Here is a 60,948-nt window from a genome sequence, read left to right on the forward strand (position 1 = left end):
AACATGCAAAAGGCATTCTCCAGTGTCACTGATTTAATAAGGAAGAGCTGAATACACTCACGTTTAGAAAGGCCCCAATGCTTTGAAGGTTTCTGCTTGAATGGAAATTGGAATTCACTTTGGCTTTGCTCTCACCCTCTGTGTGCTCACCTCCCTGTGCTGCGCCAGCCAAGGACATTTGTTATGGGAGACATCTGTGAAAATAGCAAGGATGCTGCTAGCTTTTGTGGGAAATCCTGTTTCCAGTGGGTACCTCCTTCCAAGCATGAGACTCGTCCTCCAGGACCAAGAGGTGATGTATGTGACTCGACATCCAAGACCATAAACAACATCTGAGACTGTAAATGAGGTGGTCATCAGGATCCAAGAAAGTGAAGTCACACTGATTTTGAAGCAGTGCAGATTTCCAAGAAACAAACTGCTGAGGGTTCATTGGGAGACAAAAGATGAGTGTATTCTCTGAGATGACGAGTAATCAATATAAACTCATGGGCTGCTCAGAAACATGACCAGGATTGAAATGCCCCTGATACATGATAGGAAGTGTTACTCACTTGATTGCAGGCATGACTCCTCAGTCCTCATGGCAACCAGGAACCCAGCCAAGATTCACCAAGCTGGCCCTAGCTGCCAACTCCTAGGCCCCTTCACTTAGTCAAGCCCTCTGTGCAATACATACTTCCTGCCCACTCCTTTGCCAAAGCCCCACTCAACAGTCCCAGCAACAGATGGAAAATATCCACAGCAAGAAGCAATGTGAAAATCCAGCTCCGGTTGGCTCCTTACCCCTCAGCATGCTCCGAAATTGGTGAGCTGTGCTGGCTCCCCATCCCTCAGAGTGCTGCCATCTCTCTCTCCCTCGCTATTTTAACTGCCTTGCATAAGGAGTGGAAAGTTGTACGAGGGAATAAAGTTGCAGAGGACGCCAGCAGGCACTCAGCTGTGAATAACCTCCCACTGCGTGAGTCGCAAGAAACATGTTACAGAGAGAAGGGCAGACTGGTGCCATGATGGGGCATGGGCATGGATACTTGCTCTGTGCCTCAAACACCATTAAACAACAACAACCCATGTACTATATTCACATATATCTTTATAAGAGCCCCAGCAGCTCCAGATAAAAATGGAACCAGACACAATTCACTCCATGGGAGAATATCTCATGACACAGTGTGCAAAAATTTCATAAGCGGTGTTGCATCCCGAGCACGTGAATATGCTCTGCGTACCTACTGCATTCTAGTAGGGAAGCTGTGCTTTATTGCAGCCACACTAATTAAGGCTGCATATCTCCAGCAGTGATAACAGACAGACAGTTTCTGTTATGCAAGCAGCACCAGCTAGAGCAAAGCAGCACACAGCTGCTGTATGGTGGTACTCACACAGAGAGCTGTGACCACAGGGAGATGTCCTCCAGCAGCAATGTGGAGATGTTTTGGGGGTACTGTGAAGGTCTAATCCTTCTGGAGGGGTCCAGCAGCTGAGTCAGTTTGGAGCAGTTCATGCAAGGCCCCGCATCATCCAGAGTGCCTGTTGCTTATAAAAAGCAGCTAATAAAGTTGGTTATCATCCAGGCAGCCCCTGCACTAGCTGTCAGTGGCCATGTGGAGGACTCTCAAAAACAACATGCATGCAGTTGTTGCAGCCCAAGGAACGGATGTGAAGTAGGAACTCGGCAGTTGGGTTTTGTTCTTCCTTGAGCACACACATCTAACAAAAAGTGTGGAGCAAAGCTTTATCCAAAAGGCACTTAAGCATGTGTGGATTAAAGTTAAGCATCTGTTTGTGTGCTGTCCTAGATCATAGTCCTTGCAAAATCAGGGCTGGTGTCTGGGGAGACTTCGCTGGGGAAAAGTGTTTTCTGCTGTGAAATGCCACCTACTGAGAACAGGCTCTCACTGGGGAACAAACATTCTGGCAAGGCATTGCAAAGCAATATGCAGAGACAGGGAATTACCCCTTTAGGTGCGGAGGCCCCAAGCATTCCTGGTCACACACCAGCAAAAAAACCCAACAAGCTTGTACAACTGTGTTGTGCTCCTGGATTGTAGAGAAAGAGCCTGGAAGGCACATCAAAGAGGAAGAGAGACAGATGAGGACACATCCTTATATTCCTCAGGGTAAGAATGCACCACAGGGTATTTATATGCAACCAAAAGCATGAAAGGCAGGTATGCCTCGGCAAAAAACTCATCCTAGGAAATCGTTAGCACACATTACAAGAAGCGGGGCTTCAAGTGAAAGTGGTAAGCACAGCAAGTAGTGGGAGGTGTCTGTTTACACAACAGGAGCTAAATGGTGGAATCCCCTGCCACAGGATGCTGCGGGTACTGGAATTTTATACCATTTTCAAAAGACAGAAAGACAAATGAATGGAAAAAAAGAAAAAAAAAAAAAAAAGAAAAAACTAAATTCAGTAAGATAGTAGGTTTGCACCAGAAAGTCCCCAAATTGCTGGAGGCTGGCAAAAGCTTAGGAGACATGGTGCTGTGTGTTTGCCTTCAAATTATGCTGTGGGCTGTGAGCGCACTATCAGCCATCATTGGAGACAGGATGCTGGGCTCCACGAAACCCCTTGGTCTGACACAGCACAGCTGTTCCTGCCTTATGCACATACACTTTTTGCTGGGTGGGTACAGAAAGGAATAGCAGACTCCCAGCCAGAGGGAACACCCAAGCCTTGGAACAGGCTACATCCCACGTCTGGTGATCAGGGTTGATATTTTACTCAAAATCGGCAGAGACTTGAAGCTGGGCACAAACTACCAGCATGTGCTCCTCGTATTCCAGCTGTGAAAAACGTACGTTTCAATCTCAAAATCACATTTCACACACACAAACTGGAAATGGGACACGACTCTTTCTGCCAGAATCGTTGAAATATCGTGGCTTTGTCCCAGCACAGACTGAGGGCTAATTAGGCAGCTTTGGAAGTCATTCCCAAACAAAACTGTTTCCCTCTGGTTAACAACCATGGCAGCCTGACTCCAGAAATACATGAATATGTCAAAAAAAAAAAAAAAAAAAAAAAAAAAGGCAAGGACATGTATCAGCATTTTATAAAAGCATATGAAAACATGGCAGCGTTTATTTTACACAAAGGTAGGAGCATTGCTTGGACCACACACTGAAGCTCTGAAAAGTGCTCAAGCTCTGTTTTTTCTGCTCTATGATAGAATCATAGAACTACCCAGGCTAGAAAAGACCTCAAAGATCATCAAGTCTAACCTCAGCCTAACCATAGTACCCTAACTCTAACAACCCTCTGCTAAATCGTATCTCTGAGCACCACATCCAAACGGCTCTTAGACATATCCAGGGATGGTGACTCAACCACCTCCCTGGGGAGCCTATTCCAGTGCTTAAATACCCTTTCTGTAGAGAGGCCAACTGGACAGGCATTGATGTGGAGAAGCTGGTCTGGCCTCCCCTCCTCACAGTGGCAGCAGAAGGAAATATCACGGATTGAAAGAGACACCATAAATACAATAAATCATAGAATCACAGAATCATAGAATGGCTTAAGTTGGAGGGGACTTTAAAGATCACCTAGTTCCAACCCCCTGACATGGGCAGGCTGCCACCCATCAGTCAGGCTGCCCAGGGCCCCATCCAGCCTGTCCTTGAATGCCTCCACGGATAGATGTTAAATTGGTATAGCACCAATCTCTAACACAGTAGTAATAGTCCTGGGTACCCAAAAGCATTTATCAGGTAATGAAAACTTCACAATCTTGATTTAAAATTGAGAAATGAAAACCCAACATGCTATGCTGAAATCTATCACGGATTCAATGATCTCCACAGGTCCCTTCCAACCCCTACAATTTCATGATCCATGATCACAGTCTTCAAGCCTTCAGTCTTCACAGTTCCAAACTCTTCTCCATGATTCTGGAAATATGTTCAAAGAAAACCCAAATGTTCAAAGAAAACCAAAATGTGTGAAAAATAAACTGAGATTTGCACCAGATTTAGTTTGTGCCACAACCGTTTTGAAGTCCTTGCTGTTATATGCAAAGCAGCTCCTGTCTAAGAAAGAGTTTGACCTCAATATTTATCCTGAAAAAGATTTACAAAAATAGCAAGGTCGCAGAAGAATAGGGCCAAGGATCTATCTATGACTATCCATACTAGAATAAAATGCAATAACATTTAAAACAACGTAAAAGAGAAATGTGCTCTGTGGCTGTTTAAAAAAAAATAATAGTAATAAATCAGCAGTAGTGTGAAACAATGGGGCTAAATTCTCTGTATTAATTGCTGAGTAAATCCACTCCAGTCAATTGGCCAAATAGCCTGCAGCATTAGGAAAGAATAAAACATGAAGATGGGTTTTGCAACACAAAAGAAAGAAGAAAGGAAGGAAGGAAGGAAGGAAGGAAGGAAGGAAGGAAGGAAGGAAGGAAGGAAGGAAGGAAGGAAGGAAGGAAGGAAGGAAGGAAGGAAGGAAGGAAGGAAGGACAGAAAACTATGGACAGTTCCTGACAACGGAAGTCACTACTGACTGATTAATTCATTAACTCATTAGGGATTATTTACATTGTTTATGAGCATGTGACTAATTACACAATGAAGATACCAAAACATGATCACCTAATAACAGTGTGTGATGGCAGCATAGATGAACAGGGTGACCAGGGCGATCTGCAGCCAGCGAGCCCCAGCCCACCACCATGATGGGGCACTTGGGATGCTCCTCCACCGCCTGCCCTGAGCAACACAAGAGCACAAACACTGCCAGGAACACTTGCTCAAGCAGGGCCATGTCAAGAGGGAAGCTGGGAGGGCTGTATGCATGTCTCCACAGGGTGACACAGGTGAGAGGCCTCAGTGCCAGTGCTACCAACTGTGGTATTTGGAGTGGTATTTGGGAGTGGTTCTCACCCTGTCCAGAGGCAAATTCCAACCCCGGAAAATTTGTTCCTGATGAAAGGTGTCTGACAAGTGGTTCCAGAGACAGAAGGCTTCAGTGCCTACAGAAATGGCAACTTCAGTGCAAATGGAGCAATCCTGTTGTCAACACCAGCCTTGCAGGGAGACTTATCCCCAGACATCCAGTGAGAGTCTTCTGCAGCAGTGTAGAAACTTGTTCTCCAGTAGCAGTGCTGCATTTGACACAGTGAACAACCATGGGAGCTTTGCCATAAATACCTTGCAGAAATGCACTGTCACCGGTGAAGCTTCTCATGGGTATCGTTTATGATATCTTCTGTCTTCAAAATGCTGTCCCATCTGAAGCTATCATAGCACCTGCACCTACCAGAAAGCTGCTGAGCATCCCCTGCTGTGCTCTTCACAACAGTAGTGCCCCAGGATCAGGACCCAAAGCTATGACCCCTGGCATAGCAGGGAGAGACACCCAGCCACATACCAGCCTGGCAAGGAAAGCTGCTCATGCCCCTGGGTACATTCATTGGTTTTGCACTTCAGGCTCCAAGTAAATCCCCTTGAGAGAGAATGGGGCTGCGCTCAACAACACAGCAAGCACAGCCCTGCCCTGGGGGGACTGCAAGTGAAACAGGCAGGGTGATGAAACACAGAGGGGACAGGCTGGCAAGTGCACGAGGGACAATATCAGACTCCAGCCATGGCCACTGTGGTGCTGAGGGCAGGCATGGGTTGCACCTAGAATGGGAATTGTCACTCTCAGAGTGACATTTGAGGGCAAATGTCACTCTGACAAAGCAGGTGGGCAAGAAAGACAGAGAAGGAGTAGAGAGCTGGCTACTGCAGGCAGGTGGGTGGCAGCACTGCTGGTTCCCTGTGCTGCTTATATTCCAGACACCCCATGGTCAGCCATGACCTGCCACTTCCCATCTGCTGTCAGCCCCATCCTGGCTCCTGCTCCTGCGGCTGCCAGGAGCTTGTGCCCTAAGGAACAGCCACAGCTCCACTCTTCTGGCATGCATGCAAACTGAAGGAACCACTTCTGAAGTAACAGTGGGGAAATCCCAGCCCAGCTGTGAACCCTTGAGGGAGAGGTGAAGGACCCCAATCTCAGTCACTCTCATCTTCTCTCTCCTCTTGCCCTAAACAGGATGGCCAAGAGGGAACATGCTGATTAATTAAAGCAGCTCTTGTACAGAAAAGAGGCCCTGGGTGCAGGACTGCTGAGCTCAGCTGAAATCAGACATCTCCCCCGAGCAGGGACAGGGAGATGTGTGTCAGGCCCGGCTGCACAGCTTCCAGCTGGTTCCCTTCCACTGGCCGGAGGCAGCACGGTCCTCCTGCTTCCCTCCCCCAAACCAGCCATCACATTTGTCATGGACTGCACTGGCCTAAATAGCAAGGTGTCACATCACCAGCAGTACAGGAAGGGCTTACATAACCCCAATAAATGGGACAGGGTCACTGCTGAGGCCGGTGTCCTCCTGCAGAGGACCCAGAAGCCAAAGTCCATCCTGACCCCACAGAGCCAGCAGTTGCAGCTGCTCCCATGGCAGGCAGATGGAGAAGCAGAGCCAATACCTAAAGGAAGACATTCCTGGCAGGATTTGCTGGGCTGGAATTTACCAGTATCTGTCGGGAACCAGCAGTACTGGATCAGGTGAGAGGGTTTGCTGAAACCACAGGTGTGGCCTTTTGTCTATGCCCAGTGCATGTCGCGGTGGAAAAGTTTTACCTGGGTTACCTTACCTCCCTCCACCTGCTGATTCAGTCTCCTTTCTCTATTTTTGAATGAGGTGCTTAGTGTCATTCACTCAGGAAAATTACATTGTGCTTCCAGATACAGATGCTGTGCCCCATCCCAGGAGACTTCCTTGTATGTGATAGTATTCAGAGGCCATCGTCACCAAGGGGATGGCTGCAGCGTCTGCCTCAAGACAGCACAATGCCTGTGTCTGTGTGAAACACCGTGAAAGAAGCAATAAGGGTGCTGAGTTATGGGAGAGTGCAGCATGAGGAGAGAAGAGAGTGGGATTGTTGGAGCGCATCCAGAGTAGGACCACAAAAATGATCCAGAGATGGAACATCTCTCCTGCAAGAACAGGCTGAGAAGGACGGGGCTGTCCTGCCTGGAGAAGAAAAGGCTGCAAGGAGACCTGAGAGCAGCCCTTCAGTATCTAAGGAGGGGCTACAGGAAAGAAGGGGACAGGCTCTTTAGCAGAGTCTGTGGTGGCAGAACAAGGGGAAATGGTTTCAAGATCAAAGAGGGTAGATTTAGGTTGGATATAAGGAAAAAATCTATTATAGTGAGAGTGGCGAGACTCTAGAGAAGGCTGCCCGGAGATGTGATGGATACCTTGTCCTTGGTCACTTTCAAGGAGAGGCTGGATCAGGCCCTGGGCAATCTGATCTAGCTGTGAATGTCCCTTTTCATTGTGGGGGAGTTGGACTAGATAGCCTTTAAAGGTCCCTTCCAACTATAAGGATACTTATATTTAGAATTAGAATCATAGACTCATGGGATCATTAAGGTTGGAAAAGACAGTCCAACCACCAAGCCCACCCCCACCATGTTCTCTAACCACATCCCTCAGTGTCATATCCACACAGTTCTTAAATACCTCCAGGGACAGTCACTCCACCACCTCCCTGGGCAGCCTGTGACAGTGCCTCACCACTGTTTCTGAGAATAAATGTTTCCTAATATCCAACCCGAACCTCCCTTGGCATAACTTGAGGCTGTTCTCTCTCATCTTAGCACTGTTACCTACCTAAGGAGAAGAGGCCAATCCCTGCCTTTCCACAACCTCCTTTAAGGGAGCTGCAGAGAGCAACTTCATGGAAATTAGGAAGGCGGATGAAGAATACAGGCTGGGGAGAGGAGCTGGGGAGGATAGATGCTGTGGGGTCATGGTCTTGGAGCACAGCCTCAGGAGCACAGACGTGATGGAAGGACAGACCCCATGCAGCAGAGATAGGGGAGTAGGAATAGGGCAGAGGTGCCTGGGGATGCCAGCCCTAAGATTTTTAGGGTGGGTTCTGCAATAAGTGTGCATTTTTCTTACATCCCTGCTTTTGCTGAGGGGAGAAAGTTTTCAGGGCTTGTCTAAAAACAAAAGGCAGTTTCCAGCCTTGGTGGTTTCAGAGAAAAGCTTAGAGTTGTGTCCCAAGAGGAATTTTAAGGGTAAGCAGTTGGAAGAGGGGGAGGAGGGGAAGAGCTGTTAAAGACGGATGCTTTTTTTTCTAACTGTTATTTTTACTTACTCTACCAATTTGTCACAGGCTTCAGGCTGGCAGCGCGGGGCCAGCACAGGGTGGTGGCTGCTCCCTCATTGTCACAGCAGAGCTGCAGCACTGTCCTGAGGTGCTCAGGGGTCTCCAGCCCTCCTGCCAGCCGAGCACCATCATCCTGCACCCCATGCCCCTCTGGTTTGGGGACTGCCAGGTGCTCCATGTAGAGAACTAGAGCACTCCTATGCCTTGGCTTCCATGCCAGCCCTGATCCATTGGGGTCCAGCTACAGGTGTCCATCACCTGGAGGACACAGCCAGCAAGCAGTGTTGTGTCACGTGTTGGGGAAGGAAAACCACAGAGTCAGCCAGAGTCCAAAAACAACAGCTGGGAGAGGAGGAATTCATTAAGAGAAACAGCAAGGGAAGCAAAGCCTGTTTGTGTAAGGGCAGAGCCAGCAGCAAGCCATCCTGTGACCCAGGGCTGCAGAGCGTCAGAGAAGGAGCCATGCCCCCAGGGCAAGGAGGGCCATCCCAACTGGGCCATCCCAGCAAGCCATAGCCAGGGCCCTCCTGCGGCAGCAGAAGGGCATCCTCAAATGAGCCACTTTCACCTCTTCAGCAGCTTAGTTTTTTTGATGACTTTGGAGTGGTTTTCTGAAGCCCACGGGTGAGCGCAGCCCCTCTCTTTGCAGCTCCCTGGCTTAGCTTCCCCTCTGGCACACAGGCCAGCGAGTTCCCAGCAAAAGAGTTGGAACTAACTTCAAAAGGATTTGCAGTGAGCAACCTTTCTATCTCTTGATCCTCTCAGCTGTATGCCGGATTAGGGACTGGCTGTAGCCTGGAGCCCCCAGTCTGGTGCTCACTCCTCTCACTCTACAAGGACACGTGTCCCTCACTCCTCTCACTCTATGTGCCCATCCTACACCCTCTCTTTCTCATGCTGGCCTGGGCAACTGCTGGAGGGAAGACCCAGTCTGGCATCAAACACCATTTCATGGGCATCAGATAGAAGGGATGTAGTGCCTGATCATGGCAGGAATCCTGCAGATGACACTGGATCCCTTCCAAGGACAGGGGCTGGGTTTCTCTGTGTCCTCACTTCAAGACTCTGCCACTAGGACAGTCCTGGGTACACCTCCACGTGCAGGGGAAGGGAAAGCTGAGTTATTCCAAACTGCGGCAGACATCCCCACAAACCTCATGTTGCCCAGGGGCTGAGCCTGCTTGGTTTTCCATCAGGCTGCTTCTCTCTAGCAAATATGATGGGTTCTTCCACAGCACTCCCATCTGGTGGAGCTGATACGGAAGGAGAGAAAGGTGCAAGAATGATATCATGGGGACTCAGGGAAGGGTCATATCCCACCGAGGAGGGGAGCGGAGGTGAGGGGACACGAAACACTGCAAATCTTAATGAAAGGACTAAGCTTTCACAATGGAAAATGAAAATGGAAAGGAAAGCTGGGGGGGTGGGGTTGTTTTTTATTTTTTCCAACTGACAAAAAGGTTGGTCCAAGTTTTTGACCATGAAAAAAGAAGAAAAATTACTCTGGCTCAGCTTAAGGGAGCCGAAGAGTGGTTTGAGCTCAGCATTACTAACTTCCATTTGCTCTGCAGAATGGGTCAGTGTGATGTAAAGTTTGTCTTTGAGAGGGATATCCAGTCTTTTTCCAATAGGTGGGGATGGGAACAGAGGTGGAGTCACTTCATTAAGGAGATGAGGGTGGGAAACCGCTTATGTAAAGTTCATACTGCAGAAGTGGAGATGTTTAGACATCACTGGGGGAAAAAAGAAACAAAGAAAACAGCCATCAGCTGTTTTTGATGGGGTGACTGTAGGGCAGGACACTGGTTTCTCTGCACCGTGGTGAAGGGCAGCAGCGTGAGAAACACCAGGATATGGATGCAGCAGTGCAGCCTGATGCTGCATGGTTCTGTGTGCATCTGTTCTGTGCCTCAACTGACTGACGTAAAACACTGGGTGAAAAAAGCAGGGAAAGTTCCAAGAGGTGGCGGAAGGGTCAGCCGCTATTGCTGTGTGCTCTGGGAGATGCTGAGAAAAGAAGAGTGCTACAACCCTCCAGTGCAAGATATGGAGCCATCAGGGTCTACTGGGATGAGCTTGTTTCCTTAGTCTTGGCCCCCTGTTATGCCCACCCCACAGCCAGGCCCACCATCTGGCAGGGCTGCTGCACTGAGATGCTCTGGGCAATAGCCGGTCAGAGCTGCCGCTGCCTGCTTCAGCTTGTTTGTTTTCCTTAATCCCAAGAGACAGCATCTCTGACACAGCAGCAGTGTGATTAAGATGATCCAGCATGGCTGTCACAAGCATGTAATTACGGGTTTCCTGTGTCACTCCTGCTGGGAGGTCAGTGACTTGCCCTCCCTCGCTCCAGCAGCGGGAGGGGACAGCCACCAGCTCCCATTGGCCCCCTAACCTCCTGGCCAGCTCTGGGCTCCAGCTCTGGCTTCCAGCTTCAGGCCCCATAGCCCTGGAAAGGGCCTGCTGGGGAGGGACAGCAGGCAAGCCAAAATATAAGAGGGGTCAGAGAGAGCCAGAGCACAGAAGAGGGGGATGGAGAGGACCAGAAAGAGCCAGTCTGAGGACTACGCTGTCCATGGATGCAGAACTGTGCATATTCTGATGCACTCCCTCTCCCATTACCCTTTTAAGACGTAACAGAATCCATCTGGGCCCATTTGGACTTGCCAAGTGGAAAGGCCTGGGCTAACTTTCACATCCCCATATCCACACACCTCTGTCTACACGAAAATAAAGAGAGGGAGCCTCACTGCAGTCTGTTCCAAATTCCCCCCAAAGGCACCACAAAGTCATTTTGGAGACCCTAGGTGACCATCATGTTCCTCAGCACCCATGTTTCCCTTGCAGCTAGCAGGCTGCTCAAGGATGCACAGAAGGACTGCTCTCAGCAGATCAGTTTCTGAAGCTGTTGCACACAGGATTAGCTGGAAATCACAGCGGAGAAGGACCTGCTGCTGTCCCATCGGAACAAGACAAGGTTTTGTGCTGCATTTGCTGCTGGAGAAGGCAGGGTTTCCTCAAGCTCTGTTTGTTTAGTGACCCCTCCATAAGGGAATCCATCACATAGCCTCCTTTATTAATACTGGCAATCATACACAACCAGCTGTTGCCCAGCTGTCAGAGTTGGTATTGCACAGAAATCCCTGCAAAGAGCACTGTATCTCCTTGTCCTTACAGACTTATGCTCTGAGAGCAAGTGGTGATGCAGAAACCCAGTTCCTCACTTACTGGTCTCACTCATTAGCCAGTCATACTTCCCAGAAGGGCACTTGGTTTCAAATACATCAGGATATAGAAGCCACTGTCACACACAATAGAGTGCTCCAGTGAAGAGCAGTCTTCACCTCTGGAAACTTCCGACTTGTTCCTGGACCTTGTCCAGGTTCATGTCTGGCATGAGCTGAGAAGCCCATGGCAGTGGGGTTGGAACTAGGTGACCTTTGAAGTCCCTTCGATCCAAAGCTATTCGATTATTCTGTGATTCTATGAGATGCTGCAGCATGATGCCAGCCTGCATGAAGGACTGCTGCCAAAATCCCCTGTGCATGCCCCATGTAGCTCTGCATCCTGATGCCTGCATTCTCCTGGCCAGTCCCTAAAGTTCTCCCCCATTCCTCTCATAGAATCACAGCATCATTAAGATTGGAAAAGACGTCTCAGATCATCTCATCCAACCACCAGCTCACCCCCACCATTTCCACTGACCATGTCCCCCAGTGCCACATCCACACAGTACTTGAACATCCCCAGGAACAGTGACTGCACCACCTCTCTGGGCAGCCTGTGAGATTTTTTTCCTAATACCGCACGTGAACCTCCCTTGGCACAACCTGAGGCCATTCCCTCCCATCCTATTACTGTTACCTGACAGAAGAAACCAACCCCCAACTCACTACAACCTCCACTCATGAACCCGCTGCCCTTGTGGTACAACGTTTTGATGCTTGGGGTGATTCATAGGCACACACACAATGACCTGCTTTAGTGTGAGGCTGGGGAGGAGCTCTGCCTGCCACGACAGAGATAACTGCTGTTTTCTGAAACATATCCTGGAAGGAAAGCCCTGTTCCATGCCAGCCTCACGTCGGTCGTTGAGTCCCCTCCCAGGATGTGGGAGCTAATCGCTTCCCATGACCAGCCACAGCCCCAGGGCTGGGAAGGTGGCCCAAACCAGAGGAGACCAAGGGTGCAAAGCCCAGATGTTTTGATGCTAGAGAGAAATAGCATGCAACTCTACACTGAACCATAAGAAGGAACACCAAATCTGCATGCCGTGCAGGAAACTTTGAAAGTAAAGACAACACATCCCTCAAATGTCAGGTACAAAGTCATCTACAGGACAATGGAACCGAGTAGGACCATGAGACCAGGTAGGACAACAAAGGCCATCTGGTGCAGTCCCTACAATTAGAGGCTGACCTATGGAGGTCACAAGAGCTTTCATCCCCATCTCCTTCATCGCCCATATCATGAAATACCTCATCATTCCCCTCTGCAGATACAGGGACATCTCCTAGTGATCCTGGGAACCATGCCAAAAACAACAGGAGGTTAAAAAACTGTTCTTGCCAATCTTGTTTGGATCAAAATACCTTCCAGACCCCAAATCTTGCATTTCCTTACATCTATAACATATATATTAGACATGTCAGGGAGCCCTTGGGGGGGGGGTGGTTTCTATGTGCCTTCCAACAGCACTATGACACCCCTCCATATCTTGTCTCCAGTAATAGTACATCCTGTGCAAAAGGACATAAGAGGGGGTAATTCAAACAAGCCAGGAACCTTTTTGAATTTATTTTCAACCTTCTTTCTAAGAGAATTGGAAAGAGAAGAAAGTTTGCTGGTGGGTTTATAGGCAACTTGAGACAGAGATTCGGTTAGCAGAATTGTGGGTATTAACTGGGATTAATTAGTGCACTGCGACAGACTGAAATCAGATCACTTTTCAGTCCCTCTTGGCAATACCACCAAATGGAGCATCCAAAACTTAATATTGCAAGCTTTATTCTTCCAGTCCAGAACCCCGTTATCCTGTCATCTGATCCCCTCCATAAATTCCTCATTCCTGCCAAAGAATTATTCAGCTGTCCGAGGTCTTATGCATCAGCTGCTACCCCCATGTAAGACCAAGATCCCAACGAATGGGAAGAGACAAAAAAAGTAAGACTGTTTCTTTTTCTGCATCTAGAGAACACTCTATAAGTGTTCTCCCATACTTACCAAGTCTTACCACTTTCTGCTAACAAAAGCAAGGCTCATATTCGCAATTTTCCTTCTCCACAAAATGATATACATCCCACAGAAAATGTATTTTTCCCATACACAAACCAACTTTCTTCTAGGAAACAGAGCATGCTGTAGAGTACTGGCATTAGTTTGTCACCTCTCTTAACAAACTGATGGGAGGCTGGTGTGTTTTGGAGAATGGGATGAGAACATTATTGTACGCCAGCTGATCCTGCATCAGAGATCTACACCCAGCCCTGCCTGTGATGGCTCTGCTGATCTTTATCTGCTAGAAAGGTGATCAGTCTATTCAGAGCTAAATCTGGTGTGGAACTTCCAAAATCTGAAAGCTCAGCATAGGAGAAGTAGATGAAGAGTTGGCTGACCTGCCAGAGAAGGGACATCCCATAGCACAGAAAGAAGTGAATCATGACTGTGAACTCTACGCAACAGGGAAGAGCAAAAAGTTGGCCAAAGAGTGTCTCCTTTGGGGCACCTTTTGGAGCTCATTATCAGCTCCCCATGGCCAGCTGCTGAGAGAGACAACAAATGATGCCAAGTGATGACAACAGAGAGAGGTTTGGAGAGTTTTTAAACAAGGTCAATTAAGGATCCCTGCATAGAGCTGTAGCAGAACAAATACCTCCAGAGTGCAAAGACAGGGCACTGAAGAGCATGGGCAGAGCAGCACCATCAAATCCTTAGGCCATTTCCATGTATCATTCCATCTTGAGGTTTGGTTGCTAGGGTCAGAGGTCCAGAGAAAAAAGGAACTTCTGAAAAGTGGGTCATGAGTGTGGTAGAGCAATCACAGAGCAAATTTTCATCACAAAACATAGTACCTCAAAAAGGAATGCTGGAGAACTCGTGTGTCCTTATGACAAGAACTAGTTAATCTTCATGGCCTTGCAATAAAGGCATTGCAGTTTTACTGACCAGGAAACTGAAGCACCAGGAGATCCCAAGCAATGTTCCTTAAAATGTGGAAGCCTTAAATCAGGTTTCTAAACAGCTTCCAGGCACATTAGAAGGGGTTTTAGTCTTCCCAAGATCCTGAGATGCTGCCTGTCCCCGTTTGTTGGTGACTGAATAGTCGCTAGCTACCTAGCTGTGAAACCTACCTCACAGTTCATGATCACAAGCCTGTCCATAAAGGCAAAGGGTTGTTATTATTTTATTGCTGATAAGAAGGCCCAATTCATTCACTCTATTATTCCAATCAATAAAAAGGCTCCCACTGCCATTTCCATCTGATAAGACCAAGAAGCCGGCTGTCATATAATTTGCTCAGCGCTTCCCCAAGCTTTCACACTTACCTCTCACACAGATGTGTTTTTTCAATCCCAAGGCAGCAGAGTCATGCATGACTATGTGGGGCCATTTGATCCTATCGCTTTCAAACGCCCCCCTGGAAATCAGGTGTTAGCAAGCCCGAGCAAGAAAAATCTGTGTTCCAGCACTGGCAATGACTGTAGCAGAGATCTGTATTAACATGTCCTTGCCAGGCCAGAGGGAAATTCGGAGATTATTTTAACTGTGAGATAACTTTACCCAAACTTCTGGTTTGGATCACTGAATTGGGTGTTTGAACTAATCTTCCCCCTGCTCCTCTTGCAGCAGGACAGCAAGGAGCTTATGTGACAGGGTTGGCAGTGTTTTGTTAGATAAAAGCACACCACTTTTTGGACATCAAAAAAGTGATCCTTCATCACTTACAATGCATGTAGGAATTCCTGACCATGAAAATACTAATCTTAACACTTTCCCAGTCTGTGTTAAATTAGTACCATTCATACACAGCACTTCAGGCTGTTTACAAGGGGCACTTCCTGCAATCAAAAACATATGTCCCATAAATGGCCCAGTTCTGTCTTAAGTTTGCTTTCCTAGAGCAGCTGGCCATTCCTGAGAGCACAAAGGAGAATATTAAGCAAGTGTAGTGTTTGCTGATACCCGGAGCTGGGAAATACGAATCCCTTCTAGCAAGAAAGAAAACAATAGCAACTGAGTTTCTTTTCAAGCAGAACGTTGGGCTGAAAAATCAAAAGCCACTGTTTTCATTAGAGCTCTACAAGAAATTAGGCTTGATGAGAACCGAAAGGAAAGCCGCCGGCCTCTGGCTGCCCTCCTGGCAGGGACACGCTGGGCCGGCTGCAGGTGAGCTCCTGGGGCAGCTCTCAGCTCCGGTGCCTAAGGCTGTGTGGCTGCATTTCGGATTTTGAGACCTGAGGGGTCCCACCACCCGGTGGGGTGGCTGGGAGCTGCATGGATGGAAGCATCCTCTGCTTGCTTGCTAGGAGTACTCTGGTAGTTTTTGTTTACTCCTTGCAGAAAAAGAGCCAAGGATCTTTCAGTTTGATTTTCCTCATGGAAATCTGCAGTTTTCTTACAGAAAGTGCTGAGTTAGTGAAAAGGGCATTTTCCATCAGAGAATTATTTGGATGGAAAATTTCCCAACTAGCTTTATTAATACCCTTGACACTGTTTTGTCATTCCTCCTATTTGTGTATCAGTGTCTGGCCACTAAACCAAATTTCTAGCCAGGGCTTTCATAGTTATTATTCCCAGAGGCCATCATGTAATTCTTGGAGTACAACAGACCTGAGATTTATTACAGAAACTACTCTGGTGCCACACGTTGGGCAACCTGGCCGTATATTTCAATGCTCTCTCCCCAGCCAAGGAGGCTGGAAGAGGCTGTGTGCTAAGCCCTTCTCCTCTGCATGTCATCAGATGCCTCAGCCAGGCCAGGCTGGCCATAGTTTCACATTGCATCAGGGTTCCTATCACTCACCAGGTGCCAACCACCGTGCGCTCCTACTGTGGTACCATGGTACCTGCTCCACAGCCAGGCTGCTCTTGCTCCTGCTAAAATCAAAGCTAGTATTTGACAATTTGCAGTCAGAGCAAGCTGTTTCCTCCCGAGAAAAGCTGTGTCTCAACCACCGACCTCCCAGAGTGATGCTTGGATCTCTGGGTGTGAGCACAGTGCTGCATTGCTGCCAGCCAGCCCCAAGCACAGGGCAGTTCAGCGCACTATCCCAAGGGCTGGCATCCAGCATCAACGTTTCACACTCATGGGGAAGTGTGATTTTACAGGGAGCATTTCACTTTTTGATAATGCAAAGTTCTTGACTTCATCTGGAGCCTTGGCACATCACGTGGATGGACATTGCTTTTGTCCTTTGTGCACTGGTCTATTTAGGGACTGTAATAGTGTTGATGTATTGGGCAAGACCCCTTGGTAATAACTCCCTATCCTCAGAAAGGAAGATAATTGTGACATATCTTGTGGTCAGAGCATTAATGGTGATTTATGAAAATCATCTGAGAGTCCCACAGCACACAGTGGACTTTGGAACATTCACTTTTCCCTCATTTGCTCCACGACTGCTCTTGACGGCCCCACCAGCACCTCTGCAGACAACCCTCCTTGTTACCTCCTCTAACCCAAACGCTATCCACATAAATCTGAATGTTAAATGTGCTTTGCAGCACACATGGCCTTCCACCGGGACAGTACTGGGCTAAAACTCCACATGCATGATACACAGCGTTCTTCAGAGAATCACAGAATCATTTGAGTTGGAAAGGACCCTCAAAGGTCATCTAGTGCAACTCTCTTGCGATGAACAGAGACATCTATAACTGGAATTCAGCTTTTTGTCATGATCCAGCACCTCCTTCTGGCTCTGGTTTTGCTCCATCAGACCTAGGCAGAAGATGCTGGTCTTTGTTAGTGGTGACTTGGGAACAACCACAGCGTGAAATACTCCTTCTTTCCTCCTTGCTGGCACCACAGCCTCCCTCACAGACCCAGGGGAGCATCCCTGGCCCTGCCCACACTGCAGCCCCCCTTGCACAGCCTGTTGCACAGATGGGGTCTCAGAGAATGGTGGAGTTGAAATTGCACTTTTCCCCCAAGCAAAACTTTTTCCTAAACGTTTCAGTTCTGATATTGTTCCAATAGACTTTCACCTCAAAGGGGTGACTGCCCCCCAAAGGGGGAACAATAAACCTTTTCTTTCAGGCTGTGTGTTATTGCAACTCCCCATTTTCTGGAGTAGCTGTATCCTTTGACACAGCACTTCCTAAAGCACGTTTTAAGGGTAAATCAGCCTCAGCTAATAACCGTTTTTTGATTGCTTCATTTTGCATACCACACAGTAACCGCTCCCTTGACACAGCATTTAAATGCTCTCCAAACTGGCAATGTACTCGTAATTTCCTTTCACCTTCTAAACAAAGATTTAGAAATTGTTTCGCTTACATCTTTTTTTCTTTTTTTTTTTAAATTGCATTTTTTTGGGAGCTCAAATGCATCGCTGTCACCAGCGCCGTTACGGAAAGAGGGACTGGGAACACTTCCACCAGCTCGGCAAGTGTTCCACCAGCTGGTAGAGCAGCAGCCATTAGCCTGTGGTTTCCTCTTCAGCTTTTCAGCATTCACAGTATTCCTAGATTATAATGGTCACCATTTCTTGTTTTTCTTTCCATCTTAGACATAACACGAAGAGCCACAATGTCACGGATGAGCGCGTGCTGTGTACACACAGCAGCTTCTCCCACTACAGCTTGGCCATGACTGCGGAGCAAGCCTTGCTTTCTCCTTTGGCACTTCAGCCTGCATCTTTAACCATTTATTTGCTTCCTGGAGGCTGTTCAACTCAGGGATGTAAAGAGCTGGTTTGATTTAGATTCTTCCAAGGTATCTGTGACTTGACAGCAGCAGCGGGTGGCCTCTGCATCAGCTGATGCTTGTCAGAGGATCATAGAATCATTAAGGCTGGAAAAGATCTCAAAGATCATCTCATCCAACCACCAGCCCACCCCTACCATGCCCACTGACGATGTCCCTCAGTGCCACATCCACACGGCTCTGTAAGACTTGTGCTCCAGACCCCTCACAGCTTTGTTGCCCTTCTCTGGAGATACTCCAGGGACTCAGTGTCTTTCTTGTAATGCAGGGCCCAAAACACAGCACTCAAGGTGTGGCTTCACCAGAGCTGAGTACAGAGAGACCATCACCTCCCTGCTCCTGCTGCATACTCTTTCCAATGCAAGCCAGGATGCCACTGGCATTCTTTGCCACCTGAATATGCTCCTGGCTCACATTCAGGCAGCCACTCTGCCCCAGGTCTGTAGTGATGTGTGGGGTTGTTGTGACCAAAGTGCAGGACCCATCGAAAGTGCAGGACCTGGCACTTCTGGAAGAGCAGTATAGGAAGCAGAGAAAGAAGTACCCTGGGGAAGGGAGACGGAGGGACGATCCAGGCACCCAGAGGTGAGATCTGGGCACCAGGTTGGTGAAAGGTGCATTTCTCATTTCCTGGCCCCATCATGTGTTCTGGCAGAGCTGTGGAAATTCACCTGCAGTATTACATCATGAGGGCCTGGCTCAGAAAGCTGAAAAGGAAGAGGTTTTGCCTTGCCAGAGTCAGGCACCCAAGCGACAGCTGTGGGCACACAGTGTGGCTGGAAAGGTACTGAGGCTGCTGTGACTCACAGGTAGGAGTCACGTCAGGAGGGGGATACCGGCTTGTATCACCGTCTCCTCCCAGTTCTGTTTCAGCAGCTGCTGCTTGGCTCCTGCTGGTGGCATTTTCCATGCAAACTTGGCAGCATCAGCAATGCCCAGATTAGCTTCCCCTGAAGGGGAAGGGAAAGCCAGGTGATACCTGAGGTCATGCCAGGCTAAACCTTGCACAAAAAGACAAGTTAGCTCCCTCTGGGCTCCACTGCTTTCTCTTGCCTACATGGGATTTATGTCCCAGGCCAGGGATGCTTCCCAAAACTTATGCATGCTGCTCTGGACTGGCATGGTGCTATGGCAGTAGCAGGCATGGCAAGACCCCCTGACGCAGCTGCGGTGACCAGCTGGTTTCCAGGACTCATCTTCCCCCCTCAGCATGCCCCCACTGTCCCTGCCTTGCTTGGGCACCACACACATGCCAGACCTCTCGACAGCTGCAAACTCTCACCGCTTGGACAGAATGCAGCAGGCCAGCAACTAGCCTGTTCTCTTTTAGCTTAAATATGATAAGTGCCAGAGAAAAGATGAAGAATTACTTTGGCCTGAAGTCCAGTATGAGCAACAGCAGATGTCAGACTAAGGGCAGATTTACTGTGATGTCTTGCATTATATTGTATTAAAGAGCATTGGTGTCCTGTCCCATGAGAGGGGTACTGCACCCATATAAGTATCGACTCTGCGGAGCTGGAAGGCAGCTAGACACAGCACTGTGCTAAAAATCAATATTTAGCCTGGTGGAGGAAGACATGCAGGAGTATTGGAGGGTGAGGGGCTGCAAATGGAAACTGAGGCACCCCAACTCCAGCAGGTTTCAAGGACAGGAGTGAAGAAAGAGGGTTTGGACAGGATTAACTGTAGGTGGGAGCAAAGAAACTGAGTTGCAGGGAGGGTATTTCCACAGCTACCCTTTGCAATGTGCCTGGCTCCTATACCCGGTAATGGGCTACCTATACTCCTTACAGGCTGCATTTGCTTGTTTTCTTGCTTACTTGTTTGTTTGTAGTGATTTCAAACCCAAGAGCAAAGATGGAGCTGGCTGGAGCAGTGTTGCTGTCCACTCCCACCAGCTGAGCTTACATATGTGTGCAAGGGGAGGTCTGTTCACCATACAGCAATCATCCAGGGCCTGCTGCTTTAAACTCCAGCCATAGGTGTTGCATCAGGTTATGTAAAGTTCAGTTGCATCATGCAAGATTGCACAACACAGCCTGCGTGCCAAAGCCAGGTTTCATTCATTGATCAGGTCTTGTTGGCCACAGGAAGCTACTTAGGTACCCTGGAGTGGAAGCCACCTCTCCCAGCCCACAACATCCTCCCAATATTTCCAAGGGGAGATGCCGCCAGGGTGGCCAACGGCCATCACTGTGACACAACAGAGAGCAAGGCATGAGCCACTCACTTGACCACCCAGAGCAGAGACCACATCTTCTCAAAGAGGTCCCTGCCACACATCCCTTGGGGTGGTGAGATGTCCCCTCATGCTAGCACCATTCTGACATATCAGCCTTTAAAACTGTGTCATTTCAGATCCTAGTGCCATTGTTGGTGCCCCCACAAGGCATCTCTTGGTCCTGGCCAGTGCAGCAAAGCACCAAGCTCAGCTGAAGCAGCCCCTCCTCCCCTCTCTCCCCATATCCCCTCACCACACCTATGCCCCCCTACAGAAAGCATCCACAGACAGGCATGGGTCAGAACACTGCACCACCATCATCTTCCTTGAGTAGTTCAAGCCCTAGGCTTGTGGAAAAGACAGAGATGGGAACAGCTTGTCCAAAGCAGATGGAGAACACCAGGAGCACATCTGAAACACAAAGGGCTTTGCAGGCAGTGCCTGAATGCATGGACCCATCTCCAGAGATCCCTCAGCCCCCACCAGACTCCTGTGTGCTCCTCCCCTCAGATGTGCCAAGGACACCTATGGTGTCACGTTCAGTGGTGTTGAGCTGCCAGTGGACTCATTGCTAATGTGTGAAATGCTCCCTTCTTGCCAAATGGCTCCCCTCCTCTGCTGGCAGTGCAATCCTGCGATGACCCACTGCAGGGTGCGGCAGTGCAAGCAGTGGCCCATCCACCAGGCTGAACTGGGTGGAAGCCCTGCGGCATGGGAGGGTCTCTTCTGGGAGGGGTGGGGGGAACCTACCTGTGCAGCAAGGTGCTCTGTCCCCCTCCAGTGGCTGAGATCTTCAGGAAGCAGCAAATAGGCTTCATACTCGCAGCTCACCAAACCACAGTCATCTCAAGCTTTTGACAGCAGAGAGTAGACGTGTAGGTCCTACTGGTTGTGATGTCATAGTCATGGTGGATTCCAAAGCCACCAAGGTGTGGCTTCCTTGTGCCAAGGAAGTTCCATCAAGGAAGGCACCCTGTCAGGACATCCTGACATTCAAGCCACTGCTTGAATGTGTGCAAGCTCTGATCTCCATGCAGAGCCTTGTGTCTGCTGTATTTACTTCAGGAAGGCAGTTTTCTAGGTTTCTTTCCTGCCCCAAGTACCATTCTTAGAAATGGAGGAAGGTAATTCCCAGAATCTCCAAAGAGCTTCAGATTTGGTCTTGTATTTGTGGCACCTGAAGTAGCTGTAGCTGTGCAGGGAGATAGACTGGCTGACTGTAAGCCAGCTTCCCTCTGCAGCGCCTGTCCCTCCTTGAGCACATCCCAACTCTTGCGGAAGACCCCAAGAGAGCCTAGGACATCGAGGATCCATGTCAGTTACAGCACGGAGATGTTTGAGTGATTGTCCTAGAGCATTTGCTGTCCTGCAGACAATGCAGCCCAGGCAGGCATGATCTCTTGTCCTATGCAGGCTGGCATGAACTTGGCACAGGTTGGATGAAGGTGAGAGGTTTGGGAAGATAAGGGATCCTGACAATCTGATGTTTTCCCTCTGTGGAATGATATGAAGAAAAAACGTCCACACCCACATGACGGATCTCACCTCCAAGGTACCACACTCTAGTTGTAGTGGGGGAACACAGTGGGGAAGGCAGGCACAAACAGCCCACTGCTCAACTCACCAGCACCTGATTTTTCCCTCCAGAAAAGCACCCACAGACTGGCTGCATCGGACTGCTTAAGCAGTTGAGTTGGAAGAGGGCTTAATAACAGTCAGTCAGAGCTGAATTGTTTGAGATGTGAGGGTAGGCTGGGCTGGGAAGAGGGCATGGGGAATTCGTTGGACCTACTGTGACCTCTACTGGCTTGGTCTGAAATCGGTGTGCTGGTTGGCCTGGTCTTGCCAGAGCATAGTGGGAGCTGGTTCCCTTGCTGCAGAGCTTCCATACTGCAGACCCTGGGGTTCTCTGTCCCTGGTACAGGCTTTAGTCTCATTCTTGATTTAAATGCAAGGCAGCTCTTGTTCCACTTACTCATCTCCAGTAGTTCTTAGAGGGAAAAGTTAGGGCACCCAAGGCTTTCAGCACCACTATGCTCCAAGTACCAAATTATCTGCTATCATCTCTATGCATGACCACAGAAAGACCTCATTCACAGAAATGGATTGGGTTTTAAAAAGAACATCCTTTGAGTTTAGAAAAAAAATTCTTCTGAAACAAAAATCTCTGTGTCTTTGTAACACATCAGCTCACATACAACAGAAGTAGCAAAATCAGAGGCATGGAAAACCTCAGTGCAGGAGACAGAGCAAATAGGCATCACAGCTGCCAAGCAAAGCACCGCGCTGCACCCTCCAATTCTGGGGCCTCCAGAAGAAGCTGCTGCATCACTTCTGTTTAGCTCTGGCATTTGATCTTTTTTGTGCAGAGAGCAGGAAGGTTTCCTTTTCAAAGGAAATCGGAGCTTTCAGTTTAATCCTGTGTTTTTATGAATGCCTGGGTCTTAATCCAAGCCTGGAGATTGGACTGTTTTAAATAGATGTTGTGTGACATTTTGAAGTTGGTTGCATTTAATTGGTGGCCCAGAGTCTGTTAACACAGCTCATATGAAATGTTAAAGTTTGTCGAAAAGCACCAGCACACTCTCACCCACATATTGCTCTTCATCCATAAAGAAATACAGGGATAGAGAGAGAGGCAAAATCATTAGCAAGCCAGTTGGGTTCTGAACCTTACTTGGAAAATCAAAACCAGACTCATTGGTGGTGACATATTAAAGTGTCACAAATTGCTCCCATAAAAGGCATCACAGAACTAGTTTTGATGGAGTGTTTGTGTCTTTCCAATGCAAGCTACTGCCTCTCCAGCAGCACAAATGCTTCTTGCAGCAGTTTCTCCAGCAGTTTCATGTCTCCAGCACAGTCCCTTCTGCAGCACGGAGCCAGACAGAGTGGCTTATACAGCTTCAATGGGGCTTGCACTCATTTGACCTTTTTTGTAATCCAAATACCCTTCATCCCACTGAGCACACCTTCTTCAGGGCTGTTTGTTCCTGCTAAACAAGGGAAAGATTCTCACCAGTGCTGCAATATGTACTGAACAAACACTGTGTCATGATTTAAGAATAAAATCTGGTGACATGAAATACAGACATTTCCAGCCTCCTGGAAGGCATTCCTGGGTTACGGAGATGTCTTTGGAAAAGCTGAGGCACACGGGCACATGACACAATGCATCCTTATCAACCAACCTTTGTCTTGACCTGTCAAACTGCTTCTCTCCCATGTGACATAGTGTATTAGCTGGTGAACTCGATCGTACTGTGATGCTTTGGTGAGAGCCCAGCCTTTCTTTATCAAAGGGGACTGCCTGTGTAGAAGCGAGGAAGTGACTGGTACACCTCCTGACCTTCTGATAGCTGGCATTGCCCCAGCAAAAAAACTGTGATAACAAGGAACAAATGGTGCTGAAAATCACAAGGCAGAAAGCTATACATTTACCTTCACCATCGCATTTTTATTGCCACACCACCCAGAAGATTAAAGTTCTGATCTTTTGCCCCCCAGTACAATGCTGGCATACATTTGCCAAGGGCCGAGATCTGTCCCAGGCCCCACAGGAGCTGAGACAGTCAGATGAATGAAATGGCACGGGGTGAAGAAATGAGAAAGGGAGCTCCTAAAGATATGCGATGCCCCATCCCTTGGACTGAATTTTCCTATGGAAGCCAAGGTTTTCTCTTTTAGCCTGCAAGAAAAATTGTGCCGTTGAAGGAGTTATGATTGCAGCTGTGGGAAAAGCTGCCATGCGATATCAGTCCTGACGTTGCTGAAGCAAAGCCTTCTGAGTTCATGTGGCAGGGTGGAGTGAGGCAAGATAACTGGAGGAGAAAAAGACTCCAACGCTTTCAAAACAAGAGGCTCAACAACAGGCTAGGAGTGACTGCACAGGAAGGCAGTTGTGGGCTTTGCTGATTCCCTAAAGCTGAAAAGTTCCTTTCAGCGTCCGTATAAATATTTCTGTAAGTTATTTTTAAGTGTGTGTTTTGAAACTGAAATATATTTAGACCAGTTACATGAAAATGTGGTTTACAGACTGCTTCTTTAGAAATTTCCCACGCTGCTCATCCCATGCCCAGGCTGCCCGGTCCTACGGGCACCTTTGGGTCAGAAGTAGGGGCTCCCCTCCAGACCAGGTAGCCAGGGTGCAGCCCCAGGGCCAGCACAGAAGGGCTAATAGCCTGGGTGATTGCTGGCCCCAGCATGTGAGAGCAGGGTAAGATGCAATGCAGCACATGAGGAAGGCCTAAGAGGAAATCCTGGATCTGGAGAAAGCAAACCTTCTCCTTCCTGTGAGCCACAGCCAAACGACTTTCCCAGGGCGCAGCAGGGGTCACGACAGCCATCTCTTCCCAATGCAACACGGAGCTGGGGTCCTCGTCACGTGTGGTCTGATCCCACAGCACTTGCTACAGAACCAGGATGTTGTTTTGGCTAGTTTCCAGGCTGGCCAGCACTGTTTCATAGAAGCTACAGATGGAGAAAGTTCAATAGCACAGCCCCACTGCCCAGTGGGTGAAAATGGTACTCACATTTCCCACCAAGGATGGTAGCACACCGTGCTCTTCCTCTTTTTTCCCCTTAAGGAGCTTTGATGTGTGGGGAACTTCTCCTTGCTTACCCTAAGCCACTCTGCAGTGCTGCTGTATACATGGGAACAGTTTTCTGCCCCATGCCAGGGAGCACTGTTTTGCAGTGGATGGTGATGTCCTCCTACCTGCACTTAAGGCTGAAGGAGAAACACATTTATTTATACTTTGGTTTACATAAAATAATGCTGGGAGTGGCACCATGTAGAAAAATGCCTTTTCTTCCGTATTGTTTTCGTGCTTTTTGCATTATCCATCCATCTTGCAAGCAATATTCTCAAAAGTTTTCCCGGTGGATTTCAGCCGGCTGGGTTGATTTAGGAAAAACCTTTTGAAGATCCTCCGCTGCAGCCTGCACAGTTGGATTGCTTTTCGGGGGAGTTCTGGGAAGTGCACATCCAGCAAAACCTCTTTCCAGGACTCTGATTTTCTTTTCCAGCTTTTATAGATAGTCCAGCTGGAACAGAAGAAAGATGTATGCTATAGTTTAGAAATTTGACCTAGTTCCTTTAATCCGCGCTAGCCACAGGAGCTCTCAGAGGGCTCAGCATCAGTGCACAGCCTCACCAGATCTCTTGTAACACAGGCTTTAAAGAAACAGCTTCATGCAAGAGTAAAAACATCCTTTGATCCCTGTTAAAATGTTAGGAAAAAAAATGGGCAGGGGGAACTTTGAGCTTAAGAAGCAGCAAAATTCAAATGAGTTTGGTTTCTTCTGCACATAAATGAAAGCTAAATGTTCCCCGATGCAGCCATCAGAGCAGGGGAATTCCAGAAAATGGAGTGAGAGATGTATCGGGTAAATACAAATACAGGATTAACAGCAGCTGACCCAATGGCAGAACCCCAATCAATCAAACTGCTGAAATAAAAGACAGAGCTTACAGTAAGGCCCAATTCCCTCCTTGCTCCCCTGCACATCCCCAGTGCATCGTTCCCCAGTGGGCAGGCTGCCATCTGTGGAAAGGCTGCTGCAGGGGGTGACGAAACTGCAAAACTGTTATTAAACCCCAAAGCAAAGCAAAAAAAGAAAAGCATTCCCCACCCCTGTTGCTATCCTTCAAAGTCCAAAGCCACTTCTCTGAACACCACTTCTCCCAAAGTCATCAGACAAGCAGTTTCTTTTTCCCTTCCCTTTCCTCCCCTCCCTCAATCCCTTCCCTTCCCCTTCTTTCTCTTCTTTTCTTTCTCTTTTCTTTTTTCTTTCTCTTTTTTCTTTTCTTTTCTTTTCTTTTCTTTTCTTTTCTTTTCTTTTCTTTTCTTTTCTTTTCTTTTCTTTTCTTTTCTTTTCTTTTCTTTTCTTTTCTTTTCTTCTCTTCTCTTCTCTTCTCTTTTCTTTTCTTTTCTTTTCTTTTCTTTTCTTTTCTTTTCTTTTCTTTTCTTTTCTTTTCTTTTCTTTTCTTTTCTTTTCTTTTCTTTTCTTTCCTTTTTCTTTTTCTTTTTCTTTCCCTTCCCTTCCCTTCCTTTCCCTTCCCTTCCCTTCCCTTCCCTTCCCTTCCCTTCCCTTCCCTTCCCTTCCCTTCCCTTCCCTTCCCTTCCCTTCCCTTCCCTTCCCTTCCCTTCCCTTCCCTTCCCTTCCCTTCCCTTCCCTTCCCTTCCCTTCCCTTCCCTTCCCTTCCCTTCCCTTTCCCTTAACATACAAAAAGGGCTTCATTTCTATGCTTTCCTTATTTTTTTTTCCTGAGTGAGAGATTATTGGCTAGAGGAAGGGTAAGAAACCCACTTCTGGGGTTTCCTATTCTCCGTGTAAGCAGAGGTGTTTATAAACCGTGTTCCCAGCTCCCTTGGAGCCTGGTCTCTTTGCAAGCTGCTCGTGTCCCAGGATGATAGGTGCCACACAAAAAGTAGGAGGAGGAGCAGACCTGCGCTCCTTCTAGTTGAAGCCAACGACAACATTTCTTATCCTAAATCACCCTCATCTTTTTCCTTTCTCATTATAGAAGCGCTTTCCCAGGCTCCCAGCCATTCTCAATAGCAGTGCCCCAGCCCCCTCTGTTTCTTTTTTACCAGGGCTGTGGACTATATTCCCTTCCCACGAGAAAATGCCATTATAACATTAGCTACTTTTTTTTTTCCTCCTCCCATCCTGCTCCCATTTCTGTTTTCTTTTGACCCACACTGGGAAGAGCTATCCACCCAGCCTTGCCCACTGACACTGTGCCTCCTGGCCAAACAGCTGCAGCTCGTCCAAAATGCGGTCCTGCAGAGGAACAGCTGGACCGGTTCCTTGCTATGCACGTTACTCCAGCTCCGGTAACACTGAGCTTTGGCCACCATTGACCAAATGGGGCCCATCTGCACTGGCCCTTCCCTCAAATTCCCCACATCTCCTCCCAGGGCTTGGTTTTATTTCTCTGAAACTCGGAAGCCAGATGTTCCCACCACCCTTCTCACTCTTCCACCATGGCAGGGAGAACAGCTCAGGGCCTAGTTGCTGCTGCTGGAAATGGCCTCTTGCTTTGTGAGCTGGATGCATCTTGCAAAGCATCCCAGCAGCAGCAGTGTGCTTGCCTCTTTGCTTTGATCAGCGCTGTCATGGAGAACAGGGTACAAAAAGGATATTTGTTAAGATCAGCTATAAAAATTTAAGAAGTTGCCAGTGCGTGCCCTGTGCCAAATTTTCTCTTCACCCAGTGCTGTTCTGTGTGAGGATATTTTGGCAAGGGAGTTTTGTTTTGCTGGCTTTTAGGCAATGGGAATTTTGCTTTTGTTTCCTAGAATTCACATGCAGCTGGAAGGGTTTTTCCAGAACAAAATCCATCCTGCATTCTATCAGGCCAAGTGGCATTCTGGCTGTACAAAAGCAGAAATACAACTATAATAACAATAGTCTGAATGATGAACTCATTCAGGACAGGACAGGTAGGCAGAAAGACAGACAGACAAGCATCAGTCAGGCATACAAACCTTCCTTTTGGCACTCAAAATGGAGCTGCATTTGGTTACAGGCCTCTGGCAGCCTGATGCCCACGCCTGTTGCACACCACTGCCCAGCTGCTATATTTGCCCTGACACCCCCTGTGCACAGCCGGACCCCCACCTCACCCTTAGTCAAAGGGTCCTTTCTTATTCCCCCATTACCTCCCCATTTCCACGCGTTGCTGGCATTCAAGGCAAATATTTCTCCCACCCTCGGGCAGCTCTTCCCCCCTCCTTGCTTTATGGAGGCCCCTTTATCAGGCAAGGCCACAGCAAGCCAGGCAAACATTACCTCAGGGGCACTGTGAATTGGGGCTAGGGGTGTGAATAGGTCCCACACATTCCCTCCAGCCTCTTCCCTTTCCTATAGCAACCACGTCGGGAGCCAGCAGGTCACACAGCCCATCCGTTGTGCAGCTGGGGGCCAGGGGGGCTGAGGTTTTGCCGCCCCGTCTGGGAGCAGGCTGTGGGATGGAGGTGGCTTCCCAAATTGCATGGGGCAGCACAGTGGCACTGTGCAATGGGTAGCAGTGGGGTGCCAGGAAGAGAAGGAGTGTGGCAGATGTTTCCATCACCTCCTGGTATCACTGCAGGAGTCTTGGGGAGAAACTCTAGGAGCAGTGCTGTCTTAAATAAACCAAAATAACATTAACAGAGTAATCTTTCTTCTTGGGAGCAAGATGAGATCCTGTCTATCCAGTGTACCAGAACAGGTCTTCTGACTGAAGGCCTCCAGAAGGAGGAGAAGAACCTCAGGGTGTTGGTCAGTGCTCAGCAGAACATGAGCCAGCAGTGTGCCCCGGCGGCCAAGAAGGTCAAAGGCACCTTGCCTTTTATCAAAAATAATGCTAGAGCAGGAGCAGGAGGTGTATCTCTCTGTACTCAGCACTGGTAAGGTGTACATCAAGTACTGAGTTCAATTCTGGGTCCCTCACTATAACACCCTGGAGAGTGTCCAGAGAAGGGCAACAAAGCCATGAAGGGTCTGGATCACAAGTCCTATGGGGATTAAGGGAGATGCGATTGTTCAGTCTGGAGAAAAGGAGGCTCAGGGGAGACCTAATCTCTTTCTACATCTCCATGAAGAGGTTGTGGTAAGGTGAAGGTTGGCCTCTTGTGATCTCAAGCGATGTGGGCCTGGCAAAGAGCAGGACCAGGATGCTCAACTTTAGAAGAGCAGACTTCAAGCTACTCAATGGAATGCTGGCCAAGATCCCCTGGCGCGCTGCCCTCAAAGATAAGGACGTTGAGGAGAGCTGGCTACTGTTCAAGGATGCCCTCCTGGCAGCACAAGAGGTCTCCATTCCCCTGATTAAGAAAGTGGGCAGGAGAGGTAGAAAACCGGCATGGCTCAGCAAGGACCTGCTAAGAGAACTGAGGGTGAAGAAAGGGGTGTACAAGCTCTGGAAACAAGGCTGTGTCACCCGGGAAGAATACAGGGATGCCGTCCGAACTTGCAGATGTGGGATCAGGAAAGCCAAGGCGCAGGCAGAACTGAACTTGGCGAGGGATGTGAAAAACAACAAGAAAACCTTCTACAGGTACATTGGCCAGAAGAGACAGGCCAAAATGGGCGTGCCTACTCTGGTAAATTTAAAAGGAGAACTGGCTTCAACAGATGAAGAGAAAGCTGAGGTGCTGAATGAGTTCTTCACCTCGGTCTTCACTGGTGGCCAGGATTCTAGTCTTTTTCACGTCCCTAAGTCTTGCACCCCCATACCTCCATGTGGGGACCAAGGAGGTAAATCCCTCCCCACTGTAAGGGTAGAGCAAGTCCGAGAGTGCCTCCTTAGACTGAATGAGTATAAGTCTATGGGGCCAGATGGCGTGCATCCCAGGGTTCTGAAGGAGCTGGCTGAGGTGGTTGCTGAGCCGCTCTCCATCATATTTGAGAAGTCGTGGCTGTCAGGTGAGGTCCCGGATGATTGGAGGAAGGGTCACGTCACTCCCATTTACAAGAAGGGGAGCAGGGATGACCCGGGTAACTACAGGCCGGTGAGTCTCACCTCTGTGCCTGGGAAGATTATGGAACAGATCCTCCTGGACAACATGCTTGATCACATAAAGAACAAGCATGTGATCCGAGACAGCCAGCATGGCTTCACCAGGGGAAGGTCATGCTTAACTAATCTTGTGGCCTTCTATGATGGAGTGACGGCGTTGGTGGATGAAGGGAAGGCGACCGATGTCATTTACCTGGACCTGAGCAAGGCCTTTGACATGGTCCCCCATCACATCCTCATCTCCAAATTGGAGGGAGGTGGATTTGATGGGTGGACAACTAGATGGATAAGCAATTGGTTGAAAGGCCGCAGACAGAGGGTGGTGGTCAATGGCTCTATGTCCAGGTGGAGGCCGGTAACGAGCGGCGTCCCTCAAGGGTCTGTCTTGGGACCGGTGCTCTTTAACATCTTTATTAATGACATCGATGAGGGAATGGAGTGCACCCTCAGCAAGTTTGCTGATGACACCAAGCTGAGTGGTGCAGTCGATACGGTGGAGGGAACAGATGCCATTCAGAGGGACCTTGACAGGCTGGAAAGCTGGGCTCGGGTGAACCTAATGAGGTTCAACACGGCAAAGTGCAAGGTTTTGCACTTGGGCCGGAAGAACCCCAGGCACCTGTACAGGCTGGGAGGAGTTGTCCTTGAGAGCAGCTCGGCTGAAAAAGACCTAGGGGTCCTGATAGATGAGAAACTTAACATGAGCCAGCAGTGCGCTCTGGCAGCCCGGAAAGCAAACGGGATCCTGGGCTCCATCAGGAGAGGGGTGGTCAGCAGGGATAGGGAGGTGATCGTCCCTCTCTACTCTGCTCTTGTGAGGCCCCATCTGGAGTACTGTGTCCAGGTGTGGAGTCCTCAGTACAAAAAAGATATGGAGATTTTGGAAAGGGTCCAGAGGAGGGCCACAAAGATGATCAGGGGGCTGGAGCACCTCCCCTATGAGGACAGGGTGAGGGAGTTGGGTTTGTTCAGCCTGGAGAAGAGAAGGTTGCGAGGTGACCTCATTGCAGCCTTTCAATACCTGAAGGGAACTTACTCCCAGGAGGGGAGTAAACTCTTCGAAAGGGCTGATAATAGCAGGACTAGGGGAAATGGTTTTAAGTTGAAGGAGGGAAGATTTAGGTTGGATGTTAGGGGAAAGTTCTTTACTAGAAGGGTGGTTAGGTCCTGGAACAGGCTGCCCAGTGAGGTTGTGGATGCCCCGTCCTTGGAGGTGTTCAAGACCAGGTTGGACAGGGCCCTGGGCAACCTGATCTAGTAAATGTGTATGTTTGGTGGCCCTGCTAGGCAGGGGGGTTGGAACTACATGATCCTTGAGGTCCCTTCCAACCCGGGTAATTCTGTGATTCTGTGATTCTGTGTGATTCTCTTCTCCCAAGTAACTGTGATAGAATGAGAGATAACAGCCTCAAGTTGTGCCAGAGGAGGTTCAGTTTGGATATTAGGAAGAATTTATTCTTAGAAAGAGAGGTGAGTCAGCAGCATAGCTGCACAGGGTGGTGGTGCAGTCACCATTCCTGGAGGTGTTCAAGAGCTGTGTGGATGTGGCACTGAGGGACATGGTCAGTGGACATGGTGAAGATGAGTTGGTAGTTGGATGAGATGATCCTAGAGATCTTTTCCAAACTTAATGGTTCTGTAACACTGAATAAACTCCCCACGATTGGTAGCACATACAGGTGAGATCAGTGCAGTCTCCTCTTATGTCACACCCAGGTGTGGCAGGGTTTGCTGCTTTGCCACTGCCAGAGCAGCCACTCCTGGAGCTGATAAGGCACCAAGCTGCCCTTGCAGGTATTCCTGCAGGGTCTCACCAGTACCATGGCAGCAGTGCTTGCTCTTACATTACAGTTTGGGCCATGTTTACTGTACTCCTCTACTCCATCCTCTGCTCTAAGACACTTCTCCAGGAGCCATCTCAATCATGAGGACAGCAGACCCCTGGCAGAGAATGGCAATGGAGGGGTGCAGTGCTCACAGTGGGATCAGCGGAGCCCATCAGAGAGCTCTCAATCTAAAAACAGAAACGTTAAACATTGATTTGTATTCCAGGATGGGAAGTAGGATAAGTCATAGACATATAAACACGAAAGGCGATGATGCCGAGTGGGCATCATCAGCTCTATCTGGGAGATGCAAGTCTAAGCCTCTCCAAAAACACCACAGGAAGGAACTCCATTCTTAGGTTGCTTGCTCCAGCATTAGTTGGATAGTTTTTCCTAATATCATATCTCAGATATTCTCAGATTCTTACACGTGCTCAGCCTCGTACCAGCTGGAGCTTTTTCAGGACCTGTGGCTTTACTCGTAAGTATAAAGGGAAACTGTCCATTTGAATTCTTCTGTTTCCAAAATGAGTGTGTTGTGGTTACTTTACCAACATTTTTTTATGTCATGGTCGTAGTCATCAGGCCCTTGGAACTGTTCAGATAGAGAGGAAAGCGTGGTCTTCCCAAAACCCCACCACATGATTCATGGAGCATTAGGCTGCTGACAAAAGGTGGGTAGCAGGGAGCTGATCACCAGGAAAGTGATAGTGATAGTGACTAATATCCTGACAGCCAGGAGCTGTTTTGGCTCCTCTACCCACGGCTGAGACCCTCCATCATTCTTGTGGTTTCACAGTCATATATTCCACTTTCTAAAAAAGCCTTTGCTCTCCCTCAAAGGCTTGTGCAAGGCCCACCCAAACAACGGAAGAAACTCATTGACCAAAGGGAAACTGATTGCACCCGAAGCGCTGACACACGCACCGCACAACCCAGCCAGAAGCTGAGCCTGAGTGTTTTTCTCCACTCTTGGACTCTTGGGAACTTCACAGCTCAGCAACAGGATGGAAATAACAGAGAAAAGCACGTTTTTGTGTGGATGAGTGGATAGAAACCTTTGAACGAGTTCCACCATCCTCTATCAGTTGATTTAGAAAATGGGGTTTGTCCTGAGATCTTCTGGGATGAAGACAAAATATCTGCCACCTTCTGCTGGTGCAAGGATGGGCAATTCTATCCTTGTTGTACATAGCCCCCTGCGTCTACACCCTGTCCACTTTTCTGCTCTGTGATAAGGAATCAGCCTCTGTCCCACAGCCCAGTGTGTACAGTCATGACTACCACACAGCAAGGCCTGTACCTGCCAAGTGATGCAGAAAACTAGCCCTCCAGCCATGCAGCACAGGCACTGCTGGCCATGGTGCAGCAGGAAAGGGATCATGAGAAGGAATGGGCCCTGTGCCAGTAATGTGGCCTGGCAGACCCCTGTCTGAGGACTGTCGTTCCAGCTCCATAGGAATATGTGATAGGTATGGCACAGGCATGCTGAGTTATCAGGTATTATTTCAGGTGTAAGACAGAATTTTGACACAGAAATACCCTTTGGCCTCACTTGAACTCACTCCAGAGCCAGGTAATGCCCCAACCCGGGGTCATCACATGGGACATCTGAACCAAGACAACCTGCATCCCTGTGGAAGGGTCTTTGCTGGTTCCCAACTTCTGACAAGCCACCAGCATCAAGAGAAGTTGAATATCACCACACTGACAGTTTCAGTGTGCAGAGCCATACACATTCCTTCCTCCTATCTCTGGGGAAGAAAACCATGTGCTGTTTGGCAGCAAAATGTGCTTTCTGGAGTTGGGATCTTCACCAAGCCATCCAGTTTGCTACACAGGCCCTACTGCATTCACAAGTCCCTAGACTCAGCCTCAGAGGCTGCTCACTGTTCTTCCTTCCCTCCTCTGCAGAAAGCAAATCCCTCCTCATCAGTTTCCCCCCAGGGAGACAGGGCTACCTACTCATGTCCCCATTCACCTGGGGTGGTAGGAAAAGAAAGTTGTTGATGTCTGTGTAGGCATCAGCCTCATACTTCCTTGTGGGAAGAAGGTTAACACAGCTCGTAAGTCAAATGTGCAGTTTAATTAAAGACAATCAGGAGAATGGCACGGAAGCATTTGCCCAAAGGCCACTTATCCGGCCACCCCCATGCATGCAAAACCTCAGATTGAGACATCTGTACCTCTGCAGGGACACATCCTCTGCTCTCGGGCTGTGGGCAGAGCCCTCTCATTTCAGCTACCTCCTGCCCCCAGCCCTGCAATTGCCTGTGAATTAGGAGATATTCTTGCTAGTTCTTTGGAAACACAGAAGTTCCCAGAAAAGGCGCTTCCCCCCCACAAAAAAGAGAAAAAAAATAGGCCCTTCCTCCTAACAGGAACCTTCAGCAAGGCACCCAGCTTTGTCTTCCTGCCCCATTGCCACATACCCTAAGCACCAAGAGTAGTGGGTGATGTTTACAGAACATCTCTTCAAGAAGCAACGGTGATAGGAAGGTGGCCCAGCCACCAGAGTGGGAAACGCAGTGGTCTGCGAGCAATTGGCCACAAATTGAAGTGGTTTATTTCTGGTAACTCAGCCACAGCAGCTTCCAGTAATGCTCATAAAGCTCCTTTCCGCTTGAGAGATGGTGGCTTCCAGGGGCCATCACAGCTAACTCTCCAGTCTAGCTTCCCTTAAAGCATGCCGGTGGATGCCTGAAGTCAATGAGGGAGCTGAGGCTGCCCAAGATCTTTCATGGGAGATACCAAAGATTTCCTAACAGAACCCAGGAGGCATCAAAGCCCAGTCTTGCCCAGAGCTGTGGTACAAACAAGATGCCATGGCTTCATGCTATAAAAATGCCACCAGAGCCACACCAAGGTGAAGCAATAGAAGCTGATTTCACGGTCCAGGCAGCTACCACAAACCATTCTCTTGTTGTGCCATAACTGATCACCAATGCATAAAAGACTGCACAGGGTTTCTCCTGACCACATGGGCCCAGCTCCTCACTGCTGTCTTTGGCCCCAACTAAAGGCACTTTGGATCTTGGCACCAAGTGGCTAAACAGCACCACCTGGGGCATTTGATGGAGCATCTGGCAAATATTGCTCGTTGGTTATTAAAGGTGTGACATACATCCTGCACTTTAGTGTTCGGCTGGGTTCCAGGGTTGCACAACAGTCCCTGTTATCTGCCTGGAGTTTGGCTCCTTGGCATTTCAGCCTGTGCCCCCTTCACCAAAACCTGAAAGATGTGACACAGTAAAGCTTCCCTGCGTTTCCCTACACCATTCATTCCAGGACCACACTGACCCTTTTTCCCCCACTTCAAGCTACTGGCAAGGCCACAGTACTCCCATGCTTGAGTTCACTTGCTTTTCAAGTGACTCCCTGTTTTACCTCCTTTCCTTTTCATTTTGAAGCTCAGAGGTGATCACAAGGCTCTGACGAGGAAGGTACCACCAGCACAGGGAAAGATGGAGCAGTGAGGAAAGTCAAAGCCCATGCTCATGCCAAGCACCCTCAATGGGCAGCTTCTAGCCCAGAGTACCCTGTGGCTGTAGCAAGGGGAGAAGGCAGCTTGTTCACAGCTGGCATGGAAATGATGGAAACCAGCAGATCCTTACCCCCTTCAATTCTGGGCTATCCTTGGGGCAGTCATTTTGAATACTAAGCTTGTCTCTGAATTCCCTGCCAAGTTTCAGTCATGGGGATGAATAGAGAGAGAAATACATAGAGTGAAAGGGGAGCAAGGCAAGGAGAGAGGAGATATGTTATCTTCAGCGTGTCAACTGGGGAGAGAAGTGCCCAAGCACAGGAAGGCAAAGCAAAGCAGTGTGTGCTAGCATGAGGCTTCTCCTCAAAGCCAGCCAGCAACAACACTGGACAAGAATCTGAGGTGCTGCAGCAAGGGCAAAGAGCCCCTGTGGGGAAGGCAGAGAAAGAAGGGAATAAAGTGCAAAGGAAGTTGTTAGCACCTTCCTCCGAAGACTGAGAGCCAGCAGAGATAGAACACATGCCATTTATATGTCTATTGCTTACCCTGGGCTGGAATCCCCTCTGCCTGCTGGGGCTGGTCCCTTGGTGGGACCCCATCACCTTTCCACTCATGCCCTCCACATCTGCCTTCCCTGGCACTGCTGCCTTCTCTCTGTATCAGTGTGGGCTTCCAATGAATGAACCTTGAATACACTGTGTCCTCTGGCAGTGACAGAATCGCTCTCAGCTGTGCTAGAGGTGGCATCCCCAAGCCAAGCATCTCTGTCACAGTGGCGTTTTGACAGTGTACAATTCAAGTGCAGCCCAGCCTGGGCTTCCCCAGACCTGCTCACCTCCCTGCAGCATCCACAGCACCACCCCCTGCAGCTTCAGTGCTACCAGCAGGGCAGGGAGAGCTTTCTGGGGAGAAAAGGGAGGAAAAAAAGTGCAGAAGCTGGCAGAAAGAGATGAGCTGGTGGCACCTGCCATGTCACCTCTTTGTGAAGGCTTGGGTTCCTTTATGTTCAGTTCCACAAACAGCAGCAAATAGTCAGCATTAATATTAATACCGGTGCTTTGATTATTGTTACTAACAACATAGTTGATCTAATTCAGGACTGGAGGAAAGCCTCTTAGCAGATCCAGAAGACAGTGCTGTCAAAAAGAGAATGAAATGCTCCCCCTGCACCACATAATGCACAAGGAGAGTTGTGCTCCTGCTGCTCCCCTGATTTTACTTAACCCATGATGCAAGGCTCTTCTCCATAACACGCCAAAGTGCCTCAGCCCCCGAGCACAGGGCCAAGCCCTTGCGGCAGCAGTGAGTTGGCCAGTGAGCTGAGCTAGCGGCCAGTGAGAGGAAATGAATCCCCAGGCCCCTCAGCCACAGTGCCGTTAGAAGCTAACGGGGGAAGTTTATTAAAAAATAATAGCGGCGATAAAAAGGAGGTAAGGAAGCCGCTTGGAAGCCGTTCAACCACGAGGCCCCTTCAAATGCAAACAACCACCGGCCTCCCCCGGCTGCACAGCACTACAGGCCGCAGCCATCGGCTCTGCTGAGGTCCTGCGCCAGATCACTTCTGATCAAAACCAGCCCCCACCAGCACTGCTGGGAATAAAACACATCCCCTCGCCGCCTGCTGCCAGCACTGGTTCCCGCCTGGCCAGCGATGAATGAAAGCATTTCACAGAAGCTGCCAGTGCCGCTTCCCAGCAGTTTTCCTCCCTACAGCTGGGGATTCCCCAGCGCCTGCCTGAGGCTTGCCCAGTGCCCGCTCCTTGCAAGGCAGCAGTGGGACCCTCCCAGCCTTCCACCCACGCTTTCTTTCACTTTGTTTACAAACAAAGCACATCCTGATGCTCATGGTGCAGCCTGGGCTCCTCCTGATAACACAGGAATCAGGTCTGACATCCCCTGAGGAACATGCACCTCCGTTTTCATTTACACTTACAGCACAACACCCCTATAGCATAACTCTCCATGTAGAAGAAGGTTGATCATGACCCAGCATAGGGGCAGTACATTTGGCTGTGGCCTCTGGGGCTCAGAATGTCTCAGGGCAGAGACATGGCTGCAGCTGGGCCACCATCAGTGTACTAGGTTTGGCTGGGAACTGCTTGACAAGATGACGCTGGAGACAGAAAGCACTGTCCTGCAGCTGGTTAATGCACAATGTCCCTCACACTGAGTCCAACATGCTCACCAATCACCTGTGCGAGTCAGAGGCAGGGCCAGATCAACTTTTGGGAGCCAAAGGCAACTTCCAGTGAGGTGCTCCAGGTGGACTTCTGGAGGGGCTCATGAACATGAATTGCTCCCAGGATGATCAGACCCCACACATCTCACTGTGAGCACAGCCAGTGCGAGGGGAGAGCACGCCAGTTCAGGTGCCCCATGCATGCAACCAGCTTCATCTTGCTGGTCCTGGAAGAGAGGCTACACCAAAAACTACCAGCTCACCCAGCAGATTTCCCCTTCCCCATGCAGTTCTCTCTGCCTTGAAGAAGGTGGGCCTGAAGCACACCCCTCACCTCTGAGTGCAAGATTCTTCCCTCAGGCAGGCACGGGCTCATTGAGAGATCGCCATCAGATGCAGGTGACACCGGATTAGCCTTCACCATCTGCAAGCTCTGGCCACCCGCATCCATTAGGAGCTTCCTCCTTCCCCAGAGGGCTTTCCAGACCCCCCTGAAAGTTTGCCAGGGATGCTGAGACTGCACCAGAGGTGGCAAGAGCTCCATCCGACAGCCTATGACATACTAATCCTGGGATTAACTGGAGTTCAGAGGTTAATTACAAAGGTGTGGAGAGGCAGTGGGAGAGAAGAGAAGCCACAGAAAGACCCAAAATAACTCCTCCATCTAAGAAACAACACTGGACCCAGGCTGCTGCATTTTCAGATAGACGTCATGAACAAAGCAATGCTCTGGAAAGATGTGATCTCTCACCTGAGCCTGGAGGAATCACACCAACTTGGTCACTCTGATTCCTGACCCATATTTTGTTAGCCACCAAGGAGCACCCAAAAAACAGCTTACAAAGCTGATATAGCCTTCCCACAGAAGTGTGAGAACTAAACCCAGTGGAAACTGTGCGTGGCTCCAGCACAACCCAAGCCAAGCAGGACCGTAAACTGGGGACGTGAGGAGTAAATACCCCAGTGGGGGGGGCAGCAGGATTTACAAATCTTCCCACCCAAACTGATTTCAGACATCCCTGCAGTGCTGAGAGGCACCATGCAGGGAGACCTGAATAGGCTCCCAGGCTGGAAGCAGCATAAATACTTCAACCTCAACTCATTATCAGAAAACATCACTAATTCACTCCAGCACCATTATCCTAAGTGTGGTTGTCCGGATTCCAGGCAATGAAGCATCAATCTCCACAGGACACTACTTTGAATTAAGTAGCTGTACGCAAAAATTGATGCCCAGGTGCTCTGCAGGGCAGCCCCTGCACAACCCACTGCAATCTGCTGACCCCAAGAGGGATGGTGAAGGCTCCCCTATGCAGAGACTCCAGGCCTCAGCCCCTGAGGCGATGCCAGCCCACCACCAGGTTTCTGGCATGCCCCTCTCCTACCCCATCACCTCTACATCCCCAGGGTTTCCCTCAGAGGTGTCACCAGTCAGGAACTGCAGCATACAAGTACACATCTGGAAAGAGTTAGATGACGAGAGCTTCTGCCAGCTGTCTTCATTTAGATTTGTTCATACTTGGAAGCGCTGTGCAGCGTGATCTGTAAAATAAAAAGTTACACTGATTGACATGAGCTGAGGGTTTCCTCTGAGACGCTCCCTGCCCCCATCCTCTCTGCCTGGGAAGCCAGCATTAACACTTATTACATCCTGGATGCTGGCAGGGTACAGCAGAGGAGGCCATGCAAAAACAACCAGGGTGCAGCAGTTAACCATCGCCTCTCTTCCTGCTAGAGCACAGCCAGCTCCAGCAGGGGTAGGGCATCTATTCCCCTGGCTAACACCAGGGTGGCCCTAGTGACACCCCAGGGGACCTACCTGGGGGCTCTACTCCCTGCTGGGTGCAGGAGGTCCTGGGGGATGCTGGACTCCCAGTTCCTCCCCTAAGGGAGGGAGGAGACACAAACCTTGTCACAACCGTAGCTTAGGCATCCCTTACCCTGAGTTTAACTTAAATGTTTGCAATACCTCTGAGCTCAGGAAGGGCTGCAGAGCTCACCAGGAAACAGATAGAAATCTCAGGGAACCTCCTGTTTCTATTACTCACATGTTTCTCACCTGAAGCTATTTTTGCAGCTTTGCCTCTGGGTATAGGAGAGATTTGACAAGGTTTGAGGCCAGCCAAAAGAGTTTACCAAGAAAACAGTGTCTAAGCTGTCACTGATTCTTAATGGGTTTGTCAATGCACTGGGATCAGCTGCTCCAAATCTGATAATCTCCGTCCCACACACAGAGCCAGGGGCTGCTGGGAAAACAGCTGATCCATTTCAGGATCCCTGGGGTTGAATCCTTCCCTTGAAAAATGAAGAAAGAGTAGGACAGGAGCTACCAACCACTGAGATGGAGCTCCACGGCTCAAGCAAAAGGATGCTGCTTTGCCAAAAGGCAGGCAGGGTGATGGGGAGGAGTGATGCTGGGAGTGTGTGTACTGCATGAGAGCACTGTATCTGTGCAGAGCCTCCCTCAGCTTCCACAGGGCACAATGTGACCAGCTCAAAAGCATCACAGAGTGCTTGCATCAGCGCCTGGGCTACAGCCTCATCTATGTGACACACAATCTCCCAACAGGGCTGCCAATACTGGGACCCAGCCAAGAGCTTGCATTCTGAGGGACATGTCTTCAATTAAAGTATTTTCTTCCCCATTTTGTTTAGAATTGGGGTTGAGCTGCTTCTAAACAGATGTGTTGGGGTAGCCAAAATATTTGCCTTTCTGCTGGCTGCTTGTTTGGCATCCACACGTGGCCCATGCCAAAGTACATGTCCCTCCCACACACACTGAGTGAGAGGCAGCTCTGGGGTGCGAGCATCCTCCCTGTGCTCACCCAGAGGGACAAATGCATACAGTTCCACTTTTCTCCCAAGCCTTATGTGCAGCCCAGGCAGCTGCCACCATCGCTGGGTGCTGCAGATGAGAGACACTGCATGCAGGATGCTGCACCCCCAGGACATCTGTCCATGTGCTCACTACAGGGGCCAACCCTGCAAAATACAGCTAAACACCCCAGGGATGCCCCACCTGCTCAGGGACATTCCTAGAAGAATGGCTGCTCTACCAGCCCCCATCTGTGGTTCCCATTGGGTGCTCCCAGCCATAGCTGTATTAGCAGCACTACCAGCAGCTAAGTTTGGGGATGGGGAAGACCAAGGAGACCTCCAGTGAGAGCAGCAGGGGCTTAGTGCACCTCCGTCACTCATTCTGTCTCATCTTAGCATGTCTTGGAGACTATTTCCAGCTGTAGGGAATTTTCTCTGCATGCAAACTCCTGTGCCCTGCACAGAGAAATCCCACCACCGGAACCTGACCCCCGTGACGCAGAGGACAGACAGCCGGAGGGGCCGTTTACGTGCGGGCTGTGATGAGGGCTTGCAGACGCACCGCTTGCCGTGCGGAGCCGGGCTGTGCAGCGTGCAGACACCCCGTGACTCAGAGCATCCTCACTAGCATGGCATCCATCCCAGGCTGCAGCTGGGGAGCCTGCCTGCATCACAATAGGATGCAGGGGAAGCCCCTGCTGGTCTCACCCGCTCCTTTGGAGGCACAAGCAATAGAATCACCACAGCCCCCGTGCCCCTCCTCCCCCATTGGTGCAGACACAGATCCGTTTGGGCAGGCAGAAAGTCACAACCACTTCTGGGGTCAGGAATGGGGCTGTCTCGCCAGACATCTCGTTTCAGCTCCTCAGCGTGCTCTTGCCACCTGCAGAGTTCAACTCAAGCTCCTGCTCACGAGTGCTCTCAGCAAGGTTCCCCAAGCCTGACATGCCAACTTGACCCTGCAGCAAGCTAATAACCTGTGGAGAGGGCATTAAACCAACTTTTACGCTTGGGAGCCAGATTCAGCCCTACTCAGTCACACATCTGAACACCCATCCATGATGCAGACAACCATTGTTGCCAGGGCTTTCAGTCTACAAACGCTACTTCACTGAAGCATGACTCAGGCTTAGCTGCACTTGTTCTACAGCAGCAGACCTGAGCTGGCAAGATACCACAGTGCTTGGTAGTAAGAGAATTAGTTTCAATAGCAGTTTAAATGTCATATTCCCCTACAGGTCTGACTTGCAGTGTCCCCCAGTTGGAGGCCTGCTCTGGATTTAGCATTCAAGTTCTCATACACCTTGAAGCTTATTGGAGCTCCTTGCAGCCCAAACATGCAGCATATTGGGGCCTGCATTTGGCAGCATAGATGTCCAAACAATGAAATGGGGGTCAGCAGTCAGGAAGAAGCTGCACAGCCTGGATGAAGATGTCCCCATAGCTCCCTGCCCACCGGTTACCAAGGTCTTTCTTCCACTCCTTTGTCCTTTAAAGGTCAAGGAGAGAGGACATTAGAATAGCAGCCCTGGTCACAGTATTAGATCCTAGTTACATCCTGTAGGCCCCTAACTACTCCATCTCAAAAACCAACTTTCCACTGCAGCTCACAGGAACATGGCTGAGATCCATTTATTCACCAGGTTGAGGCTCTTCCTCTCCAGTGCTCCCTGTCTGGCATGCCAGGAGATCAGAGACTTCTCCCTTGCTGTCTAGCCCTCAAGCAAAGCATGTGAGTGCAAAAGGAGTGAGGTATAAAGGTGCAAATATCTGCTGATCCTACAGCCAAGACACCACTGGTTCCTCCAAAGGGTGGGCCCTTGAAGAAAGGACGCATAACATAGGAACAGCCAGTTTCTTGCCTGCACTTCAGATCACTGGAGATCCTCTCTTGGAGGGCCAACAAATATACAGTCATGTTGTGAATGTGACCCATAGCAGCACATGTGGTCCACCTGCACACAGATGGCAGCACTGACAGCATCCTGAGCATCCCAAGGGAGAGGAATCACCAGCCCATGTATGCTGCACAGGCTACCACTCTGGCTATGAACAAGGACCCAAGGCTTCTCTCCCAGCCTTTCAGGTGGGAGGTAGATGGTCCCCCAAGAGCAGGGCCCTTGCGAGGGTTCCTTCTCAGCAGGGCTTAGTGCCCCTATGGACCTCACAGGAGTAAAGGTGAGGAGGGGGGATGGTGGCAAGGCTTCGCCTGGTCACCACCAGCCCACTCACAACTTTGTCATAGTCCCCCAGACCATGACACTTCAAAGAGTGCTCCCACTGAACACGCAGCAAGATAAATTCCTTTCTTCTTAGTAGAAATGTCTTGCTATATAACAAGAATTACCCCATTTCCTCAGTACCTGGGATTTATGACTTTGATTGCCCAATGCTTGTCTGATGGGCTTGAAAGGAGGAGGAGGGAGGTCAAGCCAGCCACCACAGAACAAATGCATATCATCTCAAAACAACCTCAAAGATGTCATGAAGGTCTTCTCCAAATCATTCCCTGTTCAGCTTGATGTAGTCATCCAGTAAACATGCCAGCCATCAGCCCAGCAGTGTCACACACCGAATGTCCCAATTGGTTACTCACATACGCTCCTACTAGGGAGCATTTACATCTTCATCACAGCATCAGAGTGGGACTGTTTTTTCCAGTTTCTTCTGAGTCAGTGGTGAGCAAGTGGGATGTGTGGATGGTGTCTGGTGATGGCATGCCATGTATACGCAGATCCGGGGGAATAATTAGGTACATGGCCACACTGTAACCTCAGCCTTCCTCTGTGGCCCCACATTCAACCTCGAAGCCAGAGAACCAGGGCAGAGCTCAGCCTCACCAAACCCAGGTGGAAGAGAGCTTTGGTTTGAGTGCAGTACTGGGGAGAGGGACTCACGTTCCCTACAGCACTCACTGCCCCATGCCTTACAGTATGGGTGAATGATGGTGAGACAACAAGAGAGAGGGAAGGATATCAAATTCCCAAGGGTCAGCTCTGTAGAAACAATATTCATAAAAATATCTACTTAATTTGTACTAGACCCTTACTCTTTCCTTTACCTTTCCATATTCTCAATCTTTATCTCTTTCTCCCTCTCTGACAGCCCTCCAACCTGTACTCCCAAGAAGAAGGCTATGATAACAGCACGGCTGGATAACATCACTGCTCCGATGCCCAGAAAGCTTTGGCATGTTTGCTGAGAGCTCTTTTAGGGCAGCTGCAGCCTGGGCTCAGGCAGGCTGAGACATGTGGGAGGCTTCCTGCTGCCTGCAGCTCCAACACAGAGGACCAGGATACTCCATCCTTCCTGAGGTGCAAGCTTCTCACCCTCCACAGATAACCTCCAGGGGTGAGACAGGGTGTGGTGCCCAAATCTGTAAACAGCCCACATGCATTTTCAGAAATCCCCTCATCATCCTAGCAGTCCTCCCTAACAACATCTGTCAAGGATATCTGTGCTTCCATATATACACTAAGGCCTCGAGGCAAAGCAAAGCTGGACTGGCAAAACTTACTTGAATATTATGGTACAGTACAGCCATGGACCTCTGGTTTGGGGGCTTAATGCTATTGTCTTTCAGCAACTCTTTATGGCACAAACATAAAAGCAGAGAGCAGCTCAACTACTGCTCTCTGCAGAGGAATCAGGAGTGTCTGCAGGCTGCTTTTAGAGGAGCCCTCTCCGGCCTGTCTGATCCAACCCTCCCCTTCCCTCCTAACAAAGGAAAGGGCTCACTGGCCCCAGCTGGCTTTCCAGTCCAGCCATCTTGCCAGATGTTGGTCATTAGTAGGGACCAGCACAAACCATGTCCGGCCTCTCAGGGAAGCTCCCATGCGCTGTCAGTGGGACGTGGTTGTGGGCAAGGGTGTGCGTGTGCAAGCCAGCATGTGTTCTTGTAAGTGTGTCTCCAAGGGTTGCAGAAACATAGCCGCTCCTTTGGCCACGCGCCAGAGGTGAAATGTCTTTTCTCACACACGCACGCTCTCAGCTTTTTGCTCACCCTTGCCCCCTTGCTGCTTCGTGAAGCCCCAGACCCAGCTGACTCAACAGCTGAGCTATCCAGAGGCACGGAGCTGGAGGTCTCCCTCCTCCTCAGCTGCACTCCGGTCAAGCACACAGGCTTCAGCTTCTGACTCTGCTTCCCTGTTGCAACCCTCTTTCCCTTGTCAGCCTCAGAAACAAGGAAAGTCCAGCTCTGATTCATCTGCTGTGGTTCTGAGGAATATGAATCCTCAGCTTTCATTTTCTGGGGATGGAGTGGGATCTGTTTACTCAGGGATGTAAAATGAAGTCATTTTTTTTCCCATTTATGCCAACAGCGGAAAATGATTTCAAAGGGAAAGGAGTGGGTTCAGATCTGGCCTCAGACAAAAGCTGAATGAACTCAGATCAGAATCAAAGTCAAACAAATCTCCTGGGTGGTTTGACCATAACACTTCTAAGTCCAGACCCACGTTCTCTGCCTCCACAATCAGAAGCTCCAGATAGCTCCAGAGTCTATGAATCCCAGTTTCTCATATTTACTTCTGGCCACCCAAATTCACCCCACTACTACTGTCAGGACAAGATTCCAGGAGTCCTGCCCCTGGGGCTTGCTTTTATACGTTAGGTTGATTCCACTCCCAGAGTTAGAGGGGAGCCCTGGATTCCTGCTCCAGACCTTTGGCTTCACTCTTTGTAAGAGGCCTTGTTCTACCCACTGATCCAGTAGGGGCTGTGGAGGTGTCTGGGACAAAGCAAAAAGCAAGTCTTGCTTCATTCATATACATTGCCCCTTAAAAGAATGGGCACAGGATCCTCAGCTCACACCCAGCTCAACTGTAGGTGGATCTAAGGTCAGGTACATCTCCAATAGAGGCAGGAAAAACCTTTGACTCAAACTGAATCTACAATAACGTTACCTCTAACATGTGTGGGTTGAATGTTTTTACCCTCAAAGCTTTATCTGCTCTCAGGTCTTCACATTTAAATGTGGCAGCACAGCTCCTCAGCAGATGCAGATAAAGGGCACCAGGCACTGGGTGACCTCTTAGAAAATCAGAAGATGCTCATTTCCTGCCCTGCTACAGTGCCCGCTGCAACTGCAGCTCCTACTGCTCAGTTGCAAGGAACAGCTCCGGGGAGGCAACAAGCAGAGACCTGTGGCTGATAGCTTCAGCATTTCAACAACTATCTCAACCACAGTAGACCAGCGGTCCAACTGGAGGCCTTAGCTCCCAGGGAGGGCTCTGCATGCAACAATAACAACAAAAATTTGTTACTGCAGCCCTTGGAGATACACTTGCTTGCACACGCACATCCTTGCCTACAACCACGTCCCACTGACAGTGCATGGGAGCTTCTCAGAGAGAGCGAAGCCATGGAAAACGTATTTGTGAAAATCTGTGCTGCTAAGCAGACATGCAGCTGGGATTCACACCACAGTTGAAATCTCCTTCGATCCCCCTTGGCTCTGTTCCCAGATATAATGAGTTGTACTTGAGGGAGCTCAAAGTCATGACTTCAAGGGTCCTGCTGCCAGATTCACGTCCAGAAGAATAGGAGTGGGGGTGATCCGTGACCATGTAACTCCCCAGGACTAGAAATGTCATCACTGACTTCACCGGGTGCATTGCACTGCTCTCCAGAACCCCGTAGAGTGACTCGCTGACATCATTCCTACGGCCAGGCTTGGCAGAGGCAATGGGGATGAGGTCCTCAACAGCCAACAGGCCAGGGATGGTCTGCATGGTTTCCATATGTTAGTTGCTTCTCAGGACTGTGTTGTAGCTGGTTAAAAGCCTCAAGTGCTCTCTTTAGCTCACTGGTGCAACAATCGTGACTGCTGCTGTGCACACAACTTCAGCAGATCTGTTGCAAGACACCCGGGCTAATTGGGCAACCAACTGTAAATCCTATAGCTGCTTCTGCTAAAGGCAAAGAGAAATGAAATGAGACTCCCACCTAGAGGACTGCCTTTTTGTTGAACTGGCTATTAAATGTAAGGTTTTGTCTGATGCTGAAACACTTTCAATGAACCACAGCAATATTTTCTACTGAAGACACATCAGTGCTTTCCCAAATATACCCAGACAGCGGGCAAGTGGGACATACAGGCACATGGCAAGAGAAGGGGAGAGGGGAAAGGGAGAGGAACAGCTACAGAAGCACAACAGCAGAATGGCAGAACGCCGCTCTAAAAAGGAATGGAAGAGAAGGAATAAAGGTTGCCACTGTTAATTAATATAATGACATCCTAGCAGTTGCAGTCCCCAGGATCTAAAAAACAGACCGTGTATCACAAGAAGCCTTCCAGAGACATTGACCAATTTCTCCTGGAGCTAACATGTGCCATTGGGTTCAGTAAGGGAAAGTGCCAACTCTTCGGTCACCAGAACTGTCTGCCTCATGCTTCTATGACTCAGAAGAAATCCTTCTAGCACCTATTCATTTCATGTTTCCCTTTTCATGATATTTTTACTAATAGATATGGATAGCCAGGCAGAAAATATTACATAGTCTGATTTCTGTTACCCAGTGTATCAAACTAAAGTTCCTATATGGCTTTTCTCCTGCATACACCAGCAGGCAAAATGATAACTTTCTGGTATGATTTCTATCTATGAGATGCAGCTGGTGCGAGATGATTTCTAGTACAGATTGTGTTCTGGAAAGAAGGCTGACATGTCTCTACTAGATCTAATCTGGTATTTCTCAGTAAGACTTATTCCCCAAAAATGAAAAAAAAAATAAATCGACTTACTGGAAATGAACTTTCTGTGGAAACTTTCCAATGCTAACAGATTATAAAGATCAAAGTTAGATACTTAAGGGATGGGGGGAGACCCAGATTCAAGATCTGCATCAAATGGATTAGAGAGCCTCATTCATTACACTGCCACAGTTCCTCTGACAGAATGAGACCTGTGCTCAGATCCCTTGCCTCAAACATACTGAATCACTTACACTGCGTGAAACAGCTCTCTTGGACAGAGGGAGAGCAACTCCATACAGCACCACGAAAGATGAGGAAAATGTCCAGGATACCAGAGACACAAACCTTGGTGCCTGATACAAGCCAAGCAAACATTTAAACCATTCTCACAGCGTCTTCAAAATGCTCTGTGCCACATTACCCACAGTGTTCTGGGCAGCCACTGTGCTCAGTACTGCTGCAGCTCTCATTGCCTGGCACATCTCAGGTTCTCTTTCACTCATGAGGCTAAGTGAGGACAGCTGGTCCTTATATAGAGAGAATGGCCTCACATTGTGCCAGCAAAGGTTTAGTTTGGATGCTAGGAAAAATTTCTTCTCTGAAGGAGTGTTCAGGTGCTGGAATGGGCTGTCTAGGGAAGTGGAGGAGTCACCATCCCTGGAGGTGTTCAAGAAACATTTAGATTTTGTACTGAGAAACATGGCTTAATGGGGAAATATTGGTGGTAGCTTGACAGTTGGACAAGATGACCTTAGAGATCTTTTCCAACCATGGTGATTCTATGATAAATTCAGTTGTTGAAGAGCTGAAGCAAAGCACTGAGCTTCTGCAGGGTGCCATTACAAGGGCAGTCAACTCCAATCACAAGAAATGAACATCTGTGAGCCTAACCAACATCTCTTGTGATCAGAGCTGACTACCCTTGTAAAGGCACACTGCAGGACATCAGTTGGGCAGTCAATGAGTCACCTCAGTGCTGAGAAAACGTGGGACCTAAATCACCCAAGTTCCCTTTAGCAACCACAAAAAAAAGCTAATTTCAGGTGCTTTGGGCTGCTGGAAGCACTAGTATGAGTAGTTTAGAACCATCCAAATGCAGGCAGCTGACAGATAAGAGGGATCTTGCCCCTTCCTTCCAAGGAAAGAAAATCCATGGTCTTGGCCATGGGTTTCCACCGTCTTCATCCAGCCATAACTGGTGACTATCACCAGTCTCCCCATCCAGCTGCCAGTACATTCACTGCTGCTTGAATGACCATTTCTCAACCTGAGCAACAAGTGTTCTGTTCCATGAAGGGCAGCACCATTGCTGCTGACAAAGCAAGGGAAGAAGGGGGTAACTGGGGTGAAGGGTGAACAAAGGCATCACCTGCAAGTGGACACACAAGATTAGGTCTACTTCACCTAATCTGCACTACAAGCCCAGGTTTCTCCACACACTGACAACATTCTCCCAAACAGTCCCTATAAATAGAATGCAAGATGCGTCACTCAGTGGGCACAGGCAAGTATTTTGCTTCTTCCTCTCCAGAGGACCCATTGCTTAAACATGGCCCTAAAAAAGGGCATCTCCAGGAAGACTGCAAAATAAGACAGAATGAAACAAAAGCTAAGCTGCACACCCACTCCTCTTCAGCAGGAAGTACGTGGTCCACAAGCCACATCCTTGCTGTTCAGCTCTCAGCACTCCATATCAGGAGCACAGTCCCTCTGCAAACCACACTGCACCATTGCTAATGCAGAATAACTCTGACTCCCAGCCAGCAACAACAGCCCTACAGGCCAAGAACTGTATAACCCCTGGGTTTCCCCAGACTGTTGCAAGTACCAACAATGGAGCACAGGCCTCGTGCCCTTATTTTCTACAGACTCATACCTGGTGGGACTCCCTCCTCTGGCACATAATAAGCCACTTTTGGAGCTGTTTTGTAGGGGATACCTCATTCAAACTCACACTTCTGCCATCCTGTGCAAAACCTGGCTACCAGAAGAGCTTTGCAGGCTACTCCCAGCTGCTTTCTGGAGGAAGCAATTCCCAGCCACTAGCTTGTTGCTGCAGGCTAAGGAAGGGTGCACCTTCCCAGCACTCCTCTTGCTCTTTCCCCTTTGCCAGCACCTCTTACTGCCCAGCTGAGAGGCAACAGCTCCAGCACTGCAAGACTTTCCAGCTACAGAACAGCTCTGGGTAAAGAAGCTGCCCTGGCCCTGCCTTCCTAGCCTGCCCCATCCCACTCCAAAAGCCCTGCTGGCAGTGTGCCTCCTGGCTCCTGAGAAAGCAACCCCTCAGGGGCTGCTCCTAATTGGTGGTTTCCTCCTCTTTCTCTTATGTTGTTGTATTTTGCTCCCTCGCTCATATTTTGTAAGGCTGGTTTTTAATAGGCTGTAAAGGCTGCCAGATCTCACTCTACCTTCAGACTACTACCACTTGGGGAAAAAGTCCTGCCTGCAAACCAGGACAGCTGTAACTTTGTGCCTACACCAGTGGCCCCAGCCAGAGGCCCATAAGGGCTCCAAGGTCTAAGGAATCAGGCCTGCAATCACCTGGAAAGCACCTGAGCTGATGGGAACAATAGCCCAAAGAAGGCAACCAGGGAATGATTTCCCACGTGTGCTCTCCTGAAATCTGCAAAGCCATGGCATGGTACACGTGTTGAGCAAGCAAGGTCAACATGCAGCCCAGACCCTGGGCTTCCTGATCTACTATTAGATATGGAGGTTGGCAGCATCCTTCTCCTTGCCCTGACAGCGAGCCCTTACTTTAGCAGCACTGTAAGTGCAGAAGGGCTGATGTCCACCCCCACCTCTGTGCAGCCAGATTCTGTGCCCAGGGAGCAGGCAGGGAAAGAGGCACATGGCTATGGTTGATCAAAGCCACAAGCTGTCCTCTGAGAGGAACCCCTGGCTGAACTCTGCGGTGGCAGCTGCAGTCCCTGTCCCCACAGGCAGATTGTGGTAAGAAGGAAGCTGAAAAAGCCTCACACAAGCACAGACAAAATCTTCTTCCTTCTTCCCTCCAGCAGAGTGGTTCCCTTGCCAGCTGCTCAGCACCTCATCTCCAGTTCCCCTCCAGATCCTGGGCCTAAGTTACCAAACCTCACCTGCCCCTGTGCTGGGATCCAAAGTGGGCAGTCATCCCTCCTCCCTGCTCCCACTCTTCACCCTCGTCACGGTCACATCACTGCTTGGAGAGGTTTCTTGTCTCTGAGGAGCCCACACACGCTGTGACTACTGAACCCCACACGTGGCTGGCAAGCCATGAGGGGCTGTTTGTGCTCCCGCTCCACTTTGCAGAACTGGCCAACATACCATGAATTACGAGTGTCAGATATCACAGGCAAATCTCCAGCTGGATTTTCCATTCAGTTGGAGCTATTGGTTCAACAAACGGCAGCAAGTGCCTCTGAGTGTAAGAAAGAGGGGTGACTGTCAGAGAAGGGTCAGGGCTTGATCCCCTGCATCCATCCCTCCCTCTCACTCTCTTGTGAGCTGGTGATGGGTTGCTCTGAAGTGCACCGCCTGAATATTCAGGCAGTCTATCTTGCATCTCTGATCCTTTGATCCTATTTGCATACAAATGTCATCGGAGATAAGGAGCAAAGGAGGGAGACAGAGACAGGATTGTTTCTAGAGAGAATGGTGTGCTCTCTGCTTTCCCATGAAGAATTGGAGGTCTGAGTCCTTTCCAAGCTCTCCGCCTCACTGTGCTCTGGGGCCAAGCCCACCACCAAGACCAAGCACCAGGGCACCAGAGCACCCAGTTCACAGAGCACGTCCGACCCCGTGAGCAGCAGAGCATGAGACTGGTCAAGTGAGATGAGCGTGCATTTCACTGTGAGTTACTACAAACGACTCTGTGCTTTACAACAGAATGTAGAGTTTTCCATTGAAATGTTGGTTTTCAGGCACAAATGTGCATACAGTTTATAGTCTAAAGAGAAGCAGATGCTGCTGCAAAAGTTCACAGCAAGGAACAGAGCAGAGGCTGTCTCAGTCCCAGCTGAGTTCCTAAGCTATCAGGTAACACAGTTGCTTACATGTGGGGAGGGAAAAACACAGGAGGGAAAAAGCATCTGTACAGTAAAGCAGGTAAAGTACATGGGAGCCTCAAGCAAGGAGTTTCATTGGCACAAATCCCCAGCATCACACATTCTTGCAAGCAGAAGACATCCTAATGCAAGCATGTGAAATACCCGCAGAGGGGAAAACAACTGAGTGTTGCTGTTGCCCTTGAACACAAAAGGATAAACCGATATTCCATAAGATGAAGAAGAAACCACTTCAAACTTCATCGAAGTAAGTAATTTCATTCACATCACATGCAATTGGACTAAGCCATCCTTAACACAAGAAGCTGGGAGGCCAAGATGTGGATGGAGAGAGAAATATGAAACGTAATAACAACAGCTAACAGCACTTTTGGAAAATAAATGAAATTTCTTATTGCTGGTCTCAGTCCCATCTCTAATGGTTAAGAACCAGAGAGTGATCTCAAGTGTGGAAAACTGTTACATCTGCCTACTGCAAAGATCTTGCACCTTCCCCTAAAGCATCTGGCAAATGCATCAAAGACAGCATCAGAACAACAGCACATCAGAGACAGGTTCGTGGAATAAATGGATTTTGGGGCTCATCCAGTTTGGCCGTTTAATGGCTCCAGAGTTTCCAGGGTCAAGATTGCAATCTCCATACTTGCGTATACAAAGTCCTTGCAGACCCCAGTGAAGCGAAGCCATTTGAAGTAGCACGGTGCTTGTGACGGGTTGTGGATCTCATTATGCTGTTGCTGTTTTTCCTTAAAGCTCCAGATCCTGATGACAGATGATTAGGTGAAAACACGTTTTCTACATAAGACAAGTTTCTAGTTCTCTTCATTGCGGAGAATACTAAAAAATGTGATTCGAGGGCAACCTTAAAGCTCAGAAATCAAGAAGCAAGGAGAAAAATTCAGCATAAAAGCTCCTGATTTTAATGTTATCACAGATTTTCATGGCCCAGCTTAAGAAGTCTGAAACTCTGGAGCTTAAAACACTGAATTGGAGGCAATATGAAATGCTTTGAGCTCCCTCACATCTCAGTTCTTGCTAGCTTTTCTCAGTTGCAGGATTTCTGCTCAGCAGCTCCTCAGCAGATTCAGCTTTCTGGACTGGACTTCCTCAGACATCTTATTCAAGTCACTGTAATTCTTAAAGCTCTGGTTGAAGGACTCTATGCAAAAACACACAACTTACAAGGGAAAGTTCCTACACTCCAAAGCAGACAGAAAAAGCTATCAATGGAGCCTGAATGTAATCCCAAAGCCCAGTATTTGAGGCCTGTTGAAAACACCACTATCTGTTTTCTTACATTCTTGAGGCATTTATGATTTGAGAGATTTGTGTCTTGTGTCATGCATCTGAACTCCTGCTGGCAACATCGCTTTCCACACTCCTCAGATTTGAACAGGTGCCCCTTGACTCCAGATTGCTCCTATGCCCTCCTAGCTTTTCATCACCTCTTCCTTTTGAAGGGCTAAAATGGACTCCACAGTGATAATGAAAACAGGACTTTAATGTTCAGATCCTTCCCTCACAAACTGGAGATCTGGCTAGGGCTGGCTCCAGCTTGGACCCCAATGGCATGCCCTCAGCAAGGCCTGGGCTTTGGCCTAGCAAATGTCACTGTGGATGGTTTCCATCCTCCCTGAGCTTTACCTTCCAGCCCTACTGCCTTTCTCCTCCCTTTTCCCAAGATACAACATCTCCTGGTGCCAGGGACAGCCAGCAGCTCCCCTTTTCCTCCTCTGCTGTGCTCTTGACTCCTAAATCAGGTGAGTGGGGGTGACCAGGAGACAATCTGGCAAAGATTATGCCCAGTTTCCTAGAGTTCCCTAGAGCTCTGGTAATTTTCCTCCTGTCTGTACAGCACAGCACCCTGTGAAGGCTGGGATTTCAGAGCCCCAGAGAATTCCCAGATGAAGTCGGGGGGATTTGGACTTGAGGGTGAATGCATTAACAGTTTGCAGGGGAAGCAAGTCAGTGCTCAAACCTAGGCTCTAACTTGGCTTTAGCATGCAGTGTGAACATACCCACGTACTGCAGTTTTGTCCTGGAGCCAATATCTTATGGCAGCATCTGGAAGGTGAAAGTAGGCATCTCCTAACTGTGTAACCTACTTGGCGAGGGGTTTCCAGCCTGTCCCTCTGTCTGCTGCACAGGTGTGTGAGATTTGCATCTGTGGTGCAGCACACAGGCAGAGCTTTGCAGGGAAGGCGTTATTTCCAGCTCTTTCCTGTGCCAGTATTGCCGCCACCTGGAGATGAGAGGAATGAAGGCCTCCCAGCCACTTCCCTACATTCATCCTTCTGCTTTTTCTCAGACACAAAGCACCCTCTTTTACTGCAGTTGAAGGGACCAGGCTGCCCCCTCCCAGCTCCCTGGTTACCCTGTTGAGAGCCCAGCTCTAAGAAAGATGGGGCCCTTGTGCTCCTTGGTGAAAACACTGCTGGCCACCATGGGAAGCTTTGGCTCAGATACATAACCCTGCACCTTTTGGGAGGAGGCAACTTGCGTGGGCTTTTCTGTCCTTGATAGTTCAGAATTTCAGCTACAGAACTGTGTGAATGAATACACGCCTGTGTGTTTGGCAGAGCTACGCACATAAAGAAGGGGTTTTCTGCAAGTATTTTATGGCACTGAGATGGGAGAGAGATGGGAGAGCGAGGGAGCTTATGCACTGCATGTGCACGTGCACATTTTCATGTTGTCTGCACATGTGTGCATGTATATGTGTATTTCCATATTGTATCTAATAGGCTCTTTGTTTCTCCAGAGAAGAAGGAAAAGGAAATCCGCATGTAATGAATCCATTTATTTTATGGAGCTCCCCTGGAGAGGGGCAGGGAGCACGATTTATGCAAAAAAACAGGCAGCTGCTGTTGGGAGGGGTACACCAATCTGGTTTTGATTTTCGTTCGTAAGTGGAGGTGGCCACACAAGCCAAGGCCTCGTAAACTCCCTGTAGAGAAGAGTGGCTCGTTGGTGTGAGGCTGTCAGAGCCTATCTGGCTATTAGGATCGAGTCACTCGCCTCTGCATCTAATTCCCACCCCGTTGTTCTGCCTTCCCAGGATGCGTTTCCCCGTGCTGTGGCCTCCCATTAGAAGACAGAGGCAGAGCTGTACTGGGGTATAGACTGAAATCTTTGTGTTGAAGGGTAAAATGCCCTTTAAAGAGAATTTGCTCTTTACGTCACAGAGTACACTGTATACTACAAAAACAACAGCTACACAAATTGGGAGCTACATTCCATTCTCTCTCCGCCATTTATAAGAATACAGGGAGTGAGATAGTATGGAAAAATTCCTGGGCTGATGGAAATGGCTTTGAGACAAGACACCACTCATCTGCCTTTTTTTCCATCCCTGCCATTTTGCAAAACCCAGTGCACGCCACCTGAGCATGTTGGTGCAAAGGGACAGTGGAGATTTTCATAGTGGGAAACATGTCTCAACAGCTGCAGTGCTTTCAGTAGAATCCTATTTTATTATCTGATTTTTCATCAGATTAAGAGTCCATCAAATTTATCCACCAGTAGCAGGAGAAAAAATGACCTTAGCATCCTCTAACTCACACTATGACTGTCCCATATTACAAAAACACATGGCTTTCTGATGATCTCCACCTTATGGAGCCAGGCCAGAGCTCACATGCCAGTAAGAATCTATCTCAAAATCCCACTCAGTGTCTGTATTCTTCACCATCACCTTGTGCATGCCCCATAGATGTAGGTATGTAAGTGAGCAGACAGATATATCAATGCAGGAAACTGAAAATGAAAACTGTTCCCAAAACTGTCCTCACACACTACCAGAAATTAATTATGGCACAAGGTTAATCAATTTTTGTTGCTCTCTGTAACTCAGATGTTTTACATTTTCTTTCCTTGTAGATAAATATAGATATCTTTAGTAGCACAGCAAAGGATATTTAGAATTTGAGGAACTCTCCATCCCATGTACATTTTCCTTTCCATTTATTAGGCGCACATTTCAAGTCATACACAGAGGCTGAACATCTTATGAAATCTTGTCTGAATGGTATGGTGAACATCTTAGGAAATCTTGGTAGAATGGTGCTGTATCTGTTAGATTTTGTCACTGGTCTTTTCCGCTCTTGCTTGTGCAATACTTCATTTTAATGTGTTCATACAGACCAGCAAGGAAGACAGGCAAAATTACACCCCATAACTGGTTAAGTCCCCAAGGCACTCAAAGACTAAGGTTTGTCCCACATTGCTAAGCTCATCCAGCCAAAGGCTACAGGGCTGCTAATGTACCCATGCCAGCAAAAAAACTCATGCAGATGCATTTAAACTGGTGCAACCCTATACTGTCTTCTTTTTTTGTCACTGCATAAGAAAAGGCAAGAGCCCAATGCAGGGAAGAGAGAAGACAATTAACAGTGTTAAGTCCAGCAGAAGACTCCATGAGATGTACAGACCATATTCCCACTAGGTGGCTCTGCCAATGTAGCAATACTTCTGATCATTTGGTAACTACTCTAAACTACTTCTCAAGCAGAGCCACATTCATCATATGCAGGTGCTCCATACTTCATGAGTGATCAGCACGCAAAAGCTTATTCTTGCTATTATTCTGGAGCTTGACTTTTGCTTCTAAAAATGTATAATTTGATCAATCAAAGAAAAAACATGTTAGAAAAAAAGTTTGTGGCTTACCAAGTCTGTATAACAAGTCTGTGGCAAAGCACAAAGCTGCACACAGGTGTCCTGCATCTCCAGGTAGTCATCTAGGAACATGGATAAGATGCTGCATTAGAAGCAGAACAGTCTCAAAGCATCCCAAGAAAATTTATACCATAATCAAGATTTATCAGCCCAGGAAACAGTAATACAACCCTGGAAAAAAGGGCGAGCTGCTTTGACAGATGCACACATAGCACTGTATGGTCACCTATGTTACTGCATGGCTACACACAGCTGAATATGCCATAACACAGAACTACATACATTAGCATGTCATGCTACTATACAGCACTTTTACAAATACAGGAGGACATACTGAGGACAAGGAGAGGCATTAGTTTTCTGCCATATCTCTGAAGATCATAGAATCATGGAATCATTTGAGTTGGAAGGAACTCAAATGCACTACCCTGCAATGAATAGGGACACCTACAGCTAGATCAGGGTGCTCAGTGCCCCATGCAAACCGACCCTGGATGTCTCCAGGGACAGAAAATCCACCACATCTCTGTGCAACCTGTGCCAGTGCTTCACCACCCTTACTGTAACAAAATCCTTTATGTTCTATCTAAATAACCCCTCTTTCAGTTTGAAACCATTCCCTCTTGTTCCAACACACCAGTCTCCACTAAAGAGTCTGTTCCCAATGAAAGCCAACCATGAATCAGCACGGTCAGTTTGTCTGAAGAATGTTTGCAGCAAAATCTCTGCTCTAGGGTTACTGACTCTGAACAGAACATCAGGAGATCCTGGGCAGACTGGTATCCCAGGACTCAGTGACACAAGCTTCCTCAGCCCCTAAGGCCTCTTTCCTTCTGGTTCTTCCAGAACTGGAGACCAGCACAACTTCATGCTGCAGCCTATCCTTACAAAGAGCTATTTCTCTCGCAAAGGGTTGATAATATAGTCCAGAAGAGGACACTCAGAACCCTTTGGAGATGAGCCCAGCAGCACTTGCAGAATCACATGCATTTTCCTCACCCTTCTCAAGCCCATGACGAAATGGGGATTCAAAGCGATTGCTTTGATTAAATGCTTATGGCCACTTAAGCATCTGACTGTCATGCATGGCCTACCTGGCAAAAGGTAGGCACACCTCCCCCAAGCCCACACTGGGGCCATAACACTTGTAGGCTGTGTAGGCTGCTCTGCTTCAGGGCTGACAAGCCTGCCACATTCCCCTCCAGCTGTGTTGTCGGCCACGTCATGCTGGCAGGTTCAAGACGTGCAGAGAGGGTTGTTTTTATAACCTGTTCTCTTTTAACAAAACTTTCCCAAGCCTATTCCTCTCCATTATAGTCAGGATCACCTACTGCTCAGGAGGATTCAGATTCTTAAAGGGAAACTGCAGGAATACAGGGAAAGGTTGATACATAGTGGCATCTAGAACCAACCACTTATTCCAAATACTGAGCTCTGCACTATCCCTCACTTCTGACTGGCAAGTCCCCTCTTTTCTCTATTCTTCCTGGTTCCACCATAACAAACTGCAGATGATCCTCATATTGACCAGTAGCACTTCTACTCTTCCAGCCCTGGTACCAAACATTTTGCCCACCACTTGACTTTGATCCTCGGGCAATAACTCAAAATGCCACAATGCTATAGTAAACATCACACACATCACACCTCAGCTCCATGCCTCTCAGTAATATTAGTAAGCACATGTAATCACAGGATGGTTGAGGTTGGAAGGAACCTCTGGAGGCCATCTAGTCCAACCTCCCTGCTCAAGAAGAGCCACCTACAGCAGTTTAACCAAGGCTATGTCCAGACAGCTTCTGAACATCTCCAGGGAGGAAGACTCCACAGCCTCTCTGGGCAGCCTGTATTATTGCTCCTTCACTCCATTAGCAAAAAAGAAAAAGCATTTTGTGATGTCTAGAGAGAGCCTCCTGTGTTTCAGCTTGTGCTCATTGCCTCTTCTTGTGGCAGTGGGGACCACTGAAAACAGACTGGCTCCATTATTTTTACACTCCCCCTTCAGGGTTTTCTATTTCAATACATTTCAATTTTGATGCATTAATGAAATTCCCCCCTGAGCCTTCTTTTTTCTAGGCTGAACAGTCCCATCTGACTTACATAAAGGAGATGCTTTGGTTCCTTCATCATCCTCATAGTCCTTTATTGGACTCTCTCCAGTATTGGACTCTCTGTCTCATCCATGTCATCCTTGTAGAAACTCTCTGGAGCTTTCACTGAGCTGTCAGCAGTGGTGCTCAACTCTTTTCCTAAAGAGAAGGAATTTAATTAGAGCACTTTAAGATGGCTGAGCAAATGAGTTTTCTCCCAAGCATGCATTAACTTTCATCCTTCTACAACGAACTTCATTTGCCATTGAGATGCCCTTTCAGTAAGCTTAGATGAATCTCTCTAAACATCCTCACAGTCCTTCTCAGTCTTGACCAAACTAAATTGGCCAGTGCTCACATGCTACTATTTAAAGCTGCTGCAGTGCAAATGAAAAAAACATGCTATAACAGGATTCTAAACAATGCCATTTGTTTTTTGTCTCAAAAGTTTTGTATTGAATTTCATGCTCTTGAATCCACAGCCTTTGAGAACAAAGTCCCCTTCCTACCCAAAAAGAACTGAAAAGGCATGACAAGAGCAAGTTTCTTCAGTGCACTCAGGGATCAGCTTTTATGTTCCCTAACAAGTTGAGATTCTGAGGAATATTTCAGCCATAAGTTCTCTGAGTAAACCATCAATGAGAGCAATGAAAGACCAGTGTCTTTTTGAGACAGCAATACTTTTGCCCACTAGGAGTGAGACTACAAAAAAACTTCTTTCACACATGTGCTGCCAAAGAGCTGTCAGATGGGAACAGCTTATTGTGAAATGTTTTTGTCAAGAGAATGAATATTCACCCAAGAACAAAACAAAACCTATCAACCTCTCTGACTTTAAAAACAAAAAGCCCTCTGGACAAGAGTTTCAAAGTTGTTCACCACCCTCAGTTGGCTTGTGATGCAGGATCCAGCAAAGTTCAAGAGCTGCTGCCCAGTAGGGCAGGGAATGAGATCCCAAACAGGTGCGGACCAGGTGTGAAAAAGAAGGTTAACACACCCCATCCATCACAGGACAGCACATCTGTAAAAACGGAAATAAATATTAACTCAAGTCAAAATCCTGTCTGGAGATGAGCAGAATTCTCCCCAGTGGTAACTAAAGAATATCATGCGGTGAGGACTGCAGCTGAGCTGATTTACTGCTAAGCAGCACTTGCATGGCTGCAAGAGGCGCTGATTCCCTCACTGCTGAATTGCTTCTTCTCAGTATAAAAGACAAAGAGGCCTAGTCCTCTTCTGAACATCTCTCAGGTTCATTTTTCCAGTTGCAAAGCAATGGTTTGAAGCTTCATTGTCTTACCAGACTCATAAAAAGACGCTATTAAATGCTAGCCAAATTGTGAAGGACAGTATGTTTTATGAAAATCCAATTAAACTCCGGCCACTGGTATCTCACTTTCATCTCTACCAAGCACTGTCTCAGCTTGCTCATTGTATGCCAAGCTTATATTCTTCTCTGATTCAGTCAGTGACACTACAGTTAACAGTTTCATTTTGTCTTGCTGTTTTATGGGGGAAAGAAGGCAGAGTCCTTCTTGTTTATATACTAGGTCTGCAGGTTATCAGAAACAAGTATCTTCAGGGTCAGGAGGGGAGATTTCTTCCATAACTCAGCTATGAAAATGGGAATTGTTTGTCATTAACATTCACGCAAGCACACACTGAACGTCATTCAGAGAGAACTGAGAAATAAAATAAAATAAAATAAAATAAAATAAAATAAAATAAAATAAAATAAAATAAAATAAAATAAAAACACAATACAAAGAGAAATGCTGCCTGGTGATCACTTAGAAATCCAGACCAGTGGAATTGCTCTATAAGCTGTGCAACATAACAGAGGCCAATGTGAGTCCCTGTGGTCCCAAGTACAAGGTAAAGTGTCACAGAAATACTTCCATTCCCTTCTTTCCACAGGGGAATTTCCCCTTCTTGTTGCCTCTAAAGATCGAAGTATCCAGCTGACTGTGATTCACTTTAAGAAGCCATAAATGCAGGGAGCATATACTGTATTTTCACCTGACTGGAAGAAAGGACAGCTATTATTTTCCATCAGCCTCCAACCCACTTCCAAGCTACTGATTAACAAATTCCCCCGGATACTCAAGTAATGCAACAAAATGCAAAGCAGAATTAAGGATGAAGCAAAACTGTTTTTAATAGATCAACAGTCACCACCTAAAACTCCACTTCAGCTCATCTGATCTTTTCATCCAACATCCCAATCCAGGAAGCAAATTTGCTGTTGGTGTAAACAAAACAAACAAGAGATGTCCTACTGACTTGTCATTATCATTCTTCTGTTGTTGTCATTATCATTCTTCTGTTGTTTTCTGTCTTAGGGAAAGGCTGCCTTCTATTGCCTTCTACTCGCTGTACTTTTAGTGTAAGTCAGAAAAATGCAGTGTGAAGGGCAGTGTCTGCTTTTATTTGTCACATTTGAGATTTTGATTGCTGAACAGTGTCAGAAAGTCACCTTGATAAGACAAGTCAGCCAGGACTCAGAGTAGCAGCACTCATAGGTGTGGGCAAGTAGTGCCACGTTCTAAACTTTTTACCAGCTGGAAAACAGCAGCATCACAAATACCAGCCTGAGAACCACAGCATAGCTGCCTAAAAGAGAGCTCTTCTCAGCAATATTCAGAGCAGTTTAATGACTGAAAGCCTCCAGAAGCAAAAGGGCTTTCAGGCAAATCCAGCTGATATATTTGTTATATGGTGCCAGCAAAATTTCCCCTAATGGCTAAAGAAAAAGGGGAGCACGAAAAGGGTCAGTTGGGAATGTTATGTGCATGTGGGGGAGGGGGGGCAAAGAAAAGGCAAAACTAGCTGAGAACAGGCTCCATCTAAATTGCATACAGACCTCACACAAAGCACAGAGAATTGGTCAGTAGATTGAAGCCATCTGGCTGGAGGAGCCATAAGAGGAAAACCCTGCTGGAGATCTCTCCATCACGTCCCATCATGGTCCAAGATCAGAGCACAACATGGGCTTCCCTCGTTCCAAACTCATGGAGCTAAATACAGGAAGAAAAGCAAGAGAAGGACTGGAAAGTTTGTCATTCTGGCAGAGCCTCAACTCGCAAAGTATAGATCTAGTTAGCACTCTCTATTGCGATCAATTTCAGTCCTGACTCTTATTTACAAAAAAGAAAAAAGCAAAAAACAAACAAAAAAAAATCCAACAAAATAAATCCTAGGTGTTTGACTCCTGACTGAAACAGGCTGCAGAGCCTGCCCTAGGCAGCTTCATGGCAATATTAACCAGAGAGATCAGAACCTGTGCTTGTGGATCCTCCTGTGCTC

At 48.3% G+C, this 60,948-nt stretch overlaps 1 long non-coding RNA gene across 1 annotated transcript; it reads right to left on the reverse strand.

Moving 5' to 3' along the window:
- Positions 1-38,708: 38,708 nt before the first annotated feature.
- On the reverse strand, positions 38,709-57,801 carry LOC146761344 (uncharacterized). Its single transcript, XR_014943891.1, has 3 exons — positions 57,653-57,801; positions 55,544-55,614; positions 38,709-38,857 (listed from the first exon to the last, which is right to left on the reverse strand). It is a non-coding gene; the product is annotated as an uncharacterized LOC146761344 (long non-coding RNA).
- Between the last annotated feature and the right edge of the window lie 3,147 nt (positions 57,802-60,948).

Source organism: Coturnix japonica, chromosome 3 (assembly GCF_054131305.1).
Source record: "Coturnix japonica strain WE chromosome 3, WE-NBRP24, whole genome shotgun sequence".
Lineage (NCBI taxonomy): Eukaryota > Metazoa > Chordata > Aves > Galliformes > Phasianidae > Coturnix > Coturnix japonica.